The sequence below is a fragment of the Ranitomeya imitator genome, chromosome 5 (genome assembly GCF_032444005.1).
Source record: "Ranitomeya imitator isolate aRanImi1 chromosome 5, aRanImi1.pri, whole genome shotgun sequence".
NCBI lineage: Eukaryota > Metazoa > Chordata > Amphibia > Anura > Dendrobatidae > Ranitomeya > Ranitomeya imitator.
Window position 1 is genome coordinate 126,666,356 of NC_091286.1, and position 72,089 is coordinate 126,738,444.

At 45.2% G+C, this 72,089-nt stretch overlaps 2 protein-coding genes across 2 annotated transcripts; both read right to left on the reverse strand.

Moving 5' to 3' along the window:
- Positions 1-29,245: 29,245 nt before the first annotated feature.
- FAM89A (family with sequence similarity 89 member A) lies at positions 29,246-49,858 on the reverse strand. Its single transcript, XM_069769134.1, has 3 exons — positions 49,541-49,858; positions 43,448-43,727; positions 29,246-31,795 (listed from the first exon to the last, which is right to left on the reverse strand). Exons 2-3 carry the CDS (start codon positions 43,694-43,696, stop codon positions 31,532-31,534), a joined length of 513 nt encoding a protein of 170 aa, XP_069625235.1. The 5' UTR covers positions 43,697-43,727; positions 49,541-49,858; the 3' UTR covers positions 29,246-31,531.
- Positions 49,859-50,183: 325 nt separating this feature from the next.
- LOC138637687 (adhesive plaque matrix protein-like) lies at positions 50,184-55,129 on the reverse strand. The gene is made up of 4 exons (XM_069726550.1): positions 55,084-55,129; positions 53,528-53,837; positions 51,238-51,984; positions 50,184-51,144 (listed from the first exon to the last, which is right to left on the reverse strand). Exons 1-4 carry the CDS (start codon positions 55,127-55,129, stop codon positions 50,184-50,186), a joined length of 2,064 nt encoding a protein of 687 aa, XP_069582651.1.
- Between the last annotated feature and the right edge of the window lie 16,960 nt (positions 55,130-72,089).

Sequence of the window (72,089 nt, forward strand, 5' to 3'; positions counted from 1 at the left end):
GGCCCACGCTGGATTGCAAACCAGGAAGCACGCCTCCACGGAGTGTTCTGTTGTAGGAGCATGGCCAGGCATATTAATGTGGAGATGCTCATTGCTCTGGTCCATGATAGGCCCGAATTATGGGACCAACGCGACGCACATTATGCGGACCGTGCACGTAAAGACGCAGCATGGAGGTCAATATGTCGCCACATGTTCCCCGATTTTGATGAGCGACCTCAAGAGGTTCAGCAAGAAATATGTAAGTACCATTCTTCACCAAAAAATGTTGTTTAATAATAGTGGTTTCAGGAATAAAAAATAAGCCTGAAACCATCATATGTGTTTTGTTTATGATGGGAGTAAATCATCCATGCTCTTGGTTGAAGATGCAAAAACATTACCAAGAGACACAAATATGGATGAAATTTATTTTAGCTATAGTCCGTTAATATAGGGCCAAAGGAATTTTAGGTCCCCCTAGCCTCCTGGGCCCATGTGTTCTTGCAAACCCTGTAACGGTTTGAGTTATGTGTGTGATATTTAGATCGAATATTTTGTATATTTGCAGTCAATGATGTCAATAGACGCTGGCGGAGTTGCCGGGACCAATACCGGCGTGAACGACAACTTTCTGGGCGGAGTGGTGATGCAGCCCCCCAAAAAAGGAAATACCTTTATTATGATCGTCTAAATTTTCTTACCTCGGTGATGGAGCTACGACCGTAAGTGCATGCATGTCTCCAAATATTGTACACATCTTATTATGTGAATATGTATGTATTTTTTAATATAAATAATCTTTTGTGAAATACAGAACAGAGTCAAATCTGACTGAAAGAGAGACTGGATCTGACTCAGAGTTGCTGATTGACCCTGTTGCTGAAGATGCAGAAATGGCTGGACCATCTGGGCAAGCAACAGGCAGCAACCACCCACCACCACCACCACAACCAGCAGCAGCGTCTTCTGCTCCACAGGAGGCAAATCCTGAGGTTGATGAAGGAGCCCAGAGCAGCAGTCCAACATTGGCTCTGGATACATCACCACAGCCTACTACCAGACCAAACAGTGGTCGTCGCAGAAGGGTGGCTTTGAACATTGGCACCAGGAGGCAAGTTGATACCGGGGTGTTGGACTATTTGTCCCGAGCTGCCCATGACGATGGGGAGGAAGCTTACTTCCGCAGTCTTGCCCGCTATTTACGGCCCATTCCACGCTCGCTCAGGCTGCGGACCAGAGGTTGCATCCAAATTTTGCTAGATGCGGCAACACCCCCAAACAACCCCACTAATATTTTTAATTATCTTGAACGGTGGCAAATGTCAGCTACAAACCTTCTGGCGGTGCAAGACCTTCCACAGGACCAATCACAAACTGTGTCAGCACCACCCCCGCAACCTATAGCTCCCCAACAACAGCCTGCACAAAGCACACAACAAGCCCAAAACAGGGGTATTTATGATTTTGCAGCACATCCCCAATCTGACCACTTGAACAGACACATGTTTGGAGGCTGGTCCCAACATGTGTCTGCTCGACATGGCCATATTGGGGGTTCTGACCAAATGGGTCAATCCAGTACCCAGGACTTGATGCCCTTCTACCCTCCACATCAAGTGTTAGCTCATACACATGATCGCAACTTGCAGCAACACCCTCAATTTATATCTGCACTAACACAGGTAGACAGTGTGGTTGGTCAACCACCCAGGCCAAGTTCCGCACATGCTGGACACCCGCCAACACCATCACCACCCCCAACCTACCATAACCTGTAATGTTTTTGATGTTATTTTTTGGCTGTCATTTGGGCTTTTTGTTGGCCTAAGTTTTTTGTGACCTTGGCATGTAAAGCTGTGTTGTTTATTTTGGTCAAATTACATATGAGAATGGAAATATGTTTTTTGAATACATATATATATGCGCTGAGCAGTAAAAATTTGTTCTGAAAACAGAGTGTTATGTATTGGTCCAGCTACATACATGATTTGTCAACTTTACACACTTACATCTTTTCATCATCAGATACATATTACACCAATTTATGAAGCAAATTATGTGATTTATTAACTTAGAATCTAAATCAAAATTAAGGCAAAACAGCATTGTCTTGCCAAACCGTAGATCCCTCTGGTGACACAAAAAAATTGGTTAAAACATCACGAACTTTTAGCCCAGAGGGCTGACGACGTGAAGGACGAACACGTGTAGTTGTCAAGACAGTATTTGCATAATCAATGTCATCTGCAGCAGATGATGGGCAATCATGGTCTCTTGTAAAGTTGTAAATAACAACACATGCTTTAATCACGCCATTTACATTGCCTTCACTCAGTTGGATTGCAGACTGAAGGACCCGCCATTTTGCACTGAGAATGCCGAATGAACACTCGACCAGACGGCGGGCACGGGAAAGACGCAATTTAAAGATTCTGCGCCGGTAGTCCAGGCCTCTCCGTGGATAGGGTCTCATGACGTTCCTTGATAATTGAAAGGCCTCATCTGCTACCATCATGTAAGGCACCGCATCCAAATTAGCCCCTGGTATGTGACTTGGGGGTGGGAGATCCAATTCATTGTTGCGCAGCCGCCGACCCATAATGGAAGAACTCAAGACTCTAGAGTCTCCAGTTCTCCCATAGGCCCCAATATCTACAATTATAAACCTGTAGTTGCTGTCGACTAGGGCCAACAGCACTACAGAGAAAAACTGTTTATAATTATAGAATTGGGTCCCTGAACCTGGCGGCTTACGCACACGGATGTGCTTTCCGTCAAGAGCCCCAATACAGTGCGGAAACTGGCATGTGTCCTGAAATCCTTGAGCAATACGTAACCAGTCTGCAATTTTGGGTTCAGGCATCACCTCTTGATGGAGTCTTCCCCAGATTTCATTGCATGTATCCCGCACAATCCCAGAAATTGTAGATTTGCCCAATAAAAACTCTAAATGCAGGGCCGCATATGATAGGCCGGTGGCAAGGAAGCTGAAAGACAAAAGAATATTGTTTTTAAATATAAAATTAACACAATACAGGGTTATATGGGGCAATAAAACCCAAAAACAAAAAAATTATTAAAACATTAAGGACATGCTATGGCTTTGATCTTTGCCAAAATGTAATGTAATAAAAGAAGGACAAATGATGTTGAAGTTACTTAACCATTTTAGTATCTAATTTGAATAAGGGTGATCGACCAAAAAATGTGTAACAAATTGGATCAATTAGTATTAAGGCATACCGCAAGGTAAGGATAAGGCGCTCCTCAGCTGAAATAGATTTGCGCATCCTGGTGTCCTTCTTCGTGATCCCTGGACGCAAAATCTCCAACAAAATGTCAAAGGTTTGAATCCTCATCCGACAATAGTTGAAGAACTTGTCCGGATTAGTCCTCAGAGCAGCATACAGATGGCTGAAATGGCCTTTAGTGATACGTTGTTTGATAAGTGGATGTACCCACATCCGTCTCCGCCTCCTCGGATCTACAATAACTGGGTATGGCTGGCCAAAACGTTGGGAAAGTACCCAGTTGAAAAGCACACGCTCTGTGGTGTTGAAAGTCAGTCAATCAGACATGTTGCTCATCAATCCGAAGTGCACCAACACAAGCAGGGACTCTACTGCATAGATTGGTGGGTGGCACCTGTGTTTAGGGCCATTAAATAATGTTCTTGGTGATGATTTAAAATTTTTCAGGTGGAAAAACCGTTATATGTCCATTTTGCAAGCCTGCGAGAAAATCTCGCCATACGGATGCCATACGGATGTCACACGGATGTCAAACGGATCATTTGATGCGAGAAAATCGCATCCTCGCACTGCACACGGATCACTGTTTTGTTAACATTTGTGCGATTCTCGTCCGTCAAAAACGGACCGTTTTTTTAATACGTTGTGTGTGTCCCCGGCCTAAGAAGGACCCCCAGTTTCACATTAAATCATTTTTCCTAATTTTCTTCTCTAAATTTGGGGTGCGTCTTATGGTCTGGTGCTTCTTACAGTCTGAAAAATATGGTGCATATATTTATGTAAAATCAAAGATAAATAAAGTACACACATTTGGTATCCCCGCATCTGCAATGACCCAACCTATAAAACAGTCAAACTAGTTAGCTCCTAATTAGTGAAAAAAAAGATGCAAAAAACTATGATTTTTCATCATATTGCAGAACAAAAAGTGAAATAAAAAATGATCAAAGAGTTGAATGTAAATAAAAATGGTATATCTGAAAACACCATCTTGTCTCACAAGAAAACAAGCCACCATACAGCCCCATCAGTGGAAAAATAAAAAAGCTTTAGCCCTCAGAATATAGCGATGCGAAAACACTTTTTTTTTATAATATTGTTTTTATTGTGTAAAAGCAGCAAAATATTTTGTAAAAATTATATAAATATGGTGTCGTTGTAGTCGTAGTAATAGTGAGCCACAGAATAAAGCTGTCTAATCAATCTTACCGCACACAGTATGTAACAAAAAAAGAACAAAAAAAATTCCTGAATTGATTGTTTTTGTTCATTCTGCCTGGCAAAAATCAGAGTAGAAAGCGATCTAAAAATATTATGTGACTCAAAATGGTACCAATAAAAACATCAACTTGTCCCAAAAAAATCAAGCCCTCACATGACGGCAGAAATATAGAAAAAATATAGCTTTCAAAATATTGCAATGACAAAAATTTGTTTTGCAGAAAAATAATGTGTTTTAGTGTTTGATATCAGAAAAACATAAAAAATGATAGAAAGCTGGTATCACCATAATCACACTGTCCCGAAGAAAAAAGTCGACAAATCACTAACACCGCACAAGGAACAGCGTAAAAAAAATAAATAAAAACAATTCCTGACTTGCTTTTAGATTTGTTCATTCTGTCTCCCAAAGATCATAAAGCTCGGATCACAATTATCCTGCGCTCTGCGCTGAGCGCTTCCATTGGAGTTTCTGTGTAAATCTCTGAAATACCTAATTCAGATGGAACCTCAGTCTCAAGATTCCCTATAGTGAGGCAGATGCAGACACTTTGGATCCTGTCTGGCCTATGGTCTTTTTAAGCTTGCATAAAAGAGCGGTTGGTCACAGTTTTGTGCGTCTCTGAAAAGAAGGACAGAGGCCAGACGGAGTCCAGAGTAACTCTGCTGCTTCGTTATAATGAATGGAACTGTCTGGTGTTTCACCTGAATTATGTCATTCGGAGATTTAGATGGAAACTCCCATGTACGTGCTCAGTCTAGAGAGATGGATAGATGTGATCCAAAATCATTCAATCAAGAAACAGCTGACCGCACCACCAAGAAACTGAGTAAATGAACACATAAGCTGTCAGCATGAGCCGGCCACTAGATCTCGGGTGCTGGATTGAGAAAACATAACAGTGCAGATGCGAGTAGATGAGTAGAGTGGATTATGTGATCCAAAATGTTATGCAAAATTTACCCAATAAAAGAATAAACTTAATCCACAAGAAAGCAAGTCCAAACTCACGTCCGTCATCTGTCAATGGAAATATAGGGGCTTCCACGTTACTGGTAGCACAAATGCTCTGCACCTCCCTCCCAAAAGAAATCCAGCTAATTCTGCACTCCCAAATCTAATGCCCCCATTCTTCTGAGCCCCAGTGTGCCGAAACCACAATTTAGCATCCACATGATTGGCATCTATGTAGTGAGAGCCCTCTTAATTTACATGTTTCATGTCTCCAGAAGCACGAGCTGAGCACAATATACGAGCACTACCACAAACTTGGCACTACAATGTACGGACACTACAGTAGCAGATTTGAAATTTTCACTCAGCAACATCCACTGCTACTTTTTTCTGGAAAATATCCATGGAGTCAAATTGTCACTACACCTGTAGATAAATTCCCAGAGAGCTGTAAATTCCAAAATGGTGTAACTTGAGGGGGAATTCTGCTCTTCTGGCACTTAGGCACTACATATACGGAGTCCGCAAACTATTCTATGATAATTTGTTTTCTAAGAGTCAAATAGCGCTCCATCCCTCTGAGCCTCACCATGTGGCTATGCAGTCCTGCAGAGACACATACGGGGTATTGCCACATTCAGCAGAAATTGTATGACAAATTTTAGTACAATTTTACCTATTTCCCCATGTGAAAATGTATAATCTTGGACTAAAACCAAATTTTTGCACTAAAATGTAGATATTTTTTCTTCATCACTCAATGGTATAAAGTTTTGTGACACACCCATGGTGTCAATATGATCACTCCACCCTTAGATGAATTCATTCAGAGGTGTAGTTTGTAAAATGGGCTCATAAGTGGGGGAGTTATGCTCTTCTGGCACCTCAGGGGCTGGCCCAGTGGGTCATGGCACCCGCAAACTATAACAGTAAAATCTGCACCATAATATGACACTCTTTCCCTTTTGAGCTTTGCACTGTGCCTCAAAAGTAGTTTGAGACCACATATGGGGTTTTGGGGCACTCAGGACAAATTACACAACAAATTGTAACTTTCATTTTCTCCTATAATTCATTTTGAAAATTGAAAACTTGGGGCCAAAACATTTTAGTGGTAAAATGGTAATTTTCCATTGACTCAGCCTATGCTATACAATTCAGTGAATCACCTGAAGATTAAAAATGCTCACCACACCCCTAGATGGATTCATCAAGAGGTGTAGTTTTCAAAATGGGGTCACTTGTAGAGGTTTCTGCTGTTTTTGGCATATCATGGGCTCTTCAAATGTGACATGGCGCCTTCAATCTATTCCAACCAATTTTGCACTCCAAAAGTCAAATGGCGATGATTCCTTTCCGAGCCCTGCTGTGCACCCAAATAATATTTTTCCTCCACAAATAGGGTACAGTGTACTCAGGACAAATTGTACAATAAATTGTATGGTCTATTTTCTCCTGTTACCTTTGTGAATATAAAATTTTGGGGTTGAAAGAACATTTTTGCGGGAAAAATGTTTTTTTTTTTTTAATTTTCCCGACTCAACGTTATAAAATCCTGTGCAGTACCCGTTGGTTCAAAGTGCTCATCACACCTGTCGATAAATTCATTGAGGAATGTAGTTTCCAAAATGGGGTCACTTGTGGGGGGTTTCCATTGTTCAGGCACATCAGGGAGTCTGCAAACGTGTCATAGAGTCTGCTATCTATTTTGGCCAACTTTGCACTCCAAAAGTCAATTGGGACTCTTTCCCTTCCGAGCTCTGCCATGCGCCTAAACAGTAGTTTCCTTCACATATGGGGTGTCAGCAAACTCAGGAGAAAATGCACAACATATGGTTAATTTTGTCCTGTTTATCTTCTAAATGAACATTTTTTGGGAAAAATTAAAATGTAATTTTTTTTCCTTCCACATTGCTTTAATTCCTTTGAAGCACCTAAAGGATTGATACATTTCTAGAATGATGTGGTCCCTAAAAACAAATGGTTTTGTAAATGTTATGGGAAAAATAACTTTTAACCCATTTATCTTCCTAACAAAAAAAAGTTATGTTTCAAAAATTATGCTGATGTAAAGTAGACATATAGGAAATGTTATTTATCAATTATTTTGTACAGCATGACTAACTAGTTTAAAGATATAAAAACTTAAAATTTGAAAAATTGCTAAATTTTGGCTAAAATTACATTATTTTCACAAACAAGCACACAAAATTTCGACCTAAATTTACCACTAACATAAAATACAATGTGTCATAAAAAACAATTTCAGAATCATTGGGATCCGTTGAAGCGTTACAGCGTTATTACCACATAAAGTGACACTGCCAGAATTGTAAAACTTGGCCTGGCTTGGAAGGTAAAAAGATAAATCTGAGAATGTTTTTGTTGATGCCCCATTTTTGAAGTCGCAACCAAATTGTGAGTTTTCAGAGCTCAGGAGTCCCCTAGAATTGCGGTGCTTAGGGTAACTAGTCTACCCCTGTGCCCAACCCCCAATACTACTTCACTGAATTAGATCTAATTAAATATTCAAAGAAGTGATGAAATATCTTAGTGCTCAATTTGTAAGATATTGATTATCATGCTTCACATAATAATGCAGAATCTAAGCCACCCAACAATCCCATGATGCCCCCAGTGTATTGGAGGGTTACCAGCACTCCAGACATGCATATATGACTTTATACTAAATCTTTGCTATTCTGTAGAATGAAATAGTCTAAAAAAGAATGTACCCAAAAAGAAGTAAATACAAAATACTTTGAAATAATTGTTTTCAGTCATTTTCTTGTTTTATCTTTTAACTGAGGAAACCATAGTGAAATTGTTTCCACACGACATCACAGGAATTTTGAGGCAACGTTGCAAATCGTCTTATTTGTGTAATAATGTGGCAGCACGGTGGCGCAGTGGTTAGCACAGCAGCCTTGCAGCGCTGGGGTCCTGGGTTCTAATCCCACCCAGGACAACATCTGCAAAGAGTTTGTATGTTCTCCCCGTGTTTGCGTGGGTTTCCTCCGGGTACTCCGGTTTCCTCCCACATTCCAAAGACATACAGATAGGGAATCTAGATTGTGAGCCCCATCGGGGACAGTGATGATAATGTGTGCAAAACTGTAAAGCGCTGCGGAATATGCTAGCGCTATATAAAAATAAAGATTATTATTATTATTATTATAATAATATCGTTATAATTCTGATCCAAGTTATAACTGGAACAATCATTGACTTGTCCTTTAACCGATCTGTACTTAGCTGAACATTAACTCAATGCTCAAATGGGCTTCCCTAAAGAAAGAAACAGAGCTGGAGAGGAAAAATCCAACAACCTAAATGTTACATTACGTATTGGAAGCTTTTATGTGTTGGGAGGAGGCGGATAATTTAATAATACAGAGGGATATTAGGAAGCGAGAGGCGTGGTGGAAAAATGGCAAGTAAAGTATAATTTGGAAATGTCAGCCTATGTTGTTAGGAGAACAAAATGTACAAATATACGTATATTATATAGAAAGACACTTTCTCTGAAAAAGACTTGGAGATATTAGAAGGCAGTGGACTCAACTCAACTTTAGCAAGCAGTACGAGGCAGCAGCTGCCAAGGCAAATACGACCATGACAAGAACATAGCGTTATCGCTTTACACATGACTAGTCAGGCATATACATATAAATTACACATGTCTGAAAGGGTAAAATTGTTAGAAAAGTAAGAGGTGATTTTTATATACTTTGGATCACAGAACTAAGTAAAAATATCTAAAAAATTCCATCATGTACAGTTTTCTCACAAACACTGACTCCATAAGCTTTTTCTTGCACCATACTTTGACCCACTTTGCGTGACATTTGATGGATGATTTTGGTGTCATTAGATTGGCTAGAAATTAATAGACGCTGTGCTGTGATTGGTTGCTGTGGTCAGAGAAGATTTACTCAACACAGCTCCCAAAAACTATGGTAGTGTCCCTAGCAATTAATCAGAGCAAAACTTTCATTTTACCTCAGCGATATAAGAACTGAAAGCTGCACTGTGATTGGTTGCTGTGGGAAGCAAATGCAGATTTTCTTTTAGACAGAGTTCATAAGAGTGTGGTGGTGTGATTACCACGATTCCTTTCAGTATTCAGTGGTTGTGGTGGATTAAGCTTATGTCTCTAACAACGTGATTGAAATGGCTACAAGGGGGAGTCGTAATTCTCCCAACAACTTTTACAATATTTGAGGTTGTTGTGTATTTAAGAAAAAACAAGGGAACATTACGGACTTAGTTAGAAAAGAGTACTATGCATACTTAGGTGTAGAGCTAGGTGATCAGAACAAGTTGTGTGCTCTACATTTAGTGTGTTCTGTTCGTGTACAAGAATTTATGACAGTGGTCTAAATGGAAGACGCAGAGCTATCTTTTTGGCGTGCCTATGATTTGCAAGGAACCGTGAAATCATAGTGATGACTGCAACTTGTGTACGTGCAATGCGGAGGGATTCAGCCTTAAAAATCAGAAGGAAATTCTATACCTAGACCTCCCGTCAGCGATTTGCCCTGTGCCTTACGATCCAGGAATACCTGTCCCTTCACCTATGGAGAAACTTGAAGATACACCTGATTCAGAAGATTCAGAACATGATAAGCTGACAAAGACTATCACGCTAGTCCCAACAAGCTTTTTTCACAGCTCAAAATAAATGGTTTAGTCACAGACTTGGACCTTCCTAAACATTCTGCAGAACTTTTAGGGTCTAGACTAAAGGAGAAGAACCTAGCTCATGGTACCTGCTTGTTATGGTACAGAAGCAGAGAAAAGAAATTAATTCCATACTTTTCTTAAGACGGTATTCTATGGTATTGCAGTGATGTTCCTTGGCTGAAGGAAAGATGGTCAATATGCGGTGATTAGTGATGTGCGCACCCGATCAGTAAAGTTCAGCGTCCGTAAGGAACACCTGGATGTTTGGGCACGAGTCCGTTGGGCATTTTATAGAGCTGTGCACCAGAATTGTGGCATAAACATTTTTTGATTTTTTGGGAAGTGGTGGAGCACACTTTAAATTTGTTGAAAAAAGATGTTCCTCCTATCTCCATCACTTTGTGAAAAGTGGGTGGTGCTTAGAAGTAGATGCAGGGCCTCCCACAGCCTGTAAAGTTAAAAGTTTTTTTTATTAGTTTAAATTAAACTTACCTGGTCCATGGTGCTCGTCATAGATTGACCAGGAACAATAGACAATACAAAGTTCTTATGTTAAAGAGAATCTGTCAGTAGGATCAACTTTCCTAAGCCATCTACAGTATATGGGCATGTACATCATCGGAAGCTGAGTAAAATTATACCTTGATATCTGCAATCTGATGTCTTATTCCAGAGAAGTCTATGGTTTTCTTAAAATAAAATGACCTCTGTTTACTGTATTTGTTTATAAATAAGAAAGAAAATGACGGAGTCTCCCCTATTTTTTAATAGCAAGCCAAGGGAAATCAGACAGCTGAGTTGGTCTTATTTTGCTGAGAAGGGTCCAAAGTCCATGCACCTTTCCTAGCCTATTGATATCAGCCACTAGCTGTCTACTTTACCTTTGCTGGTTATTAAAAGTGGCGGGACCCCCTTCACCCCCCAAAAAAGAGGTCCACCCTATTTTTAATAATCAGCTAAGGGAAAGCTGACAGCTGAGAGTTGATATTAATAGGCTGGGCAGGTCCATAGATATTGGCCTCTTCACAGCCTAATAAGACCAGCCCTCAGCTACCCCAGAATTGGCACATCCATTAGATGCGCCAATTCTGGTGCTTCACCACAGCTTTTTCTGACTGCCCAGGTGCGGTGGCAATCGGGGGAATGGGATTGTGGAGTTTATGTCAGCTGTGTAATGTCAGCAAGTGAAAAGAGAAAAAAAATCTTTATTTAAAAAAAAAAACACTCCAGCAATTTCCCTTTTACCATTTAAAAAAAAAAAACGAAACAAAAATCAGTCCACACTGTCCAAATTGAGGTCCCACGCCAGTCTGCCGTAGTCCGCATGGAAGTCCCACGATGATCCCAGTCTCCGTCTTCCAGTGCATGGAGAATTGTTCATACTTGGCAGGGCTGTGATGGCTCAGGAACTGCATACAGCTTAAGGTGGGTTTCACATTTCCTGATATTTCTGGTACCGTAAAAAATGGTACCGGAGATGTCAGTGTCCGTGTGTGTAATACTTGCGGCACACATGTAGCAACTATGCTACATCAGTATCACAAGGACAGGAGCCAGGGAAGAAGCGCAACAGTAAGCGCTGTTACCCGGCACCTGGTGCTGAAGGCGGTTCTCATCATTCTCCCCTGCTCTGCCGAAGATCAGCGTAAGCAGGTGATGAATACTCCCATCAGTTGCTCCTGCTGTCACTGTTATTAGTGACAGCAGGTGCACGCTGATGTAATAGTCCCATCAGCTACCACCTGCTGTAATTGTTCTCACTTGACTATAACTCATCATTCTCCCCTGATCGCAGGCAGAGCAGGGGAGAATGACGAGAGCCATCTTCAGCGCCCTGCACTGGAGAACAGCGCTTACTGTACCGCTGCATCTCAGGCACTGAGACGAGTCACACGGATGACATTCCACTGTGTCATCTGTGTCCATGTGTGCGGGACGTTTTGCCTTTTGTGGAAAAAGAAAAAGGACATGTCTACGTGTGGGTCACAGGGACACACGGTCCATGGAAACCCACTGACATGCGCAGAGACCTATTCACTTGAATGGGTCTACAAGTCAAAGTGTCTCATATATGTGTGAAAACTGTCACCACACCTACCAGACACACTGACGTGTGAAAGAGGCCTAAAAGGATGTTGAATTGTTGCACTGCAGCCTTTCAACAAGCTTTATTAAGGATCCGAATAATGACACGGACTTCCAGGAAAAATCCATGTTCGGAGTTCATCACCGGACACTGGGTGTCTGGAACGAACCCCCCGAACTTTTCAGTACAAGTTTGCTCATCCCTAGTTGAGAGATGATCTTCTGTGACCCCGCTGAATATAATTTTTGGGGATGTTATGGGGCCCAATGATTTCTATAAACACCCATTCCTGTATGCCCATATTAGTAGTTTGGAATTGGCAAATGGGGTGACAGATTACCTTTAACAGAGGTCTTAGACGTAATGAAATTGTTATACATAAAATGAAAATCCATGCCAGAACGATGGTCTCTGAAAGAAATGTTGACTTTAATTTCAAGATTACACAAATCTAATGAGGCATGTAGTGTGTGTTATGAAATCTTCTGACAGATCAGCTTTATAGAGTAAAGGTACCTTCACACTCAGCGACGCTGCAGCGATACCGACAACGATGTCGATCGCTGCAGCGTCGCTGTTTTGTCGCTGGAGAGCTGTCACACAGAAAGCTCTCCAGCGACCAACGATCCCGAGGTCCCCGGGTAACCAGGGTAAACATCGGGTTACTAAGCGCAGGGCCGCGCTTAGTAACCCGATGTTTACCCTGGTTACCATCCTAAAAGTAAAAAAAAAACAACCACTACATACTTACCTACCGCTGTCTGTCCCCAGCGCTCTGCTTCTCTGCACTCCTCCTGCACTGACTGAGCACAGCGGCCGGAAAGCAGAGCGGTGACGTCACCGCTCTGCTTTCCGGCTGACCGACGCTCATAGCCAGTGCAGGAGGAGTGCAGAGAAGCAGAGCGCTGGGGACAGACAGCGGTAGGTAAGTATGTAGTGGTTGTTTTTTTTACTTTTACGCTGGTAATCAGGGTAAACATCGGGTTACTAAGCGCGGCCCTGCGTTTAGTAACCCGATGTTTACCCTGGTTACCAGTGAAGACATCGCTGGATCGGTGTCACACACGCCGATCCAGCGATGTCTGCAGGGAGTCCGGCGACGAAATAAAGTTCTGGACTTTCCTCAGCGACCAACGATCTCCCAGCAGGGGCCTGATCGTTGGTCGCTGTCACACAGAACGATTTCCTTAACGATATCGTTGCTACGTCACAAAAAGCAACGATATCGTTAACGATATCGTTATGTGTGAAGGTACCTTTACCTATCATTTAAAATTTTCTAGTTCCTAAACTAATAGTACAAGTGAAAATAAGAAAATCTGTAATTAGAGATGAACAGATCAGGTAGAATTCACTTGTTTGCAAGCTATTTCTCGGCAAAATTCAATTTGCATAAAAGTTACTCTCCACGAATTTAATGACCCTTATTATGCACTTGGGTCTTGCTATGGAGCTATGACCTTCCATTCTCATGTGCAACTCCCCCCCAGGCGCCATGACACCCAGAAGCCAAGAGGCCAGAAGATATTCTAATTTTTGGATACTTTGAGAACTCATTTGCCCTCAAATTTGCTCATTTCCATCTGTAATATATCTTATTGAAGAAATTTGCTTCTTTCTACACCAGGATCGATCATTAGTTTTCAAAACTCTCAGTTCATGGGTAAATTCTGTATTCAGTGAAGACAGAATGTTACATTACTGAGATAGGAGATGGCAGCTGCTACTGATAAGATTCTGTGTACACAGGTGGGGGGGAGCCTTGCATCTAGCTTATCCTTTCTCCTCACCCCTCCCCATATAATCTTATGAGTAGCAACGTTTATCTTGTATGTAACCGAGACGGGGGTGCGGAGGTTATGAAAAGGGAGGAGTTGGAAGCAAGGCCCCCTGCTCCTGTCTGTACAGAATCTTAGCATTAGTTAAGGTACCGTCACACTTAGCGACGCTGCAGCGATACCGACAACGATCCGGATCGCTGCAGCGTCGCTGTTTGGTCGCTGGAGAGCTGTCACACAGACCGCTCTCCAGCGACCAACGATGCCGGTAACCAGGGTGTTGTGAGTTCTGTGGCTGAGTTCGCTTCTGTGGTCACGGGTGGTATTGCAGTCTCTGGGCTTCCTCCCTCAGGTGTTTTGGTGAGCTCGTTGGCTGCCTTGCTATTTAGCTCCACCTGAGTCTGTCTTCCTTGCTCCTTGTCAATGTTCCAGTGTTGGATCTGAGCTACTGCATCTTTCCTTGGGCCTGCTGCTCTGCTAGATAAGTGCTTCTAGTTTGTTTTCTGTTTTTTCTGTCCAGCTTGTTATTATCTTTTGCTGGAAGCTCTGAGAAGCAAAGGGGTGCACCGCCGTGCTGTTAGTTCGGCACGGTGGGTCTTTTTGCCCCTTTGCGTGGTTTTCGTTTTAGGGTTTTTTGTAGACTGCATAGTTCTCTTTGCTATCCTCGCTCTGTCTAGAATATCGGGCCTCACTTTGCTGAATCTATTTCATTCCTACGTTTGTCTTTTCATCTTGCTAACAGTCATTATATGTGGGGGCTGCCTATTCCTTTGGGGTATTTCTCTGAGGTAAGTCAGGCTTGTATTTCTATCTTCAGGCTAGTTAGCTCCTCAGGCAGTGCCGAGTTGCATAGGTAGTTGATAGGCGCAATCCACTGCTGCTTCCAGTTGTGTGAGGATAGATCAGGTACTGCAGTCTACAGAGATTCCACGTCTCAGAGTTCGTCCTATTGTTTTGGGTTATTGCCAGATCTCTGTATGTGCGCTGATTACTGCACGCTGTGTTGCCTGATTGCCAGCCATAACAGTACAAGGAGCCATTCAATGATTTCCAATAGAGGGAAAAAAGAAATCCTGACATCATTTTTTTTTCTTAGCTCTGTCTTCAGTCTTTTTTTTCCCCTAGACATTAGAGTGCTTCAGGACACAGCTGTGGACATGGATATTCAGGCTCTGTGCTCCTCAATGGATAATCTCGTTGTAAATGTACAAAAGATTCAAGATACTATTGATCAGAAATCGATGCTAGAACCAAGAATTCCGATTCCTGATTTGTTTTTTGGTGACAGAACTAAGTTCCTGAGCTTCAGAAATAATTGTAAGCTATTTTTGGCCTTGAAACCTCATTCTTCTGGTAATCCTATTCAACAGGTTTTGATTATTATTTCTTTTTTGCGCGGCGACCCACAGGACTGGGCGTTTTCTCTTGCACCAGGAGATTCTGCATTGAGTAATGTTGATGCATTTTTCCAGGCGCTGGGATTGCTTTACGATGAGCCTAATTCAGTGGATCAAGCTGAGAAAAATCTGCTGGCTTTATGCCAGGGTCAGGATGATGTAGAAGTATATTGTCAGAAATTTAGAAAATGGTCAGTACTCACTCTGTGGAATGAATCTGCACTAGCGGCTTTGTTCAGAAAGGGTCTCTCTGAAGCTCTTAAGGATGTAATGGTGGGATTTCCTATGCCTGCTGGTTTGAATGAGTCTATGTCCTTGGCCATTCAGATCGGTCGTCGCTTGCGCGAGCGTAAATCTGTGCACCATCTGGCGGTATTGTCTGAGAGTAAGCCTGAGCCTATGCAGTGCGACAGGACTATGACTAAAGTAGAACGGCACGAACACAGACGTCTGAACAGACTGTGTTTCTATTGTGGTGATTCTACTCATGCTATTTCTAATTGTCCTAAACGCACTAGGCGGTTGGATAGCTCTGCCGTTATTGGTACTGTACAGTCCAAATTCCTTTTGTCCATTACCTTAATGTGCTCTTTGTCATCGTATTCTGTCATGGCGTTTGTGGATTCAGGCGCTGCCCTGAATCTGATGGATTTGGATTATGCTAAACGTTGTGGATTTTTCTTGGAGCCTTTGCGGTGTCCTATTCCGTTGAGAGGAATTGATGCTACACCTCTGGCCAAGAATAAGCCTCAGTACTGGGCCCAGCTGACCATGTGCATGGCTCCTGCACATCAGGAAGTTATTCGCTTTTTGGTACTGCATAATTTGCATGATGTGGTCGTGTTGGGGTTGCCATGGCTACAAACCCATAATCCAGTATTGGATTGGAACTCTATGTCGGTAACCAGCTGGGGTTGTCAGGGAGTACATGGTGATGTTCCATTTTTGTCTATTTCGTCATCCATTCCTTCTGACATCCCAGAGTTCTTGTCGGACTTTCAGGATGTATTTGAAGAGTCCAAGTCTGATGCCCTTCCTCCGCATAGGAATTGTGATTGTGCTATCGATTTGATTCCTGGTAGTAAATTCCCTAAGGGTCGTTTATTTAATTTGTCCGTACCTGAACACACCGCTATGCGCAGTTATGTGAAGGAGTCCCTGGAGAAGGGACATATTCGCCCATCGTCGTCACCATTGGGAGCAGGGTTCTTTTTTGTAGCCAAGAAGGATGGTTCGCTAAGACCGTGTATTGATTACCGCCTTCTTAATAAGATCACTGTTAAGTTTCAGTATCCCTTGCCATTGATTTCTGACTTGTTTGCTCGGATTAAGGGGGCTAGTTGGTTTACTAAGATTGATCTTCGTGGTGCGTATAATCTGGTGAGAATCAGGCAGGGAGATGAATGGAAAACGGCATTTAATACGCCCGAGGGTCATTTTGAGTATCTGGTGATGCCGTTCGGACTTGCCAATGCTCCATCTGTTTTTCAGTCTTTTATGCATGACATTTTCCGTGAGTATCTGGATAAATTCTTGATTGTTTACTTGGATGACATTTTGATCTTCTCAGATGATTGGGAGTCTCATGTGAAGCAAGTCAGAATGGTTTTCCAGGTACTGCGTGCTAATTCCTTGTTCGTGAAGGGATCAAAGTGTCTCTTCGGTGTGCAGAAAGTTTCATTTTTGGGGTTCATCTTTTCCCCTTCTACTATCGAGATGGATCCGGTTAAGGTTCAGGCCATCCAGGATTGGACTCAGCCGACATCTCTAAAAAGTTTGCAGAAATTCCTGGGCTTTGCTAATTTTTATCGTCGCTTCATCTGTAATTTTTCTAGCATTGCCAGACCATTGACCGATTTGACCAAGAAGGGTGCTGATTTGGTTAATTGGTCTTCTGCTGCCGTGGAAGCTTTTCAGGAGTTGAAGCGTCGTTTTTGCTGTGCCCCTGTGTTGTGTCAACCTGATGTTTCTCTTCCGTTCCAGGTCGAGGTTGATGCTTCTGAGATTGGTGCAGGGGCGGTTTTGTCACAGAGAGGTTCTGGTTGCTCAGTGTTCAAACCATGTGCTTTCTTTTCCAGGAAATTTTCTGCTGCTGAGCGTAATTATGATGTGGGCAACCGAGAGTTGCTGGCCATGAAGTGGGCATTCGAGGAGTGGCGTCATTGGCTTGAGGGTGCTAAGCATCGCGTGGTGGTTTTGACTGATCATAAGAACCTTACTTATCTTGAGTCTGCCAAGCGCTTGAATCCTAGACAGGCCCGTTGGTCGTTATTTTTTGCTCGTTTTGATTTTGTGATTTCATACCTTCCGGGCTCTAAAAATGTGAAGGCGGATGCTCTGTCTAGGAGTTTTGTGCCCGACTCTCCGGGGTTATCTGAGCCGGCGAGTATCCTCAAGGAAGGAGTCATTGTGTCTGCCATCTCCCCTGATTTGCGGAGAGTGTTGCAGAAATTTCAGGCTAATAAACCTGATCGTTGTCCGGCCGAGAAACTGTTCGTCCCTGATAGGTGGACTAGTAAAGTTATCTCTGAACTTCATTGTTCGGTGCTGGCCGGTCATCCAGGAATCTTTGGTACCAGGGAGTTGGTTGCTAGATCCTTCTGGTGGCCATCTCTGTCACGGGATGTGCGTGCTTTTGTGCAGTCCTGTGGAATTTGTGCTAGGGCTAAGCCCTGCTGTTCACGTGCCAGTGGGTTGCTTTTGCCCTTGCCGGTCCCGAAGAGGCCTTGGACACATATTTCGATGGATTTCATTTCTGACCTTCCCGTTTCTCAAAAGATGTCTGTCATTTGGGTGGTCTGTGATCGCTTTTCTAAAATGGTCCATCTGGTGCCCTTGGTTAAATTGCCTTCCTCCTCTGATTTGGTGCCTTTGTTCTTCCAGCATGTGGTTCGTTTACATGGCATTCCTGAGAATATTGTTTCTGACAGAGGTTCCCAGTTTGTCTCGAGGTTCTGGCGAGCCTTTTGTGGTAGGATGGGCATTGACCTATCTTTTTCCTCGGCCTTCCATCCTCAGACTAATGGCCAGACCGAACGAACCAATCAGACCTTGGAAACATATCTGAGATGTTTTGTTTCCGCTGACCAGGATGATTGGGTGTCATTTTTGCCGTTGGCTGAGTTCGCCCTTAATAATCGGGCCAGCTCGGCTACCTTGGTCTCTCCATTTTTCTGCAATTCTGGGTTCCATCCTCGTTTCTCTTCAGGACAGGTTGAGTCTTCGGACTGTCCTGGTGTGGATTATGTGGTGGACAGGTTGCAGCAGATCTGGACTCAGGTAGTGGACAATTTGACCTTGTCCCAGGAGAAGGCTCAGCTTTTCGCTAATCGCAGACGCCGTGTGGGACCCCGACTTCGTGTTGGGGATCTGGTTTGGTTATCTTCTCGTCATATACCTATGAAGGTTTCCTCTCCTAAATTTAAACCTCGTTTTATTGGTCCGTATAGGATTTCTGAGATTCTCAATCCGGTGTCTTTTCATCTGACCCTCCCAGACTCCTTTTCCATACATAATGTATTCCATAGGTCGTTGTTGAGGAGATACGTGGCACCTATGGTTCCATCTGTGGAGCCTCCTGCCCCTGTTTTGGTGGAGGGGGAATTGGAGTATATTGTGGAGAAGATTTTGGATTCTCGTGTCTCTAGACGGAAACTCCAGTATCTGGTCAAATGGAAGGGTTATGCTCAGGAAGATAATTCCTGGGTTTTTGCCTCTGATGTCCATGCCCCAGATCTTGTTCGTGCCTTTCATGTGGCTCATCCTGGTCGGCCTGGGGGTTCTGGTGAGGGTTCGGTGACCCCTCCTCAAGGGGGGGGTACTGTTGTGAGTTCTGTGGCTGAGTTCGCTTCTGTGGTCACGGGTGGTATTGCAGTCTCTGGGCTTCCTCCCTCAGGTGTTTTGGTGAGCTCGTTGGCTGCCTTGCTATTTAGCTCCACCTGAGTCTGTCTTCCTTGCTCCTTGTCAATGTTCCAGTGTTGGATCTGAGCTACTGCATCTTTCCTTGGGCCTGCTGCTCTGCTAGATAAGTGCTTCTAGTTTGTTTTCTGTTTTTTCTGTCCAGCTTGTTATTATCTTTTGCTGGAAGCTCTGAGAAGCAAAGGGGTGCACCGCCGTGCTGTTAGTTCGGCACGGTGGGTCTTTTTGCCCCTTTGCGTGGTTTTCGTTTTAGGGTTTTTTGTAGACTGCATAGTTCTCTTTGCTATCCTCGCTCTGTCTAGAATATCGGGCCTCACTTTGCTGAATCTATTTCATTCCTACGTTTGTCTTTTCATCTTGCTAACAGTCATTATATGTGGGGGCTGCCTATTCCTTTGGGGTATTTCTCTGAGGTAAGTCAGGCTTGTATTTCTATCTTCAGGCTAGTTAGCTCCTCAGGCAGTGCCGAGTTGCATAGGTAGTTGATAGGCGCAATCCACTGCTGCTTCCAGTTGTGTGAGGATAGATCAGGTACTGCAGTCTACAGAGATTCCACGTCTCAGAGTTCGTCCTATTGTTTTGGGTTATTGCCAGATCTCTGTATGTGCGCTGATTACTGCAAGCTGTGTTGCCTGATTGCCAGCCATAACACCAGGGTAAACATCGGGTAACTAAGCGCAGGGCCGCGCTTAGTAACCCAATGTTTACCCTGGTTACCATCCTAAAAGTAGAAAAAAACAAACACTACATACTTACCTACAGCCGTCTGTCCTCCAGCGCTGTGCTCTGCACTCCTCCTGTACTGTCTGTGTGAGCACAGCGGCCGGAAAGCAGAGCGGTGACGTCACCGCTCTGCTTTCCGGCTGACCGACGCTCACAGCCAGAGCAGGAGGAGTGCAGAGCACAGCGCTGGAGGACAGACGGCTGTAGGTAAGTATGTACTGTTTGTTTTTTTTTACTTTTAGGATGGTAACCAGGGTAAACATCGGGTTACTAAGCGCGGCCCTGCGCTTAGTTACCCGATGTTTACCCTGGTTACCAGTGAAGACATCGCTGAATCGGTGTCATACACGCCGATTCAGCGATGTCTGCGGGGAGTCCAGCGACCAAATAAAGTTCTGGACTTTCTTCCCCGACCAGCGACAGCACAGCAGGGGCCTGATCGCTGCTGCCTGTCACACTGGACGATATCGCTAGCGAGGACGCTGCAACGTCACGGATCGCTAGCGATATCGTCTAGTGTGACGGTACCTTAACTGTCATTTCCCATCTGATTAATGGAACAATCTATTTTCACTGAATAGAGATTTTACTTGTGAATTCAGAATTTTGAAATTGACTGATCAATTCTGTAGGAGAGAAAAAGCTAATTTCTCTGCTAAGATATATTACAAAGTTTCCTATTTTCATAAGTACTATTGAGTTATGTAATAAAAATTAAAAGACAGGTATCTATTAACCCCTTCCCTACATGTGCCGTGTATATATACTTTGCCATGGGAACGTTACTGCAAACTGCAGTATATGTACGGCGCAGAGATCGGGTGCGGGTGTCAGCTCTTTGAGAGCAGACACCCTGCAGCAACGCCCACGATCAGTGCTAGCAATGATCGCGGACGTTTAACCTCTCTGATGCCGCTTTCAATAGTGACAGCTTCATTGAGGTGCATCGCAGAGGGAGTGAGCTCCCTCTCTCTTTCAATTAGCATAGCGCTATGCGATCGCATTTTGTCGATGCTCTCTACAAGATGGCCACGTGGTCATTCGGGGAAGGTGGCCGGTGAGACCCTGCTAAGAACAGGAGCTGACTCGCCTCCTCCCTGCCTGTCAGACGCTGCTCTGATGCTCTGGAGTGCAGAAGCTTTGCAGAGTATCAGATCAGCAATCTGTCACTATTCAATTGATGTCCTATTCTAGGACAATGTAAACAAGTTTAAAAAAAGCTGTTAGAAAGTGTAAAAATATATATTTTTTTTAAATTCCCACATAAAGAACAACAAAAAAAACCTTAAAAAATAATCTAATCTAATAAATGCATTTATGTAAAAACAAAAGTACACATATTTGGTATTGTCACTCCTGGAACCTACCGACCAATAAAACTGTCTCACTAGTTAACTCCTTCAATGAACACCGTAAAAAAACAAACAAAAAAACCTATGCTTTATCATCACACTGCCGAACAAAAAAGTGCAATATAACGCAATTAAAAAGACAAACGTAAATGAAAATTTTACTGCTGGAAACGTCATCTTGTCAGAAAACTACATACCATAAAGCTCCGTCAGCAGAAAAAAAAAAAAAAAAAGTTATAGCTTGATGCAAAAATATTTTTTTCTATAAAATAGTTTTGTGTAAAAGCACCAAAACATAAAAAAAGATATAAATGTGGTATCGCAGTAATCGTACTGACCCACAGAATGAGCCTGTTTTATGAATTTTACCATATGTGGAACGGTTTATATATATATACATATAAAAAAAAATTCCTGAATTGCTGGTTTTTATTCATTCTACTTCCCAAAAATCAGAATAGAAATCAATCAAAAAATGTCATGTGCCTGAAACTAGTACCAATAAAAATGTCAACTCGTCCCGCAAAAAGCTTTCACATCAGGGCTGCCACTAGAAATTTCGGGGCCCCATACTGGCAAAATTTTCGCGGCCCCCTTGAGACTCCGCCCAGGCTCCACCCCAGTCCCGCCTCCAGGCTCCACCCCTCGAACTGTCCACAGTCCCACCGCTCTCTCTTGGAAAATCTCTACTTCTCACCTATCACACATTAACAGTTCCCATCACCAGATCGCACATATAGCCGGCAGCTTTTGTTTTGGCCAAAAGATTTTTTAAGCCGCCACCAGAACACGGTTGACACTTTTGGCCGGGCCCTACTCTACTGTAACCTACTAAATATTTGTTAAAATATGCAATACAATTTAGGTATATTTTTATTTATTTTTCAATTTTTAAAATGACCTATAATACTACATACAAGGAACAAATACCACAGCACTATGACCAGATGACATATTACCACCACAGTGACCGAATAATATCAAACACAAGGAACAAATACCACAACACCATGACCAGACCGCATATTACCACCACATAGTGACTGAATACTACAATACTGATCAGTAATAAAAAAAAAACCCACAATACTATCACCATCAGTGCCATTATACACAGGAGATCTGTAATTAGTAAGCAGTGTCTGTGTACAGGTAATACAGTGATCACCGGTGACATTATACACAGGAGCTCTGTATATAGTATACAGTGTATAGTGTCAGTGTATAGTTAACACTGACTCACCAGTGACGTCTCTAGGTGAAGTCCTTCATCTTTCATCTAGCACAGACCGCCATCATTTCTTCCAGCCAGGACTCGTCTCTGCAGGAAATAACACAGTTATCTCGAGTTCCACTTGCAGAATACATTACTTAATTTTCACAGCCTCTACATTACACCACATAAAGAAGGTGACATAGTATCACTCTGCACAGTAACAGGACCTCCCCCCATTTAAAACAGTATACTCAAAAAATAAAATAAATACATCACTGCAATAATAATATCCCTTAATTAGCCCCTATGGTAATATTCACCATCCTAGCCCCCGTGTGTCTCATTGCAGGCTCCAGTCATATGTTCTCCCATCCTGCCCTCATGAGTATCCATTCTGCCCCATATGATCTCCCTATCCTGCCCCATCTGTCTCCATCGTATCCATCCTGCCCCATCTGTCTCCAATCCTGCCCCATCTGTCTCCATTCTGCCCCATCTGTTTCCAATCCTGCCCCATCTGTGTCCAGCACTCTGCCCCATCTGTGTCCAATCCTGCCCCATCTGTGTCCAGCACTCTGCCCCATCTGTGTCCAATCCTGCCCCATCTGTGTCCAGCACTCTGCCCCATCTGTGTCCAGCACTCTGCCCCATCTGTGTCCAGCACTCTGCCCCATCTGTGTCCAGCACATCTGCCCCATCTGTGTCCAGCACATCTGCCCCATCTGTGTCCAGCACATCTGCCCCATCTGTGTCCAGCACATCTGCCCCATCTGTGTCCAGCACTCTGCCCCATCTGTGTCCAGCACTCTGCCCCATCTGTGTCCAGCACTCTGCCCCATCTGTGTCCAGCACTCTGCCCCATCTGTGTCCAGCACATCTGCCCCATCTGTGTCCAGCACTCTGCCCCATCTGTGTCCAGCACTCTGCCCCATCTGTGTCCAGCAATGAGTCTGCCCCATCTGTTTCCAATCCTGCCCCATCTCTGTCCAGCACTCTGCCCCATCTCTGTCCAGCACTCTGCCCCATCTCTGTCCAGCGTTCTTCCCTGGGCCCCCGGATCGCCGCTCTCAAGAAAAAAAAAAAAAAAAGAAGTTCTTCTTACCTGCCGCGCTCCTGCGGCGGGCGAAGTCTCCACGCAGCTGCAGCGTGCATGCACTCGCCGGAGACTGACAATGATGTCAGACGCCGGCGACATGCACGCACGCTGCGGCTGACGTCAGCGCCTGCCAGCCTCAGATTGGCTGGCGGCGCCGCGGCTGTTAACTATTGACGTGCGGGCCCGCGCCCGCACATCAATAGCTTTAAACAGCTGCAGCGTCGGCGCTAAGGGCCCGGTTCAGCATGCGGCTGCCGGTAGGGGCCCGGTGAGCAGATAAGACGGGGCCCGATGCGGGCCCCCTCTGCTCACCGGGCCCCATACGCCAGTCACGGCCGTCATGCCCTGATGGCGGCCCTGTTTCACATGACTGTCGGACGAAATATGGTAAAATTATAGCTGTCTAAATATGGCAATGCAAAAAAACAAACTAGTTTTTCCAATAAAAAGCATCTTAGTAAGGGCTTGTTTCCATTTGCGAGAAACATGTCCGTGTCTCGCATGTGGAAACGAAGCTCTGGTGCCGGCACTTCGGAGCGGAGCGTGCGGCTCCATGTGTTGCTATGCGGCCGCACGCTCTGCTTCGGAGTGCCGGCACCAGAGCTTCGTTTCCACATGCGAGACACGGACGTGTTTCTCGCAAATGGAAACAAGCCCTAACTCTGCTGCCTCATCATAGTGAATGGATCCCTTGTGGGTTTCATCTGTCACGTCACTCATAGATTTAGATGGAAACCCCAAAGCGCTCAGCGTAGAGCAACGAATAATTGTGATCCTAAATGTTATGCAAAAAGTTCCCAATAAAAGCTTCAACTCAATCCACAAAAAAAGCAAATCCCCACTCAGGTCCGCCAGCTGTCAATGGAAATACACAGGGTTTTTTTACGCTACTGGTAGTACAAAGGCTCTGGAAGAGCAACATGGCTCCTTGCCCCATTAAGAAAAAATATATATGTAAAAAAAAAAAAAAAGCTAATTTTGCACTCTAAAATCCAAATCCTCTCGTGAGCCCCAGTATGTCTAAACCACATTTAGTGCCCACATTTGGCATTTCTGTAGCGATGAGAGCCCATCTATTTAGTGGGTGCATGCCTCTGGCAGCATGAGCTGGGCATAATGTACTGGTCACTACAGTGGCAGTTTGCAATTTTCACTCAGCAACAACCATTGCTGTTTGTTTCTGGATAACACCTATGGAGTCAAAATAGTCACAACACCTGTAGATAATTTCCAAAATGTGGTCACTTGGGGGGGAGGGGGGTATTCAGCTTGTCTAGAACTTAGGGGCTCTATTTATGGAGTCCACAAACTATTCTAGGAAAATCTGTGCTCCAGGAGGCAAATAGCGCTCCGTCCCTCCCGAGTCTCTTCGTAAGGCTAAGCAGTACTGTACAGCCATATACAGGATATTTCTACATTTAGCAGAAATTGTGGGACAAATTTTGGTGCCATTTTTACCCATTTCCAAGTTTAAAAATGTAAAATTTGGGGCCAACACACAATCTTGGTGGTAAAAATGTAATTATTTTTTTCTTTACTGCCCAATGGTAGAAGATTCTTTGACACATCTGTGGTCTCAATATGATCACTGCACCCCTAGATAAATTCATTGAGGTATAGTTAAATTGGGGTCACTTATGGGGAGAGGGGTTCTGTTCTGGCACCTCTGGGGCTCTGCCAATGTGTCATGGCATCCTCAAACCAGTGCAGAAAAATCTGCACGGTAATTTGGCACTACTTCCCTTCCGAGCTTTGCACGGTGTCTAAAAATGTATTTTTCAAGCACATATGGAGTATCTGTGTACTCAGGAGAAATTGCACAATAAATTTTAGTGTTCATTTTCTCCTGTTATCCTTGTGAAAATGCAAAATTTGGGGCTAAAAAAACAACATTTTTGGGGGCTCAATGTTATAAACTTCTGTGAAGCACTTGGGGGTTTAAGGTGCTCAATACACATCTACACAAGTTCACTGTGGGGTCTAGTTTCCAAAATGGTGTCACTTGTGGGGGTTTCCACTGTTTAAGCACATCAGGGGCTCTCCAAATGAAAAATGGCATCCACTAATTATTCCAGCAAATTTTCCATTCAAAAAGTCAAATGTTGCCCCTTCTAAGCTCTGCCGTGCGCCCAAACAGTGCTTTTCCCCCCCACATATGGGGTATCGGCATGCTTAGGAGAAATTGCTCAACAAATTGTAGTTTCCATTTTCTACTGTTACCTTTGTGAAAGTAAAAAAAAAATAAAAAATTGGATCTATAAGAAAATTTGTGTGAAAAGAAGTTAAATGTTTATTTTTTCCTTCCACATTCCATTAATTCCTGTGAAGTACCTGTAGGGTTAATAAACTTCTTGAATGTGGTATTGAGCACCTTGAGGGGTGGTTTTAAGAATGGTGTCACTTTTGGGTATTTTCTGTCATATAGGGCCCTCAAAGTCACTTCAAATGCGAGGTGGCCCCTAAAAATGAGAAATCTCTGGTCAATTTTTAACCCTTATAACTTCCTAACAAACAAAAAAAAGTTTCAAAAATTGTGGTGATATAAATTAGACATGTGGGAAATGGTATTTATTAACTATTTTGTGTGACATGATTGATTTAAGGCCATAAAAATGAAAAGTTTTAAAAATTGCTAAATTTTCGCAAGATTTCCATACAGTATGTCACAAAAAACAAAAAAAAAACAAACATACTCCGAATCAGTGGGATCCATTGAAGCGTTCCAGCGTTATGACCAATGAAAGATATTGGCCTGGTCAGGAAGGTGAAAACAGGTTTCAGGGTGAAGGGGTTAAGTCTGTGGTATTACTGCATGGTGATAGCTCTTAAGTGAGTGGATGCAGCAGGCTACATTAGTAGCCTTTATTAAGATGACAAGGGATCTTAGGATCAACTAAGACAAAGTACATAGACCATGAGGAAGGGAATGTGAATGCATAAAATTCTGGCAAAAAAAACCAACAGGATTTTAATGCTGATCTAAGACTAAGTTCACATTTGCGTTGTGCGCCGCAGCGTCGTCGCCGCAACGCACAACGCAAACAAAAACGCAGCAAAACGCATGCACATGCGGCCCCATGCGGTGCCAATGTTAAAGATAGGGCCGCACGACGCATGCGTTTTTTAAAAGGTCGGCGCCGCACAAAAAATCCAACATGTTGCGCTTGCCGCGCCCAGACAGGTGCGCCCTAACGCCGCATGCGGCGTAAAACGCAACACAACGCATGCACATGCGGCCCCATGCGGCGCCAATGTTAAAGATAGGGCCGCACGACGCATGCGTTTTGTTGCGGCGGCAACGCTGCGGCGCAAACCGCAAATGTGAACGTACCCTAAAGGGTTATTCAAAGTCAGCCATTCACTGCTGATGCAGAAGCTTGGGCTACAGAAACAGCTGAGCGCAGCTGTGCTACAGTGTTCTATAACTCCTGTAGAATTGGAGACCTGGAAATATCATGACACAACCTCTTTAGGTATTGATACAGTCTCGGAAATGAAACTTTATAATTACCAAGAATGACTCCAAAATTGAAAAATAAAATATACTAAAACACAAACTATGACTTTATTTTATTAAAGAAAATGGACAAATAACATGTCTAAATAAATATACACAACATAAACAAGATAACAAAAACTTTTTTTTTTTTGCTTAGCTGATTGAAAAAGAAATATTGAAGTCCTAAAAACATAAATAGACATTTCTATGAGTCAGGCTTAATGTGTGGTATTTGTGCAACTATATATCTCATCTGTATGGAGTGAATCATTGTGATATGGACATGTGCGGAGTGTGCACATAACAGAACCGGCACATGCTACAGGAAAGTGCATAAAAAAGTAATCTAAAAGGGTAGAACAAGCAGCACATGAGATAAAGTGTCAAACAACAGAACACTAAATACTGTTAGAACTCACTAGTTTATTAAACGCACAATAAAATAAAGATAAGTGAGAAGTTGGCCTTTATATGTATGAGAGCAGACAAAGGAAGGAGAGGTCAATCAGATACAGTGGGGAAAATAAGTATTTGATACACTGTCGATTTTGCAAGTTTCCCCGCCTACAAAGAATAGAGGTCTGTAATTTTTTATCACAGGTACACTTCAACTGTGAGAGACAGAATCTAAACATAAAAAACTGAAAATCACATTGTATGATTTAAATAATGAAATTGCATTTTATTGCATGAAATAAGTATTTGATCACCTATCAATCTATCTGGCTCTCACAAACCTGTTCATTTTTCTTTAAAGGGAACACGTCACCTGAATTTGGCGGGACCGGTTTTGGGTCATATGGGCGGAGTTTTCAGGTGTTTGATTCACCCTTTCATTACCCGCTGGCTGCATGCTGGTCGCAATATTGGATTGAAGTTCATTCTCTGTCCTCCGTAGTACACGCCTGCGCAAGGCGTGAACTTCAATCCAATATTGCGGCCAGCATGCAGCCAGCGGGTAAGGAAAGGGTGAATCAAACACCCGAAAACTCCGCCCATATGACCCAAAACCAGCCCTGCCAAATTCAGGTGACAGGTTCCCTTTAAGAAGTCCTCCAACTCTGCACTCATTACCTGTATTAATTGCACCTGTATGAACTTGTTACTTGTATAAAAGACATCTGTCCATGCGCAATTACACTCTAACCTCTCCACTATGGTCAAGACCAAAGAGCTGTCTAAGGATACCAGGGACAAAATGGTAAACCTGCACAAGGCTGGGATGGGTTACAGGACAATAGGCAAGCAGCTTGATGAGAATGCAACAACTGTTGGTATAATTATTAGAGAATTGAAGAAACACAAGATCATGATGGATTAAAAGCCTGCAGGGCATTCAAAGCCCCCCGGCTTATGCCAGCACATGTCAAGGCCTGTTTGAAGTTCGCAAATGACCGTCTCGATGATCCAAAGTTGGCAAGTTGGAAGAAGGTCTGAGACCAAAATAGAACTTTTTGGTATCAACTCCACTTGCCATGTTTGGAGGAAGAAGGAGGAGTACAACCTCAAGAACACCGTCCCAACCATGAAGCATGGTGGGGGAAACATCATACCTTGGGTGAGCTTTTCTGCAAAGGCGACAAGAAAACTGCACAGTATTGAAGGGAGGATGAAGTCATGCATCACGAGATTTCAGCCAACAACTTCCTTCCATCAGAAAGAGCATTGAAGATGGGTCGTGGCTGGGTTTTCTAGCATGACAATGATCCGAAACACACAGCCAGGGCAAGTAAAGAGTGGCTCCGTATGAAGCATTTCAAGGTCCTGGAGTGGCCTATCCAGCCTCCAGACCTCAACTCAATAGAAAATATTTGGAGGGAGCTAAAACTCAATGTTGCCCAGCGACAACCTCAAAACCTGAAAGATCTGTATGGAGGAGTGGGCCAAAATCCCTGCTGCAGTGTGTGCAAATTTGGTCAAGAAATACAGGAAATGTCTGACCTCTGAAATTGCAAAAAAAGGTTTCTGTACCAAACATTAAAGTTCTGTTTTTCTATTGTGTCAAATACTTATTTCATGCAATAAAATGCAAATTAATTGTCTGATTTTTACATAATCTGATTTTCTGGATTTTTTTTTTTTTTTAAAGATTCTGTCTCTCACAGTTGAAGTGTACCTACGATAAAAATGACAGACCTCTCCATTCTTTTTTTTTTTGGGGGGGGGGAGGACGGGGGAACTTGCAGAATTGGCAGTGTATTAAATACTTATTTATCCCACTGTACCAGCGATCACTGTTCGGGGTGGGTTAACCCAAGATCTGATTGGCGGACAGTTCCCCGATATGCGTCTACTCAGGTTTCTATGCAGTAGGCCGGCTGTCTGCGCCACAGTTTAAGGAGTGTAGAATGGAGTGTCGTGATGCATAAAACACATGACAGAACAAGCAACAGGAACAAAACTACTCAAAATACAACTTCAGATGTGCTGCACTTAATGTGAATAGACCCTGTTATATGTATGTGCGCTTAATGGTTCACTTCAAAAGGCAATTAAATTGGACATTTTGGGGATATGCAACCCAAAAATGTTGAGGATGCAGATAGCAACACTGTATTCTTCTTTAGAATGACTCCCTAACCTATGTAGTTAAAAATACACTTCAAGATCCAGCGATAAATATTTGCAGGTAAATCACAAGTGAATTCCTCCTATATGTCTCTCTATATATATTTGAATATGAATTAAAGCATATCAGTGATGAAAGCCATTCTGTGGCCAAAAGCAACCAACAGTCAGACACGTAGGAGCGACAGGTCACCAAGAACAGGATTGGAATCTGACAAATGACAGCTTAAACATGGTTTTTGGTTGCTGATAATTCAGACAAGCTACACAGGCAGTTTTTGGTAAAACATCCATATGCAGAGAGGATCAGTCACCTCTCCGGACAGGTCAGTGTTCGTACACAATGGTAATCCCCATAGAATAACGATACTGGAACATCTTTTGTTATAGGCAAATGCCGTCCTCTGCTATCCCCCTAGAAACGTATGAATAAATTGACAACTTGGTGTTACCATTTCTTTGCTAAAAGGGTGTGCACTGGAGGCTGCCACTGATTGGACAGACTGAGGACAGCCCACAACTAACACCGCCCACTTCATGCATTTCTAGGAATAACTAGATGATCCAGAGGGATCCCTAAGGCTAGGTTCACATTGCGTTAGAGCAATCCTTTTAGCGGATACGCTAACGGATTGCGCTAACGCAATGTCCAAAAAGGGATTGCGTTTGGCAATCCCGCTAGCGCAGATGCCCGATCTGCACTAGCGAAGAACGGACCCTGAACGCTGCAAGCAGGTCCGTCCGAAAATAACGGCACATCGCTGACGCATGCCAAAAATGGCATACGTTAGCGATGCGTTAGCACATTGCAGTCAATGGGTGCGCTAACGGATCCGTTACATTGCGTTAATTGCGCCAATTTCGCCATGTAACGGATTCCGTTAGCGGACACCCACTAACACAATGTGAACCTAGCCTTATGTGGAATACAATTCTAAGAAGAGAGATGTCAGGAGAGCCGACAAGTCCTCTATAAGGCCATTTTGGTCAGGATTGTGCATCAGTATTTGTAAGTCATAATCTATCTATCACCACAGAAGGGGTGCAAATATATATACTTTTAAAATGTATAAAATCTTTCTAAATGTTTAGGCTACACGCCTGATCGTACAAATACTGACTGAAGTACGTCCATCTGAAAGTGGCTTTAGTAGGACAGTAATCTATATGGACATCTTTGGATCGCATAACCAAAAACTCTTCTGTGGCATTTATGCCTTAGGGTGCGCTCTCATCAACACGGATTAAGGCCACAAACTGCGGTTATTGTATATCGGACATTTTACACACTCAATCCTTTGAGAACTACGTTTATCCTATGACAAATTAAAATTACCTAATCTGATCAATATCAAACGATATTTGTAAATCCTTTCAGCCTGTCTGAGGCACATTCAGAGATGAGCTCACCGTCCATTCTAAGAAATGACGGAGCTTCTCCTTGACATTTACTAAAAACTGATAATATAAGCCATTGCTCTAGGAATGCTTTAAGGCAGATGATGGAAGCCTGTATAATTCATGTCCTATTACTACCGAGTCTCCAGCGCTACTCATCGTGTACGGTGTATAAAAAGTCTTTCCTCTCATAAGTGCTTCTGGATGTTAAAGGCACTTGGACGATGTTCCACATTACTTATAGCAATGTTATCACCAACCATGGTGACCAGGAACAGTACGGTCCATATAAACGTGGCAAAAAATGCTTAAATGATAAGAAATGGCTTTCCTCGAAGAGAAAAAAAAACTCCCGGAAAGCATGGTTATAAAAATTCAGGAGTCGTCTTCCCGACATATGGCAAATTAAATATTCTCCAGTATCCAGTCATCATTAGAAATAGGAGGTACGGAGAGAGTGAGGTTTCCTTCAGAGTCCTCCCTGACACCTTTATGGAGGACACCGGCTTCTTGATAATACTCTTCCTCTTCATCAAAATATCCGTTTTCCATGGCGTATGTGCAGTCTGCACTGGAGGCGGCCTGGCACGCGCCTTTATATTCCTGGATGGATTCATACAGTGAGTAGAGCTGACACAGGAGAGACATGTCAAGTTGTCTTAGCCCGACCTGGGAATACAGAAGAAAGCAGCTTATAACCTGCACAGCATGAGGGTCACAATACAGTCATTACCTGCGGGGCACAATATCTTATTGCTCCCACAAAGTCTCCAGGAGTTTTTGTTTTCTTAAAGGGAACCTGTCACCCCCAAAATCGATGGTGAGATAAGCTCACCGTCATCAGGGGCTTATCTACAGCAGGGGTGTCAAACTGCATTCCTCGAGATCCGCAAACCATGCATGTTTTCTAGATTTCCTTAGCTTTGCACAAGGTGCTGTAATCATTATGTGTGTAGGTGATTAAATTATCACCTGTGCAGTACAAGGAAATCCTGAAAACATGACCTGTTTGCAGCCCTTGAGGAATGCAGTTTGACACCACTGATCTACAGCATTCTGGAAAGCTGTAGATAAGCCGCCGATGTAACCTGAAAGAGGAGAAAAAGAGGTTAGATTATACTCACCCAGGGGCGTTCCCGCTGCGGTCCAGTCAAATGGGTGTCTCAGGTCTGCTGGGGCGCCTCCCATCTTCATTCCATGACATCCTCGTCTGGTCTTCACGCCGCTCCTCCGGCGCAGGCGTACTTTGTTTGCCCTGTTGAGGGCAGAGCAAAGTACTGCAGTGCGCAGGCGTCGGGCCTCTCGGACCTTTCCCGGCGCCTGCGCACTGCGGTACTTTGCTCTGCCCTCAACAAGGCAGACAAAGTACGCCTGCACCGGAGCCGCGGTGTGAAGACCAGAAGAGGACGCCATGGAATGAAGATGGGAGGCGCCGGAGCGGACCTGAGACACCCATCAGAGCAGGACCGCCCCTGGGTGAGTATAATCTAACCTCTTTTTCTCCTCTTTCAGGTAACATCGGCAGCTTATCTACAGCATTACAGAATGCTGTAGATAAGCCCCTGATGACGGTGAGCTTACCTCACCATCAATTTTGGGGGTGACAGGTTCCCTTTAATAAGATTTGTGTTATGTGTCATGGGCTTTTGTGAATTTTTATACAACTTACACAAAACGGAAGGAATTCAGCAAATGTTTTTTGGGGCTTCAGAAAATTGTGAATTTTTTCCTCAACTTGCAGCTACGCGAAATGTTATGATGTATGTTGGCCCTACTACGTTTCTAAGAAATGCCGGAAATGCTGCTTATGTTATCACATCCACTAATACTTTACTCTCGCACCAACAACACAAAAATAAATCGATATTGATGCTTTCCCTGGAGCATATTTTTATCCTGGCATCCACATATCTCAAAAGTTCTTCACCGCCACCCACATCTAACAGACAGCCACATCAATAATTCACATACTGACCATTTTGGTCTCGTCTGCATTAAATGCTAAAAGATTAAGATACAACGGTCTCCTGAAATATCTAATCAATTGTGACAGCTCTTTGAGAATGCATCGCTGTCTGAACATATCCAAATATACCATTATGTACTTTCCAATCGCAGTCATATAGCCTCCATTGCTTAGCAATCTTTTTTCCATGTACTGAACTGCATATCCTTAGGGAGCAGTCAGATGGCCATATAACATGGCCGAGTGCTCTCTGAAGGGTCATTGGACTGCACTTAGCCCAATGCGATTTTCTCATGCAGATTCAGCATAAGAAAATCACGGCATCCGATGATCGGATTACACACACCCATACAAGTGTGTGGATATGTGTGAAATATCGGACTACACTTGGATGTCACCCCAGTGCAGTTTGATGTACGCTCATAGAGACAATGCAGAAGATGGAGAAATTACCTTCTCCATCTTCTCCACACCGGTGCTGCGATTTTCTCATGTGACAGAATTGGATCACACTCGGCTCAAACTCTGGTAAAGTTTGAGTCGAGTGTCATTAGGAGAATCGGCCCGACACTTTCGCATGAGAAAGTAGATGCCCGTGTGACCCCGGGGCCTTATCCAGATCTGTTGATATCTGCAATGAGAATCTCCATTGCTGTTACGGTCTTTTGGCAGTGATAGCAGCACATGCAACACCTTCCCAGTTAAGCCTACGCCTTAAAATGTATCTACATTTAACCTTTCTCGCCAAATCTGACATTGCGTGTGGAAGACACTACGGCATGCTGGGTTGTAGAGGCAATGGTACTGCATCCAGATAGAATCATTAATGGATCCTGTACTATAATAAGACCTATGCTTGATGCTCTCTGAACGTTGTACAGATTCACAGAGGGCAATGGCATCTCTCTACAGGTCCAATATCAGACTGGGCAAGAAAACTTATGTAGAGGAACACACATGCAGCTTTGTAGCATCTGAAAGGCCGATTACACTCCGCTATACAATCCTTTATTTGGCTAAAAAAAAAAAAAAACTTATTCCAGGCTAATGAGGTTTTCAAGGGGTTTTTAGTATTCCATTGCACCTATGCCTGGTACTGCAGTTCAGTCCCAAGGGCAGAGTAGTAGTCCCAGGCTCAGTCACTAGGGAACGGTGACTAAAACTACTGCAGTTTGTCATAAGAAGCAAAAGCTCCTTAAAGTGAACCTGGCGGCAGGATTTTGCTAAGTAAACTACAAACACTATCACGTTGCCACTGTTATACTGATTAAAATGATACCTGGGGTGAATAAATCAGTCTTGTGGTTCTTGTATAATCAGTGTTAGGCTGTGTGCACACGTTCAGGATTATTCATGTTTTTTTTTTTTTGCGATAAAAACGCTTAAAAAACGCATACATTAAGCATCCTATCATTTTTAATGCATTCTGCAATTTTTGTGCACATGATGCGTTTTTTTTTTCCACTAAAAAAAATGCATCGCGGTAAAAAATGCAGCATGATCATTAATTTTGCGGATTTTTTGCAGTTTTCCCGCTATTTAATGCATTCGGAAGCTCCGGAAAAAAAAGCGCCAAGAGCGCGAAAAAAAACGCAGAAAAAGTCCGGTTTTGTTTAGGAAAATTCTGCAGAAAATCCTGAATGTGTGCACATAGCCTTAGAAGTTTTCAGTTAATGATATGCCCGTGCTCCGGGCGGGACTGTAGGCAGAATCTTATTTTCCTGCTCTAAGCCTGACAAATCAAGGAAAGACCTGCACGGGCCACAGGCCGCCCCGAAGCACAAACAGTCTGTCTTTATGATGAGGAACAGGTTTGTGCTTCGGGGCGACTTTACTGTAGAGGTACAGCCAGAGGGTGAGAGGTCACTACTTAACAGCTGCTCAGCATAACTGTATTAGAGGAAGCTGACCTGTTAAAACATTTTTCTTGGAGAGACATTCCTTTATTGGAACTGAGGAGCTGTATAAGACACTCGCCCTGCACATAGCTTGTGGGATGGAACATGAACCGCTCTGATATATTATGGAGCTGCCAGTTTAGTAACTCTCTGATACATTCTTAATATCCACATTACAAGAAGTGTACTTGCAGGACTACGCAGAACTCAAATTATCCATTAAATGCACATGGATATGGGGCAATTGATAGGCTTGCGATTCCCAACCTCTCAAGTGGGCGATTATATGCTTTGAAAACCAAAAAGGATGCTAAAGGTACCGTCACACTTAGCGACGCTGCAGCGATACCGACAACGATCCGGATCGCTGCAGCGTCGCTGTTTGGTCGCTGGAGAGCTGTCACACAGACAGCTCTCCAGCGACCAACGATGCCGGTAACCAGGGTAAACATCGGGTAACTAAGCGCAGGGCCGCGCTTAGTAACCCGATGTTTACCCTGGTTACCATCCTAAAAGTAAAAAAAACAAACACTACATACTTACCTACAGCCGTCTGTCCTCCAGCGCTGCGCTCTGCTCTCCTCCTGTACTGGCTGTGAGCACAGCGGCCGGAAAGCAGAGCGGTGACGTCACCGCTCTGCTTTCCGGCTGACCGACGCTCACAGCCAGTACAGGAGGAGTGCAGAGCGCAGCGCTGTTGGACAGACGGCTGTAGGTAAGTATGTAGTGTTTGTTTTTCTTACTTTTAGGATGGTAACCAGGGTAAGCATCGGGTTACTAAGCGCGGCCCTGCGCTTAGTTACCCGATGTTTACCCTGGTTACCAGTGAAGACATCGCTGAATCGGTGTCACACACGCCGATTCAGCGATGTCTGCGGGGAGTCCAGCGACCAAATAAAGTTCTGGACTTTCTTCCCCGACCAGCGACAGCACAGCAGGGGCCTGATCGCTGCTGCCTGTCACACTGGACGATATCGCTAGCCAGGACGCTGCAACGTCACGGATCGCTAGCGATATCGTCTAGTGTGACGGTACCTTTAGGCAATGTAGGGTTAATGTGTGTTCTTAAATAGGTTTGCATTAATTATGATTGACGGCGTGTCGCTATGTGCTCAGTCATTTTTTCTTTAATAAGGCATAGCACCACACTCACCTGTACTGGGTCCTGCAGAAAAGCCACACTTACAATACAGTGTGAACATATTCTAGGGATGGCGGTCATATATTTTTATATATTTCTACTAACTCACTAACTGTAGTATTAGAAGTGCTGTTTGTAGAGAGAACAATGAACCACAAGTGGACACTGATCTGTGACTATAGGTTAGCCACAGCGCTTACAGGGATTCTGGGATAGTCTGAGACACACCCCTGTCTCATCATTGGCTCAGACTGCTGCTCTGTCCCCTCCTCCATCCAGCCTGGCCTATTTGATTGGCTGAGTAAATACACAAGCTGATGCAGAGGTCAGTAAACCCACTGCAGATTTCTGGTAAATCAAGGCGAGAATGATTATAAAGAGAAGATTGCTAAATTGGTGAGAAAACTGAAATTCGAATTGCAATAGTCATACATATGCTGAGGAAAATAGACCTTAGTAAGGAGTATGGAGAAACACTTTAAGATTCATAATGTAATAAGTACAGTGCATGTTATAGAAATACATCTAATAAATTATACTTTTGAACAAAACAATATACTGCTAAAAAAATAAAGGGAACTCTAAAATACCGTAACACATCCTAGATATCACTGAATTAAATATTTCAGTTTCAAATCTTTATTCGTTACATAGTGGAATGTGTTGAGAACAATAAAACATAAAAATGATCAATGCCCGCTGCCTTGGGGTCATACTTGATTATGAGCTTTCATTCACCCCCCACATCGGATCACTGGCTCGCTCTTATCTGCATCTCAAAAACATTTCTAGAATTCGCCCTTTTCTTACCTTCGACTCTGCAAAAACTCTTACCGTTTCACTTATTCATTCTCGTCTGGACTATTGTAACTCTCTACTAATCAGCCTCCCTCTTACCAAACTCTCCCCTCTCCAATCTGTCCTGAATGCTGCTGCCAGGATTATATTCCTCGCCAACCGTTACACCGATGCCTCTACCTTGTGCCAGTCATTACACTGGTTACCCATCCACTCAAGAATCCAGTACAAAACTACTACCCTCATCCACAAAGCACTCCATGGCTCAGCACCACCCTACATCTCCTCTTTGGTCTCAGTCTACCACCCTACCCGTGCCCTCCGCTAATGACCTCAGGTTAGCATCCTCAATAATCAGAACCTCCCATTCCTGTCTCCAAGACTTTACACGTGCTGCACCGATTCTTTGGAATGCACTACCTAGGTTAATACGATTAATCCCCAATCCCCACAGTTTTAAGTGTGCACCTAAAAACTCATTTGTTCATATTGGCCTTCCACCTCAACGCATTAACCTAACTATCCCTGTGTGGCCCAGACCTGGACTAAAGCATCTGCCAACTCCTGGACAGTCTGTGGTGCAACGTGACGTTGGTGGATGGTGTGAGACATGATGTCTCAGATGTGTTCAATAGGATTCAGGTCTGGGGGAACGGGCGGGCCAGTCCATAGCTTCAATGAAATCATCTAGCAGGAACTGCTGACACACTCCAGCCACATGAGGCTTGGTATTTTTCCTGCATTAGGAGGAACCCAGGGCCAACCGCACCAGCATATGGTCTCACAAGAGGGTCTAAGGATCTCATCTCGATACCTAATGGCAGTCAGGCTACCTCTGGCGAGCACATGGAGGGCTGTGCGGCCCTCCAAAGAAATGCCACCCCACACCATTACTTACCCACTGCCAAACCGGTCATGCTAAAGGATGTTGCATGCAGCAGATCGCTCTCCACGGCGTCTCCAGACTCTTGTCACATGTGCTCAGTGTGAACCTGCTTTCATCTGCGAGGAGCACAGGGTGCCAATGGCGAATTTGCCAATCCCGATGTTCTGTGGAAAATGCCAAGCATCCTGCAGGGTGTTGGGCTGTGAGCACAACCCCCATCTATGGACGTCAGGCACTCAGACCATCCTTATGGAGTCGGTTTTTAACAGTTTGTACAGACACATGCACATTTGGGGCCTGCTGGAGGTCATTTTACAGGGCTCTGGCAGTGCTCCCCGTTCCTCCTTGCACAAAGGCTGAGGTAGCGGTCCTGCTGCTGGGTTATTGCCCTCCTACTGCCCCCTCCAGGTCTCCTGGTGTACTGGCCTGTCTCCTGGTAGCGCCTCCAGCCTCTATGCTGACAGACACAGCAAACTTTCTTGCCACAGCTCGCATTGATGTGCCATCCTGGATGACCTGCACTACCTGAGCCACTTGTGTGGGTTGTACGGTCTGTCTTATGCTACCACGATTTTGAAAGCACAACCAACATTCAAAAGTGACCAAAACATCAGCCAGAAAGCATTGGTACTGAGATGTGGTCTGTGGTCCCCACCTGCAGAACCACTCCTTTATTGAGTGTGTCTTGATAATTGCCAATAATTTCCATCTGTTTATTCCATTTGCACAACGGCATGTGAAATTGATTGTCAAACAGTGTTTCTTCCTAAGTGGACAGTTGGATTTACTTGGAGTTAAATTCTGTTGTTTAAGTGTTCTCTCTATTTTTTGGAGCAGTGTGTATATATCCATCATTTAATGATATATGGGTAGTCTCATGCCTTGCCTAAACATAATATCCTAAAGACTACAAAAACAAATTGACAATAGCAGACATATCCTACTATTTATCCAGCTGAATGGTAAAACAATTAGATTATGTATTCTACGGATATCCTATAGTTTTACTGAAAGTGGCTCACTTAACTTTCACAATGGATCCAAGCAGGAACTCTGGGGAGAAAACGTGCAACTTCTCCCAATGAAATCCCTGCACAGGATGCCAGGGAGGATTCCTTCACAACCCTAATACCCACATGTATTAACACTGTGCCGCTATAAAACTGCACAATGGTTGCCCTGATGAATGCCTACCTTCTGGCAGATTTCACAGTATGATACAAGAATATAGCCGGATCGTTAATTATACTCAATTAAGTATGGAGATTTTAATGAGCCATGTGCAATGAATGCATCATTCTTATCTGCCAATTATAAGGGTGGCACTTTGCTAGACTGAGCGGTTAAAGACCTGGCACATATGCTCTTAATGTTATAATGAGGGCCCAAGTATAAAAATAGCAGATCCTGTTTCTCAATCTTCTTACCCTACCTAAGTCTCTGGCCCTGGGCTGACAGCAGTCAGCAAACAATAGAGCTACCTTCACTTTAATGATTCATATGTCCTCGTGATCCTTAATACAAGGGGCTAGGCCTCATAGGACTTACTATTCCAGGTTAAGCCCTTTATCCCACTAAATTATTATACTGTGAGGATGATCGGAAAACAGCAAAAGGCACAAAAGTATAAGAATGATTACAAAGAACGGAACAAAAGAAACATTTATACTTAATGGCCCACACAAACACAATGAAACGCCTCCTCCGAGACAACTACAGTGGGGCAAAAAAGTATTTAGTCAGTCAGCAATAGTGCAAGTTCCACCACTTAAAAAGATGAGAGGCGTCTGTAATTTACATCATAGGTAGACCTCAACTATGAGAGACAAACTGAGAAAAAAAAATCCAGAAAATCACATTGTCTGTTTTTTTAACATTTTATTTGCATATTATGGTGGAAAATAAGTATTTGGTCAGAAACAAAATTTCATCTCAATACTTTGTAATATATCCTTTGTTGGCAATGACAGAGGTCAAACGTTTTCTGTAAGTCTTCACAAGGTTGCCACACACTGTTGTTGGCCCATTCCTCCATGCAGATCTTCTCTAGAGCAGTGATGTTTTTGGCTTTTCGCTTGGCAACACGGACTTTCAACTCCCTCCAAAGGTTTTCTATAGGGTTGAGATCTGGAGACTGGCTAGGCCACTCCAGGACCTTGAAATGCTTCTTACGAAGCCACTCCTTCGTTGCCCTGGCGGTGTGCTTTGGATCATTGTCATGTTGAAAGACCCAGCCACGTTTCATCTTCAATGCCCTTGCTGATGGAAGGAGGTTTGCACTCAAAATCTCACGATACATGGCCCCATTCATTCTTTCATGTACCCGGATCAGTCGTCCTGGCCCCTTTGCAGAGAAACAGCCCCAAAGCATGATGTTTCCACCACCATGCTTTACAGTAGGTATGGTGTTTGATGGATGCAACTCAGTATTCTTTTTCCTCCAAACACGACAAGTTGTGTTTCTACCAAACAGTTCCAGTTTGGTTTCATCAGACCATAGGACATTCTCCCAAAACTCCTCTGGATCATCCAAATGCTCTCTAGCAAACTTCAGATGGGCCCGAACATGTACTGGCTTAAGCAGTGGGACACGTCTGGCACTGCAGGATCTGAGTCCATGGTGGCGTAGTGTGTTACTTATGGTAGGCCTTGTTACATTGTTCCAAGCTCTCTGCAGTTCATTCACTAGGTCCTCCCGCGTGGTTCTGGGATTTTTGCTCACCGTTCTTGTGATCATTCTGACCCCACGGGGTGGGATTTTGCGTGGAGCCCCAGATCGAGGGAGATTATCAGTGGTCTTGTATTTCTTCCATTTTCTAATTATTACTCCCACTGTTGATTTCTTCACTCCAAGCTGGTTGGCTATTGCAGATTCAGTCTTCCCAGGCTGGTGCAGGGCTACCATTTTGTTTCTGGTGTCCTTTGACAGCTCTTTGGTCTTCACCATAGTGGAGTTTGGAGTCAGACTGTTTGAGGGTGTGCACAGGTGTCTTTTTATACTGATAACAAGTTTAAACAGGTGCCATTACTACAGGTAATGAGTGGAGGAAAGAGGAGACTCTTAAAGAAGAAGTTACAGGTCTGTGAGAGCCAGAAATCATGATTGTTTGTTTCTGACCAAATACTTATTTTCCACCATAATATGCAAAAAAAATGATAAAAAAACAGACAATGTGATTTTCTGGATTTTTTTTTCTCAGTTTGTCTCCCATAGTTGAGGTCTACCTATGATGTAAATTACAGACGCCTCTCATCTTTTTAAGTGGTGGAACTTGCACTATTGCTGACTGACTAAATACTTTTTTGCCCCACTGTACAATCTAATGCAGCACTCCGACAACTAGTCATTGGCAAAACGAGTCTTCTACCATGATTCACATGACAACGTGTAAACTCCAACATGGAGTGTGTTCACATGTAGCAGAAATCTGTTACTTTCCCCATTCTTGTTGAGACTCAGTTTTAGACATGTGACAAGTCATTCATCAGGCTCAGCTCCTTTTGTTAGGCTGTAACTCCAATCTGTAGGGGGCTAGAGGACAGGTGGTCATACGTGTATGGACCAGTTGTAAATACGATCATTCTATGAGCATATAACATCAATTGTTCTAGGCAGCACATATTCTATTTACCCAGGACGATGTGCCGCCGAGAACGATGATTTTTAAGAAAACTTAAAAATCACTTCAAGCAATTAGTGAGCGCTTGGATCATTTGTTGTGTTTTGGCAACCTGCTTAGACAGGCTGAATATCAGGATATGTGCGTCCCTAGGAAAGCTCGCTCCTGTTAAATGCCCAGTGTAAAAACAAACTACCAAGTCATCAAAAATGATATACGATGGCAAATAAGTATTTACATTTCACATAAATCGTGTAATAAATCGGTCATTTAGTTGCTACATATCATATTGTCTTCACCCATGTAAATGTCAGATTACTGCTAGTGTAAGAGTGGGAAAGGCATTGGAAAGAAAGAATGTTAATGATTTTGTAGTAGACCGCCTTTAGCGCCCCTTTCCCTTCTCGTGCATTTTGCGTCTTTACGAGCCTTTGTTTGCGACAATTATACAATTGAGGCAGTCTATACACTGGTGGAGGTAGTGCTTGCTCGAAATTTAGCAAAAACTGCGCCTTGGACACAACATACTTCAGCATCTTGTGTATGAAGAGCAGAGGAGTCGCTGTAACTGATCAACTTGTAGAACACAGACCCCGATTCCTCAAGATTTCCCATCCCAGTCTTCATGAGGAGGTGCAGCGCGAGGAGCCCGATTTATTAACAGGCCCATGCCTCAATGAATCAGGTGAGACGTGGAGCGGTGTGTTCCTCCATGCACCTTCTGATGGACTGGAGTAAGATTTGTGGCGTAAAGTATGCCACAACTTGCTATGAATTTGACATGGAGCATTCCACCCCCGCCCTGCCGTAGCGCCGTTCACTTCACCAGAGCTGAGTGTCAATGCCAAAAGTCACAACACTTTTGCGCAGACAAAAATTTGTGACTTTTCAAAGCTTATTCCAATAGTTCTCTGACGTAAAAGCTTTGATGAATCAGGTCCATAGCGCTGTTCAAATTTTGAGCCAAGCTTGACCAACCAATCAGATATCACGGATACAAATAATTAGAAAGCTGCATTTGCAGAAGCAATATTGGTAAATGAGCAATTTCCATTTGCTTTACATAATGAGCAAGAAATAATGATAATTTTTCGCTCACAATTTCATCGGCGAATGAGTATTTTATGGACATATAAATTGGTCACTCACCCCACTTGTACAACACAATTATCGAGCACAGTAAGTCATAAGAGTTTGATTCTTAATGATTAACTCCTTCACTAAATGGGCCGTAGAGAAAACACAGTAGTTTGACAATATATGGCTTCACCCAACCACTAGCCATGAGTGGAGAAAAAGTTTTAGTGTCATCATTCATATTCTCTGAAAAAAGGCCACTTATGGGCAGGGTCTGCATGAACCCTGTCCCCTTTGGACCCATGAGTCCTGGGAAATCTGGGACAGTGGACAAACATGATGGCTGCATCTAATGTATGCTTCGGGAGTGTGAATACTTAGCTGGAGACTTCTAACAAGTCCAGACAAGACATTTGTCTCTTAACGCTTTCCATGACATATCTTACAGCAGATCGGCTTAATACGTTACATGATCTGAATGTTCTTATATACATAAGTAATACAGGAGACACCAACACTGCTGCAGTGTTTGACAGCGCGTCTGCCATAAAACAGAAGGAGGTGGTGGGAAATTCTGACAACTTGCACTGTAATGATGAGTGTGCGCGACACTATGAGTAACTGTCCTTTTATTATTAATTACCGTTCTCACAAAGGCGGATTTGGTGCAAATCTATCTGCACAACTCTGTCCTTGACCACATCATTAGTCTGTTGCCACTGAGAATCTCTCCGTACTTCCCGGCATCTACTGCCATTGCATGTGGTCAGCTAATCAAAAAAATAGCAGTGGATGCCAGGAGATAAGGGGCGGTTCTCAGGGCACCAGTCCACCACAGATTACAGAAAGTGGCCGATGGACTAGGGTGTATTAAATGATTTGCACCAACTCTACAGAGGATACTTTTTAGATTGCATACAAAAGGGTTAACTCACCATTTCTTTCCTAAGTAAAGCCAGCGCTGCATCTAAGTTTGGCGGCTTTGGCTGAGCTTGAGAGCCTCCACTTGAACCTCCGCGGCTTAGGTCATCTTGAATGCGGGATTTCTGTGCGTACACTCTCTCCAGGTCTCGCCAGCCTGACCCTCCACTTGAGTTTAGCAGCCCACTGAGGCTCTTTGGCAGTGGAGGCAACCCCTCCATGCAAGGGGTCAGCGGAGTAACAGCTGTGTGGGACCCACTCATCACTCAGCAGGAACGGAGCCAAATATCCCTCCTAAAGAATTACAAACATGTTACATCTATTAGAAGAATTGCAATGATGATTACGGTCATTGGCATTACCAGGCAACAAAGAAGGCACCATGCAACCGGCAACGCCCTGGGGGCTCAGACAGGGTTTCTCTGACAACTCTGATAGTCTATGCACCTGAAAGGATGAGCTGAATGAGGGCGAGTTCATACAAATCATTATAATAATAATAATCTTTATTTTTATATAGCGCTAAAATATTCCGCAGCGCTTTACAGTTTGCACACATTATCATCTTACACTCCTGATGAAGCCATCACAAAATTAGCATGTTGTGCATCTGGATTGTGTCGGTGTTAATCCCCCCTAATCTCCTGATGGCCTGGCATAGACTTTGGACTCTGCCCCTGGAGAGGTCTCTCCCAGTCACACAGATTTACAGCCAGCGCAATGGTGAATAATGAGAATAGCTGGGCAGTTTGGTTGCCATATTGGGTATGGCTGTAACCCACATGATATTATTGCTCCCCTCACATGGCACCGCAGCTCATCCCGGCTCCCATGGACAAGCTCTTACAGTAGGCATAATACGGGCACGTTACTGATGGAGTCAGGATGAGAGAAGCTGCTCCTACGCATTAGGTGAACGTCGCCCCGGTAGCTGATTTTGGTGACACCAGTCAATGATATAATAGATTGAAATGTTGTATGTACCACAAGTGGTATCAATGAGAATAGCTCACCACACAAAAAGCCCTCACCTAGCACATACCATGGAAACACGAAAACATACAGGTCTATGTTTTAAACACAAGGTTTTGGTTTCAATACGTTTTTGCTTAAGAAAATAAAAGAATTAAGCTAGTTTGGTATTGCCGTAATGGTACTGACCTGGAGATTCATGCCCCTGGGTCTTTTCTACCAAACAATGGATGTATGAAAAAAACAGCATCCCCCCATTTTATCCCACCTGAAATATTTTTCATCTTTTTCCAATATTCCATTTGGTAAAATAAAGTGTCATTAAAACTGCAGCTCCCCCCATATAAACAAGCTCTTGTACGGCCATGTTGAAGGAAAAACGAGAAGTTATGGTTACTGGATGTATGTAACCCCTTGTCATGTACAGCAGCATGGAACCAATGGTGCTGTAAAAAGAAACACTGGAAAAAATAAAAATCGCCCGGTCATTATGGAGTTAAACATAAAGGGTTGCCTTTACTGATGAGCGAACGTACTCAGATTGGGCATTAGTCGAGCACGCTCAGGTGCTAACCGAGTCTTCTGCACGCTCGAATAATCAAGCCTGCATGTCTCTTGGCTGTTCAACAGCCGCAACACATGCGGGGATGGCCTAACAAACAGAATCCCTGCATGTGCTGCGGCTGTCTAACAGCCATGAGACATGCAGCCATGGGGACTCGAACATATTTTTTGAGCACACCAAAGACACTCTGTTAGCACTGAGCATGCTCAGATAACACCTTATCCACTCACGTTCACTCATTCCTAACTAAATTGGCCCATAGGAACATAAGGCTTTAAGATAACAGTATATGGATGACTAACCTGTGAATTCTCTCACCACTGCTGCCTCTTTGCTGCTCCCAACAAGCCTGTATCATAGGGCGTCAGTGGATGCTGCAGCCAATCAATGCCCTCAGGGTTGATACTGCAGTACGTGGAATAAGACTACTGAGGCCAAGGTTTGCTGCAGTCACATCCAGTAGACAAAACGTCCCCACTGCAGGGCTGCAAACAAAGCCTGGTGGGGAGCAGAGAGGTGCTGGAGCCAAAGGGAAGTCAACAGGTCAGTAAGGGTATGTGCACATGACCAGGAATTGGCAGCGCAGGTCTGCTGCGTCCACAGCGCTGCCGGCTATTGAACTCAGGTGAAGCCGCATGTGATACTGCGCAGAATCACCACGTCCAATACATTGTACAGGTGAAATAGATAGAAATGCTGCGGTCTGGAGAGATGCGCCGCATGTCCGTCTCCGCGGGTGTCTCTGGATGCACAGTGCGCATGGGATTTCATGAGATCCCATCCACTATGCTGTAACAGCTGGCCGCTGCGGGTTGGATGATGCACAAGTACACAGCATCCAACCTGCAGCGTTTACGGACCGTGTGCACCTACCCTAATGGCTATGCGATTTGTAAGCATTACTAGTCTGGGAGCTAATAAGGCCCTGTGTAATAGTGATATTTGTTTGATCACCTCCTAATGTATTTACACATGGATGCCGTCCAGGTACAATTGCTCTAGAGCCATATTGTGTGACAATACATGCTGGGGCGCTGAGAACAGCTGTGGTCATACTGGTGTATGGTTAGGCTTATACATGCATTCCAGTGATGCGGAGGAGGGACAGATGCTGCTCCCTACAATAAAAGTATGTCTTTTGGATTTAGCTCCACTTCCTAATATTGGACATGTTAACAGAACAAGCGGCCAGCCCCCTCTATAAACACTGGTGAATGTGCATGCCATTACAATAAGGAGAGAGATAAGCAGCTGCCAGAGGCCAACTCACAATGAATTTGCTTCCCCTGGGAGACGGTGATAGATGGGTGACATTACCAATCTCTGCCCACTCGCCCCATAGAGGCCACTGTTCAGGATTATGTGCCAGCATGCCCAAGACTCATCATCTCTGCTGCAATGGCACCGATGGCGTACAGCCCCGCTTACCAAGTATAAGATGATCGGCTGTTCTAGAACTCGCCTTTTTTGTAATGCAGCGCTAATTATAGGGGCTATACAATGAAAACAAGTTATCATCTATCAATGCGATAATTTGCGGATCAGCGGCAGTCTGACCACTGGGATGGGCACCGCTTAGCAGGTTACCCCCTTACAAAATAGATCAGCAGGTTGGGCATTCATTCATTCTCTATGGGGCTGCCAGGAAAAGCCGAACAGCACTCCACAATCCCATAGAGGATGAATGGAGCAGCGACTGAGCTTGTGCACGGTCACTCCATGCTGACGGGGATAAAAGTTCCTTGTTCTGCCGATCGGAGTGGGTCCCAGCGGTCGGACCTCCACAATCAGCAAGCTAGCACCCCTACTTGTTTTCACCAGACAACTACTCAACTTTTTTTTGTAAATTCATGTATTATAATAATAATTTTGTATGTATTCCCCATAAAATAATTTTGGATCATGTTTTGGACCACTGTGCCGTTCATGTTACTCCTCATATAAATTTAGGAACGACAACTGGTTGTTACCCATACTGCCTGTCAGAGGGAGTTCCCACACAGCACTGATTGGACGATGTAAGCCGGTATAAGGGTATGTGTCCACGTTCAGGATTGCATCAGGATTTGGTCAGGATTTTTCATCAGTATTTGTAAGCCAAAACCAGGAGTGGAACAATTAGCAGAAAAGTAGAATAGAAACATATGCACCACTTCTGTATTTATCACCCACTCCTGGTTTTGGCTTACAAATACTGATGGAAAATCCTGACCAAATCCTGATGCAATCCTGAACGTGGACACATATCCTAAGGATGAGGACTGTCTCTTCACAGAGGATGCGGACTGGAACTCTAGTGCCACCTACTGGATGGAACAATCCTAAAAGTGAATATTGACCCTTTAATGAGCTTTGCCACATGACTCAGATCATTTCTGCTTTGCAGTAAGGAGGGCAACACCCCCTAAACACATGTCTGCAAACTGAGATTCTAGTTTGGCTTTTATTATAAGTCATGTGACAAAGCTAAATAAAGAGTTAATATTAACTTTTAGGATTGTTACATCTAGTAGTTGGTGTTAGGCTACGTTCACACTAGCGTTCGGCTAGTGTGCGTCGCGCTAGCGTCGGGCGACGCAGCGGCGACGCACGCGTCATGCGCCCCTATGTTTAACATGGGGGACGCATGCGTTTTTGCTTGTTGCGTTTTCCGACACGTGCGTCTTTTTTTACGCTAGCGTCGGACCAAGAAAACGCAACAAGTTGCATTTTTCTTGCGTCCGATTTTCGTCAAAAAACGACGCACGCATCGAAAAACGCAGCGTTTTTGCGTGCGTTTGCACACGTTTTTCGGTGCGTCGCCGACGCAGCGGCGCACAACGCTAGTGTGAACGTAGCCTTAGAGTAACATTGCATGGCCTATAAGTCTCCTTACATCTCCACAAGGAGAAAAATTACCTCCTAGGTCCCTGTGTAGGGACACATGCCTCAATGGTAACACCAAGCTGTAACGTTATGAAAAAATTGATCGTAATAACCGCGGAATGGCACAACGCAGTTGGGAGATATCATGCTTCATTGTTATTTAATAGAGAATACAATGATTAACTAAAGCAGACAAGTCAGGGGGGCTCGCGAAAACCCAGGCTACAAGCGAGGAGCTGGCTGTCACGCAGGGGGCCATCACACTAGTGTCAGCCTCTCCGTGGCCATGGTCAGAGGTGAAGCTGGCCCCGTAGTGAGTGATCAGTGATTTTACTCCATCTCGTGTGTATGTACAGCTCCGGCACAACTGATTGTGTGAATGACATCAGGCTGGAGATTTGCCATCTCCTGCACCAGCCTGGTGGGCAGACATAATTGCCTATTGCTGATCACTATGTGTCATGTATCTTCTATGGTATCTGGATGCGACGGATGCATGTGGCACACTGATGTAGGACCACCACAAGGATACGGCAGATCAGACACATTAATAATGAATGGTGGTCTGTCCAGCACTGCTACACAGCAAGCGTATGCCAGCAATATTCCTGCGAGCTCGGCAGCCGGCCCGTGCCACAAGTCTGCCAGGGAAGTCATTATTCAATGGAAAACCAGCCATAGACAGCCATTCCTCAGATCAGAGGCCAACGGCCGGAGCACGGCTGCTTTAGGAAATCGGAGTCTGGCAGCATATGATATAAGTTCACTAACCTCCTGGGTGGGGACAATAATGGAACATCTGGGGGGTGTCACCACTGAAGACATTTATAAGAGGCAAGGACACAAGGGCCTTATCAGCCCACAAGATTGTCCAGCTGGGCCAGAGGTTGGGATCCTGAGATTACTTGGAACGTATAGGGGGGCTGCGATAACACTAAGGTGGGCACCAATGCAACCACCCTCTCCTAAAGTGGCGCAGATGTGTAAATCATTAGCATAGCCACTCACTGGGCACTAAAGACCCTCGGGAGGCGCTACTATCAGGTCTGGAAAAGACAACCCTATTACGTGCGCCCTTCTGCTAATTTTACCTAGTGGACAGGAGCAGCTGACAGGGCACCAAGCAAAATGGGGGCTTCATATTTATATACATATATGTCTTTACCTACAGCTAAAGCTGTGATCTCCTGCCCTGATGCCACCACATATCACCACCATGAACAGTCGCTGAGGTCACAGCAGACCAGGGGTCCCCAACCTGTGGATCGGGGGGTCTACTCCAGCGAGCCCCATTGGCACATGTATTAGCATCCATGGGATGGGGTACCAGGATTAATAAAAGGGGCAATATTACTTTAATAGGAGCCACTTAGGACAATATTACTTGTTAAGGGGCACTGAGGGGACAATATTATTTGGAGGGGCACACACTTCTGCGACTCGCATAGAACGTGGCTGTGGCCATCTGTCAAAGCTGAATGTGGCTCCTGAGGAAAGAAAGGCCGGGGACCCTATAATGGAGGCTACGTGGCCATGGTGTGGGCAGTCTGGGTCTGTCTGCTCCACTCACCGGACCTGACGGTTCTGGTACCGCACACAATGGCCAGTGCCCATGCAGTGTTACATGCGGCAGAGTGTGCCCCCCACTGCACCCTGCCCGTATATCAGGACCCCACACAATGGACGGCACAGCGCCCGCACTCACTGCTCCTCCCGCACTCGGCGGCGGCTTTGTGTCAGATCCTCACAGTACAAGCGCCTCGTCCTCGGTATGTGCCGGCCCTGTGACCATCCCTCTCCCGGGCACGGCTCCTGTCAGCGGCGGGTCCCGTCCACCCTCCCGGCCGGGCTGTGTGAGGAGGAGAGCTGCTGATGTGTGATGGGGGAGGGCGGCCGTGTGCTCCTCTCTGTGGCCGGGCGAGCGGGGGTGTTAGCTGTTAGTGCAGGGAGGAGGAGGAGAGCAGGGAGGAGGAGGAGGATCTGTGTGTGGACTCTGTGTACATGTGGACGGTCCCCGGGACCTGCTACACAGCACCGCCCATAGACTTGTATGGCAGGAGCACCGACAGCGCCGTGAGGCTGGTACTGCTGTGTACCCGTGATGGGGGCTGTGTACCCGTGATGGGGGCTGTACCAGCAAAATGGGCACAGCTGCACCACAGAGCTCCCTTGTGCAGTGCCCAGTGAAAACAAGGTATCGCCTAACCTACAGATCAGTGGGCTATGGACCTTTAATGAGCTCCAGTTGCCAAGACCTGTGAATCGGTGCGCTCTGGCTGCTGGGCCCTATAGATCGGTGGGATTTAGCTGCCGGGACCTGTAGGTCGGTGGGATGTAGCTGCTGGGCCCTATAGATCAGTGGGATTTAGCTGCCGGGACCTGTAGATGGGTGGGATGTAGCTGCCGGGACCTGTAGGTGGGTGGGATGCGGCTGCCTGGACCTGTAGGTGGGTGGGATGCGGCTGCCGGGACCTGTAGGTGGGTGGGATGCAGCTGCCGGGACCTGTAGGTGGGTGGGATGTAGCTGCCGGGACCTGTAGGTCGGTGGGATGTAGCTGCCGGGACCTGTAGGTGGGTGGGATGTAGCTGCCGGGACCTGTAGGTCGGTGGGATGTAGCTGCCGGGACCTGTAGGTGGGTGGGATGTAGCTGCCGGGACCTGTAGGTCGGTGGGATGTAGCTGCCGGGACCTGTAGGTCGGTGGGATGTAGCTGCCGGGACCTGTAGGTGGGTGGGATGTAGCTGCCGGGACCTGTAGGTCGGTGGGATGCAGCTGCCGGGACCTGTAGGTGGGTGGGATGTAGCTGCCGGGACCTGTAGGTCGGTGGGATGTAGCTGCCGGGACCTGTAGGTCGGTGGGATGTAGCTGCCGGGACCTGTAGGTCGGTGGGATGTAGCTGCCGGGACCTGTAGGTGGGTGGGATGTAGCTGCCGGGACCTGAAGGTGGGTGGGATGTAGCTGCCGGGACCTGTAGGTGGGTGGGATGTAGCTGCCGGGACCTGTAGGTGGGTGGGATGTAGCTGCCGGGACCTGTAGGTCGGTGGGATGCAGCTGCCGGGACCTGTAGGTGGGTGGGATGTAGCTGCCGGAACCTGTAGGTCGGTGGGATGTAGCTGCCGGGACCTGTAAGTCGGTGGGATGTAGCTGCCGGGACCTGTAGGTCGGTGGGATTTAGCTGCCGGGACCTGTAGGTCGGTGAGATGCAGCTGCCGGGACCTGTAGGTCGGTGGGATGCAGCTGCCGGGACCTGTAGGTCGGTGGGATTTAGCTGCCGGGACCTGTAGGTCGGTGGGATTTAGCTGCCGGGACCTGTAGGTCGGTGGGATTTAGCTGCCGGGACCTGTAGGTCGGTGGGATGCAGCTGCCGGGACCTGTAGGTCGGTGGGATTTAGCTGCCGGGACCTGCTGTAGGTCGGTGGGATGCAGCTGCCGGGACCTGTAGGTCGGTGGGATGCAGCTGCCGGGACCTGTAGGTCGGTGGGATGTAGCTGCCGGGACCTGTAGGTCGGTGGGATGTAGCTGCCGGGACCTGTAGGTCGGTGGGATTTAGCTGCCGGGACCTGTAGGTCGGTGGGATGTAGCTGCCGAGACCTGTAGGTCGGTGGGATGTAGCTGCCGGGACCTGTAGGTCGGTGGGATGTAGCTGCCGGGACCTGTAGGTGGGTGGGATGTAGCTGCCGGGACCTGTAGGTCGGTGGGATGTAGCTGCCGGGACCTGTAGGTCGGTGGGATTTAGCTGCCGGGACCTGTAGGTCGGTGGGATGCAGCTGCCGGGACCTGTAGGTCGGTGGGATGTAGCTGCCGGGACCTGTAGGTCGGTGGGATGTAGCTGCCGGGACCTGTAGGTCGGTGGGATTTAGCTGCCGGGACCTGTAGGTCGGTGGGATGTAGCTGCCGAGACCTGTAGGTCGGTGGGATGTAGCTGCCGGGACCTGTAGGTCGGTGGGATGCAGCTGCCGGGACCTGTAGGTGGGTGGGATGCAGCTGCCGGGACCTGTAGGTCGGTGGGATGCAGCTGCCGGGACCTGTAGGTCGGTGGGATGTAGCTGCCGGGACCTGTAGGTCGGTGGGATGTAGCTGCCGGGACCTGTAGGTCGGTGGGATGTAGCTGCCGGGACCTGTAAGTCGGTGGGATGTAGCTGCCGGGACCTGTAGGTCGGTGGGATTTAGCTGCCGGGACCTGTAGGTCGGTGAGATGCAGCTGCCGGGACCTGTAGGTCGGTGGGATGCAGCTGCCGGGACCTGTAGGTCGGTGGGATTTAGCTGCCGGGACCTGTAGGTCGGTGGGATTTAGCTGCCGGGACCTGTAGGTCGGTGGGATTTAGCTGCCGGGACCTGTAGGTCGGTGGGATGCAGCTGCCGGGACCTGTAGGTCGGTGGGATTTAGCTGCCGGGACCTGCTGTAGGTCGGTGGGATGCAGCTGCCGGGACCTGTAGGTCGGTGGGATGCAGCTGCCGGGACCTGTAGGTCGGTGGGATGTAGCTGCCGGGACCTGTAGGTCGGTGGGATGTACAGTGGGGCAAAAAAGTATTTAGTCAGTCAGCAATAGTGCAAGTTCCACCACTTAAAAAGATGAGAGACGTCTGTAATTTACATCATAGGTAGACCTCAACTATGGGAGACAAACTGAGAAAAAAAAATCCAGAAAATCACATTGTCTGGTTTTTTAACATTTTATTTGCATATTATGGTGGAAAATAAGTATTTGGTCAGAAACAAAATTTCATCTCAATACTTTGTAATATATCCTTTGTTGGCAATGACAGAGGTCAAACGTTTTCTGTAAGTCTTCACAAGGTTGCCACACACTGTTGTTGGTATGTTGGCCCATTCCTCCATGCAGATCTCCTCTAGAGCAGTGATGTTTTTGGCTTTTCGCTTGGCAACACGGACTTTCAACTCCCTCCAAAGGTTTTCTATAGGGTTGAGATCTGGAGACTGGCTAGGCCACTCCAGGACCTTGAAATGCTTCTTACGAAACCACTCCTTCGTTGCCCTGGCGGTGTGCTTTGGATCATTGTCATGTTGAAAGACCCAGCCACGTTTCATCTTCAATGCCCTTGCTGATGGAAGGAGGTTTGCACTCAAAATCTCACGATACATGGCCCCATTCATTCTTTCATGTACCCGGATCAGTCGTCCTGGCCCCTTTGCAGAGAAACAGCCCCAAAGCATGATGTTTCCACCCCCATGCTTTACAGTAGGTATGGTGTTTGATGGATGCAACTCAGTATTCTTTTTCCTCCAAACACGACAAGTTGTGTTTCTACCAAACAGTTCCAGTTTGGTTTCATCAGACCATAGGACATTCTCCCAAAACTCCTCTGGATCAACCAAATGCTCTCTAGCAAACTTCAGACGGGCCTGGACATGTACTGGCTTAAGCAGTGGGACACGTCTGGCACTGCAGGATCTGAGTCCATGGTGGCGTAGTGTGTTACTTATGGTAGGCCTTGTTACATTGGTCCCAGCTCTCTGCAGTTCATTCACTAGGTCCCACCGCGTGGTTCTGGGATTTTTGCTCACCGTTCTTGTGATCATTCTGACCCCACGGGGTGGGATTTTGCGTGGAGCCCCAGATCGAGGGAGATTATCAGTGGTCTTGTATGTCTTCCATTTTCTAATTATTGCTCCCACCGTTGATTTCTTCACTCCAAGCTGGTTGGCTATTGCAGATTCAGTCTTCCCGACCTGTAGGTCGGTGGGATGTAGCTGCCGGGACCTGTAGGTCGGTGGGATTTAGCTGCCGGGACCTGTAGGTCGGTGGGATGTAGCTGCCGAGACCTGTAGGTCGGTGGGATGTAGCTGCCGGGACCTGTAGGTCGGTGGGATGTAGCTGCCGGGACCTGTAGGTCGGTGGGATGTAGCTGCCGGGACCTGTAGGTCGGTGGGATGTAGCTGCCGGGACCTGTAGGTCGGTGGGATGTAGCTGCCGGGACCTGTAGGTCGGTGGCATGTAGCTGCCGGGACCTGTAGGTCGGTGGGATGTAGCTGCCGGGACCTGTAGGTCGGTGGGATGTAGACCTATAGATGGGTGGGCACTACACACGCACTGCACTGCTTATATCTCTGACATCTATCTATTCCTATTTGATGGCTCACGCTATGAATTTACTGTACTTGGCTGATGAAATCTCGGGTTTCCTATGAGTTGGCTGCATAAAAATCGGACGGCACACGCATTTTCCATTTTTTTCCATCTCGCACCTATGGACTTCCATTGGAGAGTCTCTTCCGATATTACATGGCCATTCACAGCATGTTGCAATTTTTTTCTCAGTCCGATCTGAGCTGAGAAAACGGAGATGAGCAGTGAATCATTATATAACATTAGTCAAGAGTGCAATCCGTTTTTTTATTGGATTGCACTCTTCCGTTTTGAACGCAGATTAGTATGTGCCCTTAAAGAGAACCTGTCAGCAGGATTGTGCTCAGTAACCTACACACAGTGTCAGGTCGGTGCCGTTATACTGATTATAATGAAACCTTGGTTGATGAAATCCGTCTTGTGGTTGTTGTTTAATCTTTATTCTCAGTTTTGAGTTAATGATATGCCCGTGCTCCGGGGCGGCCTGTGGGAGGTCTTCATGTGGGGCTCTGATTAGGTATTCATCTGTATGGCTTCTGACGGGTCACTGATCCCTCACTGACCTGCCCCCTAGTCTACAGTACATACTGTATTTCATATTGTGGGGTTACAAAAAAAAAATTCATGAAAATGGTGGCAACGCCTGCACAGTAGCATCTATCAGAATGCTATTAGATGCTACTGCCCCGCCACCGCCATTTTAATGAAGATTTTTTTTTCCCCATCATGATAGTATAGGACTAAAGCATAGATGCATATTAGCCATGTATCATGCTGCAGGCGCCATTTTGATGAATATTTTTTTTTTTCCTAACCCCACAATATTTTATACATTATGTAAGCTAGGGCGCAGGTATGTGAGGGATCAGTGACCTGTCAGCAGTCTGCATTATGAATAGTTAATCAGAGCACCACATGAAGACCCCCACAGCCCACCACGGAGCACGAGCATACCGTTAACACCAAACTGAAAATAAAGAGCAACCATAACCCGGATTTCATCAACCAAGGTATCATTATAATCAGTATAATGGCGCCAACCTGACACTGTCTATAGGTTACAAAGCGCAATCCTGCTGACAGGTTCCCTTTAAAGGGGCTGATCCGCTGGTAGGTGAGTATTCCTCAGGGTATTATTATTATTTTTAAATAATTTTACTTTCAGAGAACTCGGTTGAGACCAGGTTCATAGACGCGTATTTCATAGTCCGTATAAGGCTTGACGATGGCTCTCCTGACCAAAATTTACAGCCTTATTTGTGTCTATGAGACTGTAAAGTCGGGTCGGGAAACCCGTGGTCAGTCCAGGCATTGTCATCCATATACGGAGCATGAAATACGCTCATGTGAACCCGGCCTAAATTCTAGCTTTTCACACAGAGTCCATAAACCATAGGCACTAGTTTTTTATTTTGGGAGTATTCATGGGATGTTATTTTAATAGACTTCATATATACAGTAGATGTATAATTCCAAATTATAGTGTCGCACAGATGCAGCTATCGGCACACAATGCCAGCAGCAATCTAGTCTGGTAATGAAGGCATCACATTCCCTGATTCATCAGATCTAATCTTGTAATGAGGGCATCACAATCCCTGATCCATCAGATCTAGTCTAGTAATGAGGGCATCACAATCCCTGATCCATCAGATCTAATCTGGTAATGAGGGCGTCACACTCCCTGATCCATTAGATCTAATCTGGTAATGAGGGTGTCACAATCCCTGATCCATCATATCTAATCTGATAATGAGGGCATCACAATCCCTGATCCATCAGATCTAATGTGGTTATGAGGGCGTCATAATCACTGATCCATCAGATCTAGTCTGGTAATGAAGGCATCACATTCCCTGATTCATTAGATCTAATCTGGTAATGAGGGCATCACAATCCCTGATCCATCAGATCTAGTCTGGTAATGAGGGCGTCACAATCCCTGATCCATCAGATCTAGTCTGGTAATGAGGGCGTCACAATCCCTGATCCATCAGATCTAGTATGGTAATGAGGGCGTCACAATCCCTGATCCATCAGATCTAGTCTGGTAATGAGGGCGTCACAATCCCTGATCCATCAGATCTAGTCTGGTAATGAAGGCATCACATTCCCTGATTCATCAGATCTAATCTGGTAATGAGGGCATCACAATCCCTGATCCATCAGATCTAGTCTGGTAATGAGGGCGTCACAATCCCTGATCCATCAGATCTAGTCTGGTAATGAGGGTGTCACAATCCCTGATCCATCAGATCTAATCTGGTAATGAGGGTGTCACAATCCCTGATCCATCAGATCTAGTCTGGTAATGAGGGCGTCTCTGCTGTTTATCAGATTGTGCTGTGTGTGACAAGAGGGAGTTTACGGTAATTTCCTTCTGAATGACCAGTTTGCTAAATAATCTCTACAGGGGATCGCCTGCAGCTGCTGCCGGCCTGCCACATCCTGAAAAACACAAGAACATATGCCCTGTATTTATCACATCCACACAATCCGTAATTACAGCTGATTGTTCATGTTTGTTTACGTGGAGATTAATATTAGAGTCTGTCGGATTCTGATGATCTATAATTCTATAATCATTAATATAAGTGAATGTTCATACAAAATGATGCCAATTGTTTATGTGAGTTCTCTCCTTCATAACTCCTCTATTATACAGCGATCCATTCTGTGTTCAAAATTATCCCTGATCTATATAATAAATGTTAGGCTATATTCACACTTTGCGGATTTTGCTGCGGATCCGCAGCGGATTTGAACGCTGCGGATCTGCAGCAGTTTCCCATGAGTTTACAGTACAATGTAAACCTATGGGAAACAAAAAACACAGTGCACATGCTGCGGAAAAAACCGCGCGGAAACGCTGCGGTTTACATTCCGCAGCATGTCACTTCTTTTCTGCGGATTTTCATCTGCTCCAATAGGAAACTGCAGATGAAAATCCGCAGAAGAAACCGCAGTAAAAACCGCGATAAATCCGCAGTAAAAACCGCGACGGGTTTTCACTGCGGATTTTGGAATTCTGCTGCGGAAAAATCCGCAGTGGAATCCGCAAAGTGTGAACATAGCCTTAGGGTATGTGCACACGTTGCAGATTCTCTGCGGATCCGCAGCGTTTTTTGAGGTGCAGAAACGCTGCAGATCCGCAGTTGATTTTCAGTACAATGTAAATCAATGAGAAAAAAAAAGCTGTGCACACTTTGCGGAAAATCCGCTGCAGAAACGCTGCAGTTTAAAAGAAGTAGCATGTCACTTCTATTTTGTGAATCTGCAGCGTTTTTGTACCCATTCCATTATAGAAAACCGCAGGGGTAAAAAAACGTAGCAAATCCGCAAGAAAACCGCAGCAAAAACGCACAAAAAACGCTGCGGAAGCGCACAAAAAAAACGCGACAAATCCTAAGCCTAATCAGCAACATGTGCACATAGCCTTATGGTGTAAATATTAATCTAAGAGCTCCTGTATATGGCAGTGCACTGTGCATAAAGCCTCTGCAGCAATGCAGGCTTCTTGTGGCTGTAATTCTACAGCAGCAACAGTGGCACCAAATCATGTAGGTTTAACCCCTGCATGACCTTGCAATTTTTGTTTTTTCCTCCCCTTCTTTCCCAGAGTAATATTTTTTTATTTTATTTTTCCTTCAATATAGCCATATGAGGGCTTTTTTTATTTGCAATACGAGTTCTACTTTTTTAATGACACCATTGATTTTACCACTTTGTAAACAATTCCAAGTGCGGTGAAATTGCAAAAGAAGTGCAATTCCGCAATAGTTTTGGGGGTCAATATGTGTACGCAGTACACAGATACCAAACATATATAAGATCTTTTTTATTTAAGTGGTGACTTTTTTTTAGAAATTTGTTAGAAAAAAAAAAATTTGCTTATGTCGCCATTTTGTGAGACTCCTAGCAGTTTGATTTTTTGAGATCTGAGGCTGTGTGAGGGCTTATTTTTTGCGCCCTGAGCTGATTTTTTTTTATTGATACCGTTTTTGCGGTAAATACAATGTTTTGATCGCCTCTTATTTTATTGACATGTTGCACCTGCCAAAAAAAACCCAAGGCTATGTGCACATGTCAGGATTTCTTGTAGAAAATTCCTGAAGAAAACCAGACATTTTATGCAAGAAATCCGCATGCGTTTTTTTTGCGTTTTTGACTCGTTTTATGTGCGTTTTTTTCACGTTTTTTCTGGAGCTTCCCAATGCATTAACCCCTTTCTGACATTGGACGTACTATTCCGTCAATGTGGGGTGGGCCCTAATTCCCAAGGACCGATTAGTATGTCCAGCGCGATCGGCCGCGCTCACGGGGGGAGCACGGCCGATCGCGGCCGGGTGTCAGCTGCCTATCACGGCTGGCATCTGGCACTATGTGCCAGGAGCGGTCACGAACCGCCCCCGACACATTAACCCCTGGCACACCGCGATCAATCATGATCGCGGTGTGCCGGCGGTATAGGGAAGCAACGCGCAGGGAGGGGGCTCCCTGCGGGCTTCCCTGAGACCCTGCAGCAACGCGATGTGATCGCGTTGCTGCGAGGGTCTCTTACCTCCTCCTCCTCCGTGCAGGCCCGGATCCAAGATGGCCGCGGCATCCGGGTCCTGCAGGGAGGTGGCTTCATTGCGCCTGCTCAGAGCAGGCGCCGGGAAGCATAAGAAAAGTGCATGTCAGTTTGCTGATCTGACACAGTGCACAGCAAAGTGTCAGATCAGCGATCTTACATTATAACATGATGCCCCCCCCTGGGGCAATGTTATAGTGTAAAAAAAAAATATTCCAATGTGTAAAAAAAAAATAAAAAAAAGTCCCCCCCCCAAAAAAAAAAAAAAAAAAAATATTGTTCCCATAAATACATTTCTTTATCTAAAGAAAAAAAACAATAAAAGTACACATATTTAGTATCGCTAGTTAACCCCTTCAGTGAACACCGTAAAAAAAAAAAAACGAGGCAAAAAGCAACGCTTTATTCTCATACCTCCAAACAAAAAGTGGAATAACACGCAATCAAAAAGACGGATATAAATAACCATGGTACCACTGAAAATGTCATCTTGTCCCGCAAGAAATGAGCTATGATACAGCATCATCAGCAAAAAAATAAAAAAGTTATAGTCCTCAGAATAAAGCGATGCAAAAATAATTATTTTTTCTATAAAATAGTTTTTATTGTATAAAAGCGCCAAAACATAAAAAAATGATATAAATGAGGTATCGCTGTAATCATACTGACCCGAAGAATAAAACTGCTTTATCAATTTTACCGAATGCGGAACGGTATAAATGCCTCTCCCAAAAGAAATTCATGAATAGCTGGTTTTTGGTCATTCTGCTTCACAAAAATCGGAATAAAAAGCGATCAAAAGAATCTGTTCCGAAACTGTGCCCGAAACTGCTACCAATAAAAACGACAACTCGTCCCGCAAAAAACAAGACCTCACATGACTCTGTGGACTCAAATATGGAAAATTTAGAGCTCTCAAAATGTGGTAATGCAAAAAATATTTTTTGCAATAAAAAGCGTCTTTCAGTGTGTGACGGCTGCCAATCATAAAAATCCGCTAAAAAACCCGCTATAAAAGTAAATCAAACCCCCCTTCATCACCCCCTTAGTTAGGGAAAAGTTAAAAAATTAAAAAAATGTATTTATTTCCATTTTCCCGTTAGGGTTAGGGTTAGGGCTGGGGTTAGGGCTAGGGTTAGGGTTGGGGCTAGGGTTAAGGCTACAGTTAGGGTTGGGGCTAAAGTTAGGATTAGGGTTTGGATTACATTTACGGTTGGGAATAGGGTTGGGATTAGGGTTAGGGGTGTGTCTTGGTTAGAGGTGTGGTTAGGGTTACCGTTGGGATTAGGGTTAGGGGTGTGTCTGGGTTAGAGGTGTGGTTAGGGTCACTGTTGGGATTAGGGTTAGGGGTGTGTTTGGATTAGGGTTTCAGTTATAATTGGGGGGTTTCCACTGTTTAGGCACATCAGGGGCTCTCCAAACGCAACATGGTGTCCGATCTCAATTCCATCCAATTCTGCGTTGAAAAAGTAAAACAGTGCTCCTTCCCTTCTGAGCTCTCCCGTGTGCCCAAACAGGAGTTTACCCCAACATATAGGGTATCAACGTACTCAGGACAAATTGGACAACAACTTTTGGGGTCCAATTTCTCCTGCGACCCTTGGGAAAATACAAAACTGGGGGCTGAAAAATCATTTTTGTGGGAAAAAAAAGATTTTTTATTTTCATGGCTCTGCGTTATAAACTGTAGTGAAACACTTGGGGGCTCAAAGTTCTCACAACATTTCTAGATACGTTCCTTGGGGGGTCTAGTTTCCAATATGTGGTCACTTGTGGGGGGTTTCTACTGTTTAGGTACATTAGGGGCCCTGCAAACGCAATGTGATGCCTGCAGACCATTCCATCTAAGTCTGTATTCCAAATGGCGCGAGCCCTCCCATGCGCCAAAACGGTGGTTCCCCCCCCTACATATAGGGTATCGGCGCACTCAGGACAAATTGCACAACAACGTTTGGGGTCCAATTTCTCCTGTTACCCTCGGGAGAATACAAAACTGGGGGCTCTGCATTATAAACTTCTGTCAAGCTCTTGGTGGGTCAAAGTGCTCACCACACATCTAGATAAGTTCCTTAGGGGGTCTACTTTCCAAAATTGTGTCACTTGTGGGGGATTTCAATGTTTAGGCACATCAGTAGCTCTCCAAACGCAACATGGCGTCCCATCTCAATTCCAGTCAATTTTGCATTGAAAAATCAAACGGTGCTCCTTCCCTTCCGAGCTCTCCCATGCGCCCAAACAGTGGTTTACCCCCACATATGGGGTATCAGCGTACTCAGGACAAATTGTACAACAACTTTTTGATTCCAATTTCTTCTTTTACCATTGGGAAAATAAAAGTGTAGGACTTGGTATAAGAGAGATGCCGTAAAGGGGCTACCAGGTACACATAAAATTGGCCATTTTTATGCGCTAAAAGCTCTCATTTTTCATATTTCTAGCGCAGTAATGCAGTTCAAATTTCGTTTTTCAAGTTTGTATGTTCTAGCGCTGCAGTGTGCTGCCTTATTTACTTAACTATATACGAGTTGGCGACTCTAGGTTCAGCACCTGTTCACACTGAGTCTATGTTTGGATGTGCCGGTCAGGTTTTTGAAATATAATCAGTATAATGGCGCCGACCTGACACTGTCTATAGGTTACAAAGCGCAATCCTGCTGACAGGTTCCCTTCAAAGGGGCTGATCCGCTTGTAGGTGAGTATTCCTCGGGTATTATTATTATTTTTAAATAATTTACTTTCAGAGAACCCGATTGAGACCAGGTTCATAGAAGCGTATTTCATAGTCCGTATAAGGATGACAATGCCTGGCTTGACGATGGCTCTCCTGACCAAAATTTACAGCCTTATTTGTGTCTATGAGACTGTAAAGTCGGGTCGGGAATCCTGTGGTCAGTCCAGGCATTGTCATCCATATACGTAGAGTATGAAATATGCTCACGTGAACCCGGCCTAAATTCTAGCTTTTCACAAGGTAGATGTTACACAGAGTCCATAAACCATAGGCAACCATGAAGTAGCTGGTGCTGCTCCCCACTAGTTTTTTATTTTGGGAGTATTCATGGGATGTTTTTTTAATAGACTTCATATATACAGTAGATCTATAATTCCAAATTATAGTGTCGCACAGATGCAGCTATGGGCACACAATGCCAGCAGCAATCTAGTCCGGTAATGAAGGCATCACATTCCCTGATTCATCAGATCTAATCTGGTAATGAGGGCGTCACAATCCGTGATCCATCAGATCTAGTCTGGTAATGAGGGTGTCACACTCCCTGGTCCATTAGATCTAATCTGGTAATGAGGGTGTCACAATCCCTGATCCATCAGATCTAATCTGGTAATGAGGGCGTCATAATTACTGATCCATCAGATCTAGTCTGGTAATGAAGACGTCACAATCCCTGATTCATCAGATCTAATCTGGTAATGAGGGCATCATAATCTCTCATCCATCAGATCTAATCTGGTAATGAGGGCATCACAATCCCTGATCCATTGGATCTAATCTGGTAATGAGGGTGTCATAATCCCTCATCCATCAGATCTAATCTGGTAATGAGGGCGTCATAATCCCTGATCCATCACATCTAGTCTGGTAATGAGGGTGTCACAGTCCCTGATCCATCAGATCTAGTCTGGTAATGAGGGCGTCACAGTCCATGATCCATCAGATCTAGTCTAGTAATGAGGGCGTCAAAATCTGATCCATCAGATCTACTCTGGTAATGAGGGCGTCACAATCCCTGATCCATCAGATCTAATCTGGTAATGAGGGCGTCACAATCCCTGATCCACCAGATCTAGTCTGGTAATGAGGGTGTCACAATCCCTGATCCACCAGATCTAGTCTGGTAATAAGGGTGTCACAATCCCTGATCCATCAGATCTAGTCTGATAATGAGGGTGTCACAATCCCTGATCCATCAGATCTAGTCTGGTAACGAGGGCGTCACAATCCGTGATCCATCAGATCTAGTCTGGTAATGAGGGTGTCACAATCTCTGATCCATCAGATCTAGTCTGGTAATGAGGGCGTCACAATCTGTGATCCATCAGATCTAGTCTGGTAATGAGGGTGTCACAATCCCTGATCCATCAGATCTAGTCTGATAATGAGGGCGTCACAATCCCTGATCCATCAGATCTAGTCTGGTAATGAGGGTGTCACAATCCCTGATCCATCAGATCTAGTCTGGTAATGAGGGCGTCACAATCCCTGATCCATCAGATCTAGTCTGGTAATGAGGGCGTCACAATCCCTGATCCATCAGATCTAGTCTGATAATGAGGGCGTCACAATCCCTGATCCATCACATCTAGTCTGGTAATGAGGGTGTCACAATCCCTGATCCACCAGCTCTAGTCTGGTAATGAGGGCGCCACAATCTCTGATTCATCAGATCTACTCTGGTAATGAGGGCGTCACAATCCCTGATCCATCAGATCTAGTCTGGTAATGAGGGTGTCACAATCCCTGATCCATCAGATCTAGTCTGGTAATGAGGGCGTCACAATCCCTGATCCATCAGATCTAGTCTGATAATGAGGGCGTCACAATCCCTGATCCATCACATCTAGTCTGGTAATGAGGGTGTCACAATCCCTGATCCACCAGCTCTAGTCTGGTACTGAGGGCGCCACAATCTCTGATTCATCAGATCTACTCTGGTAATGAGGGCGTCACAATCCCTGATCCATCAGATCTAGTCTGGTAATGAGGGCGTCTCTGCTGTTATCAGATTGTGCTGTGTGTGACAAGAGGGCGTTTACGGTAATTTCCTTCTGAATGACCAGTTTGCTAAATAATCTCTACAGGGGATCGCCTGCAGCTGCTGCCGGCCTGCCACATCATGAAAAACACAAGAACATATGCCCTGTATTTATCACATCCACACAATCCGTAATTACAGCTGATTGTTCATGTTTGTTTACGTAGAGATTAACCCCTTCAAGACCCAGCCTATTTTGACCTTAAAGACCTTGCCGTTTTTTGCAATTCTGACCAGTGTCCCTTTATGAGGTAATAACTCAGGAACGCTTCAACGGATCCTAGCGGTTCTGAGACTGTTTTTTCGTGACATATTGGGCTTCATGTTAGTGGTAAATTTAGGTCAATAAATTCTGCGTTTATTTGTGATAAACACGGAAATTTGGCGAAAATTTTGAAAATTTCGCAATTTTCACATTTTGAATTTTTATTCTGTTAAACCAGAGAGATATGTGACACAAAATAGTTAATAAATAACATTTCCCACATGTTTACTTTACATCAGCACAATTTTGGAAACAAAATTTTTTTTTGTTAGGAAGTTATAAGGGTTAAAATTCGACCAGCGATTTGTCATTTTTACAACGAAATTTACAAAACCATTTTTTTTAGGGACCACCTCACATTTGAAGTCAGTTTGAGGGGTCTATATGGCTGAAAATACCCAAAAGTGACACCATTCTAAAAACTGCACCCCTCAAGGTACTCAAAACCACATTCAAGAAGTTTATTAACCCTTCAGGTGCTTCACAGCAGCAGAAGCAACATGGAAGGAAAAAAATGAACATTTAACTTTTTAGTCACAAAAATTATCTTTTAGCAACAATTTTTTTATTTTCCCAATGGTAAAAGGAGAAACTGAACCACGAAAGTTGTTGTCCAATTTGTCCTGAGTACGCTGATACCTCATATGTGGGGGTAAACCACTGTTTGGGCGCACGGCAGGGCTTGGAAGGGAAAGAGCGCCATTTGACTTTTTGAATCAAAAATTGGCTCCACTCTTTAGCGGACACCATGTCACGTTTGGAGAGCCCCCGTGTGCCTAAAAATTGGAGCTCCCCCACAAGTGACCCCATTTTGGAAACTAGACGCCCCAAGGAACTTATCTAGATGCATAGTGAGCACTTTGAACCCCCAGGTGCTTCACAAATTGATCCGTAAAAATGAAAAAGTACTTTTTTTTCACAAAAAAATTCTTTTAGCCTCAATTTTTTCATTTTCACATGGGCAACAGGATAAAATGGATCCTAAAATGTGTTGGGCAATTTCTCCTGAGTACACCAATACCTCACATGTGGAGGTAAACCACTGTTTGGGCACATGGTAAGGCTCGGAAGGGAAGGAGCGCCATTTGACTTTTTGAATGAAAAATTATTTCCATCGTTAGCGGACACCATGTCGCGTTTGGATAGCTCCTGTGTGCCTAAACATTGGCGCTCCCCCACAAGTGACCCCATTTTGGAAACTAGACCCCCCAAGGAACTTATTTAGATGCCTAGTGAGCACTTTAAACCCTCAGGTGCTTCACAAATTGATCTGTAAAAATGAAAAAGTAATTTTTTTTCACAAAAAAATTCTTTTCGCCTCAATTTTTTCATTTTCACATGGGCAGTAGGATAAAATGGATCATAAAATTTGTTGGGCAATTTCTCCCGAGTACGCCGATACCTCATATGTGGGGGTAAACCACTGTTTGGGCACTCGGAAGGGAAGGCGCGCCATTTGACTTTTTGAATGGAAAATTAGCTCCAATTGTTAGCGGACACCATGTCGCGTTTGGAGAGCCCCTGTGTGCCTAAACATTGGAGCTCCCCCACAAGTGACCCCATTTTGGAAACTAGACCCCCTAAGGAACTTATCTAGATGCATATTGAGCACTTTAAACCCCCAGGTGCTTCACAGAAGTTTATAACGCAGAGCCATGAAAATAAAAAATAATTTTTCTTTCCTCAAAAATGATTTTTTAGCCTGGAATTTCCTATTTTGCCAAGGATAATAGGAGAAATTGGACCCCAAATATTGTTGTCCAGTTTGTCCTGAGTACGCTGATACCCCATATGTGGGGGTAAACCACTGTTTGGGCGCATGGCAGGGCTCGGAAGGGATGGCACGCCATTTGGCTTTTTACATGGAAAATTAGCTCCAATCATTAGCGGACACCATGTCACGTTTGGAGAGCCCCTGTGTGCCTAAACATTGGAGATCCCCCAGAAATGACACCATTTTAGAAACTAGACCCCCAAAGGAACTAATCTAGATGTGTGGTGAGGACTTTGAACCCCCAAGTTCTTCACAGAAGTTTATAACGCAGAGCCATGAAAATAAAAAAAAAAAATTATTTTCTCAAAAATGATCTTTTAGCCTGCAATTTTTTATTTTCCCAAGGGTAACAGGAGAAATTTGACCCCAAAAGTTGTTGTCCAGTTTCTCCTGAGTACGCTGATACCCCATATGTGGGGGTAAATCACTGTTTGGGCACATGCCGTGGCTCGGAAGTGAAGTAGTGACGTTTTGAAATGCAGACTTTGATGGAATGCTTTGCGGGCGTCACGTTGCGTTTGCAGAGCCCCTGATGTGCCTAAACAGTAGAAACCCCCCACAAGTGACCCCATTTTGGAAACTAGACCCCGAAAGGAACTTATCTAGATGTGTGGTGAGCACTTTGAACCCCCAAGTGGTTCATAGAAGTTTATAATGCAGAGCCGTGAAAATAATAAATACGTTTTCTTTCCTCAAAAATAATTATTTAGCCCAGAATTTTTTAATTTTCCCAAGGGTAACAGGAGAAATTTGACCCCAATATTTGTTGTCCAGTTTCTCCTGAGTACGGTGATACCCCATATGTGGGGGTAAACCACTGTTTGGGCACATGCCGGGGCTTGGAATTGAAGTAGTGACATTTTGAAATGCAGACTTTGATGGAATGCTCTGCGGGCGTCACGTTGCGTTTGCAGAGCCCCTGGTGTGCCTAAACAGTAGAAACCCCCCACAAGTGACCACATTTTGGAAACTAGACCCTGAAAGGAACTTATCTAGTTGTGTGGTGAGCACTTTGAACCCCCAAGTGCTTCATAGAAGTTTATAATGCAGAGCCGTGAAAATAATAAATACGTTTTCTTTCCTCAAAAATTATTATTTAGCCCAGAATTTTTTATTTTCCCAAGGGTTACAGGAGAAATTGGACCCCAAAAGTCGTTGTCCAGTTTCTCCTGAGTACGCTGATACCCCATGTGTGGGGGTAAACCACTGTTTGGGCACACGTCGGGGCTCAGAAGGGAAGTAGTGACTTTTGAAATGCAGACTTTGATGGAATGGTCTGCGGGTGTCACGTTGCGTTTGCAGAGCCCCTGGTGTGCCTAAATAGTAGAAACCCCCCACAAGTGACCCCATTTTAGAAACTAGACCCCCCAAGGAACTTATCTAGATATAAGGTGAGCACTTTGAACCCCCAAGTGCTTCACAGACGTTTACAACGCAGAGCCGTGAAAATAAAAAATCATTTTTCTTTCCTCAAAAATTATGTTTTAGCAAGCATTTTTTTAGATTCACAAGGGTAACAGGAGAAATTGGACCCCAGTAATTGTTGCGCAGTTTGTCCTGAGTATGCTGGTACTCCATATGTGGGGGTAAACCACTGTTTGGGCACACGTCAGGGCTCGGAAGTGAGGGAGCACCATTTGACTTTTTGAATACGAGATTGGCTGGAATCAATGGTGGCGCCATGTTGCGTTTGGAGACCCCTGATGTGCCTAAACAGTGGTAACCCCTCAATTCTAACTCCAACACTAACCCCAACACACCCCTAACCCTAATCCCAACTGTAGCCATAACCCTAATCACAACCCTAACCACAACCCTAATTCCAACCCTAACCCTAAGGCTATGTGCCCACGTTGCGGATTCGTGTGAGATATTTCCGCACCATTTTTGAAAAATCTGCGGGTAAAAGGCACTGCGTTTTACCTGCGGATTTTCCGCGGATTTCCAGTGTTTTTTGTGCGGATTTCACCTGCGGATTCCTATTGAGGAACAGGTGTAAAACGCTGCGGAATCCGCACAAAGAATTGACATGCTGCGGAAAATACAACGCAGCGTTTCCGCGCGGTATTTTCCGCACCATGGGCACAGTGGATTTGGTTTTTCATATGTTTACATGGTACTGTAAACCTGATGGAAAACTGCTGCGGATCCGCAGCCAAATCCGCACCGTGTGCACATAGCCTAATTCTAAAGCTATGTGCACACGCTGCGGAAAACGCTGCGGATCCGCAGCAGTTTCCCATGAGTTTACAGTTCAATGTAAACCTACGGGAAACAAAAATCGCTGTACACTGCGGAAAAACTGCACGGAAACGCAGCGGTTTACATTCCGCAGCATGTCACTTCTTTGTGCGGATTCCGCAGCGGTTTTACAACTGCTCCAATAGAAAATCGCAATTGTAAAACCGCAGTGAAATGCGCAGAAAAAAACGCGGTAAATCCGCCATAAATCCGCAGCGGTTTAGCACTGCGGATTTATCAAATCCGCAGCGGAAAAATCCGCAGAGGACCAGAATACGTGTGCACATACCGAAACCCTAGCCCTAACCCTACCCCTAACCCTACCCCTACCCCTACTCCTAACCCTACCCCTAACCCTACTCCTAACCCTAACCCTACCCCTACCCCTAACCCTACCCCTAACCCTAACCCTACCCCTACCCCTAACCCTAACCCTATTCTAACATTAGTGGAAAAAAAAAATTTTCTTTATTTTTTTATTGTCCCTACCTATGGGGGTGACAAGGGGGGGGGTCATTTATTATTTTTTTTATTTTGATCACTGAGATAGATTATATCTCAGTGATCAAAATGCACTTTGGAACGAATCTGCCGGCCGGCAGATTCGGCGGGCGCACTACGCATGCGCCCGCCATTTTGTAAGATGGCGGCGCCCGGGAGAAGATGGACGGGACCACGGCTGGATCGGTAAGTATGATAGGGTGGGGGGGGACCACGGGGGGGGGGATCGGAGCACGGGGGGGGGGAATCGGAGCTCGGGAGGGGTGGAACGGAGCACGGGGGGCGTGGAACGGAGCACCGGGGGGCTGGAATGGAGCACGGGGGGGGTGGAACGGAGCACGGGGGGGGGGGTGGATCGGAGTGCAGGGGGGGTGATTGGAGCACGGGGGGGTGATTGGAGCATGGGGGGAGCGGACACGAGCACGGGGGGGAGCGGAGCACAGGGCGGAGGGGAGCCGGAGCAGTGTACCGGCCAGATCGGGGGGCTGGGGGGGCGATCGGTGGGGTGGGGGCACACTAGTATTTCCAGCCATGGCCGATGTTATTTCAGCATCGGCCATGGCTGGATTGTAATATTTCACCCGTTATAATAGGTGAAATATTACAAATCGCTCTGATTGGCAGTTTCACTTTCAACAGCCAATCAGAGCGATCGTAGCCACGAGGGGGTGAAGCCACCCCCCCTGGGCTAAACTACCACTCCCCCTGTCCCTGCAGATCGGGTGAAATGGGAGTTAACCCTTTCACCCGATCTGCAGGGACGCGATCTTTCCATGACGCCGCATAGGCGTCATGGGTCGGAATGGCACCGACTTTCATAACGCCTACGTGGCGTCATGGGTCGGGAAGGGGTTAATATTAGAGTCTGTCGGATTCTGATGATCTATAATTCTATAATCATTAATATAAGTGAATGTTGTAGCATGGCTAAAGGGTGTGTAGTCGATGGGAGGTATGTGCCACATAAGTGCCTGGTTGCTATAATGTAGCCCGGAGTATTTCTTTCTTGCACATAATCTTGTATATATATGTATTTCAGGACCTGTGGTGATGTCAGACCACATGGCTAATCATGTGATAGGTTACTGGGTGTGGTTAGCTCTATATAAGACTGGCTAATGCTTTACACAGCAGATATGTGTGGAGGTGAAACCCTCCTGAGTGTGTTACGGCTTCAGGACTGAGCCGGATGAACTGGACACTTGTTTTTCTTTGCCTGAACCAAAGGCTATTTGCTTTCTGTTTTGCCATATGGTTTATGAAGCAATAAACCCAGTGAACTTTAACCCCTTAGCGACCGCCGATACGCCTTTTAACGGCGGCTGCTAAGGGTACTTAAACCACAGCGCCGTTAGTTAACGGCGCTGTGGAAAAAGTCCATAGCGCCCCCCAGAGGCCGATTTTCTCCGGGGTCTCGGCTGCCGAGGGTAGCCGAGACCCCAGAGAACATGATTCGGGGGGTTTTTAACCCACCCCGCATTTGCGATCGCCGGTAATTAACCGTTTACCGGCGATCGCAAAAAAAAAAAAAAGCGATCTCTTTTTAATTTCTCTGTCCTCCGATGTGATCGCACATCGGAGGACAGAGAGAAGGGGTCCCAGGTGGCCCCCCAATACTCACCTAGCTCCCCCGATGCTCCTCGTGTCTCCCGGTGGGCGCCGCCATCTTCAAAATGGCGGGCGCATGCGCAGTGCGCCCGCCGGCCGGCACCGGGAGAATCTTTGGGGTCTCGGCTGCCGGGGGTAGCCGAGACCCCAAAGAGCACGATCGGGGTCGGTATTACCGACCCCTGTTTTGCGATCGCCGGTAATTAACTGTTTACCGGCGACCGCAAAAAAAAAAGTAAAGTGTAATTCTCTGTCCTCTGATGTGATCGCACATCAGAGGACAGAGAAATAGGGGGATTCGGGGACCCTAGCATACTCATCAAGGTCCCTGGATCCTCTTGCTGCTCCTCCTGGCCGCCGGCAGCAGAACATGGCGGACGCATGCCCAGTGCGCCCGCCATCTGTCTCCATCTGCCGGCCGGCAGGAGAACAGCAGTTGGGGCTAAAATTAGGGGTAGGGTTAGAGTTAGGGGTAGGGTTAGGGTTAGGTTAGGGTTAGGTTAGGGGTAGGGTTAGGGGTAGGGTTAGGGTTAGGGTTAGGTTAGGGGTAGGGTTAGGGGTAGGGGTAGGGTTAGGTTAGGGTTAGGGGTAGGGTTAGGTTAGGGTTAGGGGTAGGGTTAGGGTTTGGTTAGGGTTAGGTTAGGGGTAGGGTTAGGGGTAGGGTTAGGTTAGGGGTAGGGTTAGGTTAGGGGTAGGACTAGGGTTGGGGCTAAATTTAGGGTTAGGGTTGGGGCTAAATTTAGGGTTAGGGTTGGGGCTAAACTTAGGGTTAGGCTTCTTTCACACTTGCGTCGGTACGGGGCCGTCGCAATGCGTCGGCCCGACATACCGACGCACGTTGTGAAAATTGTGCACAACGTGGGCAGCAGCTGTAGTTTTTCAACACATCCGCTGCCCAATCTATGTCCTGGGGAGGAGGGGGCGGAGTTACGGCCACGCATGCACGGTCAGAAATGGCGGATGCGACGTACAAAAAAAACGTTTCATTGAACGTTTTTTTGTGCCGACGCTCCGCCAAAACACAACTGATCCAGTGCACGACGGACGCGACGTGTGGCCATCCGTCACGATCCGTCGGCAATACAAGTCTATGGGCAAAAAACGCATCCTGCGGGCACATTTGCAGGATCCGTTTCTTGTCCAAAACGACGGATTGCGACGGAATGCCAAACGACGCAAGTGTGAAAGTAGCCCTAGGGCTAGAGTTAGGGTTGGGGCTAAAGTTAGGGCTAGGGTTGGGGCTAAAGTTAGGGTTAGAGCTGGGATTAGGGTTAGGGTTTGGATTAGGGTTCGTATTAGGGTTAGGGTTGGCATTAGGGTTACGCTTGGGATTAGGGTTAGGTTTGGGATTAGGGTTAAGGTTAGGGTTGTGATTAGGGGTGTATTGGGATTAGGGTTAGGTTTGAGGTTAGGGTTGAGATTAGGATTAGGGGTGTGTTGGATTTAGGGTTTTGATTAGGGTTATGGTTAGGGTTGACATTAGGGTTGTTTTGGGGTAAGGGTTGTGATTATGGTTAGGGTTAGTGATTAGGATTATGGATGAGGTTGGGATTAGGGTTAGGGGTGTGTTGGGGTTAGGGTTGGAGCTAGAATTGGGGGGTTTCCACTGTTTAGGTACATCAGGGGGTCTCCAAACACGACAGCCAATTTTGCGCTCAAAAAGTCAAATGGTGCTCCCTCCCTTCTAAGCTCTGCCGTGCGCCCAAACAGTGGGTTACCCCCACATATGGGGCATCAGCGTACTCGGGATAAATTGGACAACAACTTCTGGGGTCCAATTTCTCTTGTTACCCTTGTGAAAATAAAAACTTGGGGGCTACAAAATCTTTTTTGTGAAAAAAAAAATATTTTTTATTTTCACGACTCTGCATTCTAAACTTCTGTGAAGCACTTGGGCATTCAAAGTTCTCACCACACATCTAGATAAGTTCCTTGGGGGGTCTAGTTTCCAAAATGGGGTCACTTGTGGGGGGTTACTACAGTTTAGGTACATCAGGGGCTCTGCAATCGCAACATAATGCCCACATACCATTCTATCAAAGTCTGCATTCCAAAAAGGCGCTCCTTCCCTTCCGAGCTCTGCCGTGCGCCCAAACAGTGGTTTACCCCCACATATGGGGTACCAGCATACTCAGGACAAATTGGACAACAACTTTTGGGGTCCAGTTTCTCTTGTTACCCTTGTGAAAATAAAAATTTGGTGGCTAAAAAATCTTTTTTGTGGAAAAATTTTTTTTTTTATTTTCACGGCTCTGCATTATAAACTTCTGTGAAGCACTTGGGCATTCAAGGTTCTCACCACACATCTAGATAAGTTCCATGGGGGGTCTAGTTTCCAAAATGGGGTCACTTGTGGGGGATTTCTACTGTTTAGGCACATCAGGGGCTCTCCAAACGCGACATGGCGTCCGATCTCAATTCCAGCCAATTC

Excerpts from the sequence above, each read along its gene's own strand:
- LOC138637687 (XM_069726550.1), bottom strand. The coding sequence starts at position 55,129 with ATGAAATACGCGTCTATGAACCTGGTCTCAACCGAGTTCTCTGAAA. Across the intron at positions 53,838-55,083 it reads CTCAACCGAGTTCTCTGAAA|GTCCCGGCAGCTACATCCCA; the intron begins GTAAAATTATTT and ends ACCGACCTACAG. Across the intron at positions 51,985-53,527 it reads TACATCCCACCGACCTACAG|GTCCCGGCAGCTACATCCCA; the intron begins GTCGGGAAGACT and ends ACCGACCTACAG.
- FAM89A (XM_069769134.1), bottom strand. The coding sequence starts at position 43,696 with ATGAGTGGGTCCCACACAGCTGTTACTCCGCTGACCCCTTGCATGGAG. Across the intron at positions 31,796-43,447 it reads CTTTACTTAGGAAAGAAATG|GTCGGGCTAAGACAACTTGA; the intron begins GTGAGTTAACCC and ends CTGTATTCCCAG.